Genomic DNA, 72,089 nt, shown 5'->3' with positions numbered 1-72,089 from the left:
ATTCCCTGGAATAGTGGAATATCAGGTCGTCCTTAATCAACGCAAGATCAGCGTCGATTGGTAAATGCCTGATGACGGCATATATCTTCTCCTCTCCCTCCATTTGGTAGGTAAAAAATTCTTTACCATGGTGTTCGTAAAATTTGGTAATTTTTCTATAATCATCTACGGTTGACGCGATGATTCTAATACCTTCCTTAACTGCGGTTGCGCGGCTATAATTGAATTTCTTGGAGTAGAGTGCTTCAGAAATCTCTACCCAATCTGAGGTGCCCATCATCGTGATGGGTGGGATTCTGTCTTTTCTAGGCACTTCAGGTGCTTTTTTGGTATTTTCCTCGTCTGACGAGGAGCTGTCTTTACGCACACGTTTAGATGGGGGCACATTTTGAGGTTTAGCAATCAGCGTTGCTTGATTCCTCTCAATGTCAGAAGTGACATTATTTCTCGCTGCCGAACTCGCAATTTCGGCAAATGTAGGAGGTTTCGGCGCTGAAAGCTTATTTATTTCTTCTTTCGCTAGGCGGAGTTCATTAATCAATTGGCGGACTGTTTCATTCAGTTTCGCGATTTGAGTTTTCATTTGCTCGTTATCCTCTCGTAAAGTAGTCTGTCCTTCAGACTCATTCTCGCTGAAGTCGTCGACTTCTTCGGAAGCTTCCATGTAGGAACCCTCATTATCTGAGGTATCCGACATGGCTAAACGTTTTTAGTTTTTTACAAAGGTGGTAAATATCAATGAGAGAGAAAAGAACGAAAATCACCAATTATTATATAGAAAAAGTCTCACCTGATGTGATTTGCACAACCAGCGATCGATTTGATCTGGACAACACAACAAAACTCATTCACAAACTCGTGTAATCGAAAAATCACTCAACACGTCTACTCGCTTCGACGTCTCGCTCTCGACTCACCACATGGTGAGGTTGGCATTTGAGGGGAGAGGCTAAAAAACGCATTTTTCCCCCTTACACGGTGTACTATGTTGTTCGCCATTACTATATGAGTAGAAAAAATTGAGTCGATTTGTGACCGCTCGACTTCATCATCATTCCAGTCTTGGTGATGAATATAATTGATGTGTGCACATCGGCTTTTCAATATTTCGCATAAAAAAGTGGTATAATTAGTTTCGAAGACTGACACTTGGTGAATTCAAACTTCAAACTGAGGTGGAAGGAGAATACTCCACAACAAGAGAGGCTGGAGTGCCCCAAGAGTGCAGTAAGGGCCACTACTGTACAACATACACCGAAAAATTGAAGAGCCACGCTAACGCTATATGCATGCGAGACTGGAATAGCAACTCGACATCCCAACCCAGAAGTCATAGACCGAATTTTACAAGAAGCGGTTGACGAAACAAATGACTGGTGAATAAAGTGGAAAATCAAGCTTAATGGGCAAAAGTGCAAAGCTATACTACTTCAGGTGAGAAAACTGCGAACCACGTCTAACCTAGAAGTTGATGGAGAAGATATCGAATAGAAAAACGGAGCCAAGTGTTCAAGTATTACTCTAGACAAAGGAATAACCTGGAGAAGCCATATTAAACAAGCCTTTGTCAAAACCAAGGCAGTGATGAACATACTATACCCTCTTATACAAAATTGAAAATAATCAAATCCCCGCTGCTAGACCACTGACGTATGGAACAGGTGCTTGGGGATACGCGGCAAAGAGCCATGTCCAAAAAATTCATGCAACAGAAAACAAACTGCTACGATGTGCAATAGATGCACCTTGGTTTGTCAGGAACAAACAGATTTATCGAGTTTTGGAGTGGAAAACCATCACCGAATTTATGAAGAGGAAAGCAGAAAGGTTATTCGGAACAACGAAGGAACATCCGAATGAAGCATTCAGGAGACTAGTGGACTACGACCCCGAGGAAGGATGAGAATATACAAATTACGATTATAGTTTATTGTCTGAAAATTTTAATATAATGGAAGTTTTAACGGCAAGAATATACAAATTTCCCTAGCTGGATAAATTCAAATGATAGTCGTATATGTCAAACGTTTTATTCTCAACTCTCGTAATCCGAAAAGTGCCATCAAGGGTACAATCACCCTATTTGATTCAGAAATAGCTTTGTTTGTTTGCATGGCAACGAGAATCATTCATTTCGAACTCGCTTCAGACCTCTCTTGTATCTACATTTCTTGTTGCTTCACGGTGTTTCATCGGGCGTCGCCGTCAGTGCTATCACTGTATAGCGATCTGTTATCGGGCATCCTCTGCACGTGGCCATATCATATTAATTATTGTTTAGTTTTTAGGCCGTCTGTTATTGTATGTTTTGGTCCCATTATCTCTCGGACTCTTTCATTGCCCACACGGTCCCTTCTAGACCCGCAGATCGTCTCCAAAAATCCATTTCTGTCGCCAGTAGCATATTTTCAGATCTTTATTATTATTATTATTATTATAAATACAAAAAGAGAAGAGGCCGTAGCCTATAAATCTCAGAAAACAATATAAAGTAATGTGTGACTGCAGCAAAAAATGCTTTACAATTAAGGTGTCACAAAAAAAAATATTCTCATGAAAAAAAGTCAATAATACCATAACACATATCAACGTCGCGCAATGAATTGATTATAACTGTTCTTGATTCCCTAGCAGAAGACTTGAAGTTCTCCCGATAAAGTTTGTATTGGTGTCCTCGCAAGTTGTTAATGTTTAATCGAAATAGGTTCGATAAGTCACAGCCGAATTGTGCAGTGCACGATATGTGACTATTAAGTCACCGCGAGTACGTCGCGACAAAAAACTCTCCAGACCGAACAGCATCCACAGAAGAGGAAGATGAAGCGGTCTGAACCGTGCCCGGAGTCCTCCTTGACCTTCTCGAAGACAGACAGTAAGCACAAGACCACTTTTTACTCAACTCATCCAAAGCAGCTTTGGCATTACGAGTGACCATGGCACATTCAAGATGAAATGAACTAGAACAGGTAGAGCAGGCAATGCCATCAGGGGCTGAAGAAAGAGCTTCACTACAACTGTGGCAGGAAGTCATCGCCGACAATTTATCATAGATTCGATTCGTTGAATGAGACACACGTTTTCGTTCATCTCTACAAAAGTTGATAGTGAGTGCCATAATACAGCTTGCTCAGTTTTTCAAATAGCATTTTTGTGCATGTAAGGTAGGGTGTCGTTCAGACCAGCTTTCACTAAACAATTTGCTTGTATATTTACGCAATAATTCTTCAAATTTCTGAATTTTGTCGAGAAAACGACAAATTCTTGTAATTATCGCATTCTTATCTGTTTCGTTGCCAGATGCACATACTGTTATCGCTTGTCGACATATTGCATCGCTAACGCGTGTTTGATTGTATGATAGTGTATTGTTTCCGAATACTGGTTTCTGGTAGGTATTATAATTCGATATTTCGAAATACATTTTTGTTTCCTCTGTATTTGACCATTCCTTGTTTTTCCTTTTTCTCCGTGGTCTGCTGGTGTTCGTAAACTGAAGTCTCTTACAAAGACCCGTACAGAGTGAAGCGTGTGACCATTGTTTTTTTTTTTTTCCAAATCCTCAATTCCTATAATTTTTGAGTCAAAATGTCGGCAGAATGCGAAGTTTGTCATAAAGATATCTCAAGCGCACATAACACCTTATCGTGTTCTTCTTGTAATAAGGTGTATCATGGTCGGTGCGTAAATTTAACATCGACTGAACTCAACTTTTTTGCTGACAGCAATAATAAGTGGAATTGTCCAAATTGCTTATCCAACACGAGAAGGCTCCGTAGCAATTCTGCTAGCTCAACATCTAGTGCTGCAGCCACGGCTGAGTACTTTAGAATGATTATGGAAAAGATAACGTTAATTGGAGAGGATATTTCAGCTATAAAGAAATCCCAGCAAGATATGTCTACTCGTCTTGATGGATGTGTGACAAGACTTGACGAGCATTCTGAGTTATTATCAGAGCATAATTCTTTCATAGCTCGCCAGAGAGCAGAAATTAACGATCTGCAATCTTCGCATGGGTCACTTGTGTCAAGTGTTGCATCTGTCGAGAGAGAGGTGAAGAAATTGCAGTCTGTGTGCTCCGAGAAGTCGTCGAACTCCGATTTTGCTACTTATTTGGCGCCCAATGAAATTTTAGAAAGAGTCAGAAGATCCAATAATATTATAATAAGAGGAATTTCCGAAGACATAAATGTCGAATCTAACTCATCCACAGTTAGAAATATAGTTGAGTGTGTGACTGTTGGAGCAGGTGATCATATAACTGGTATATCACGATTGGGGCGAAAACAAGCCAAGGGAGACAGACCAATAAAGGTAGAGTTCTCTAGTTCGAGTATTCCTTCCAAGATTTTGCGTAATAAAACCAAACTAACTCAAAATACTACATATTCTAAAATAAAAATCTCTGATGATATGACACCAACCCAATTGAATGAGATCAAAAAAGTGAGGGAGGATCTAAAGCGTAGAGAGGCTGCTGAAGAGAAAGGAATTACCATAAAATATGTTAAAGGTTCGCCGAAGATTGTTCCTGTTCAACCTATTGTGGCATCAAAAAACTAAATATCAATTTGAACTGGAATATTGTATACTCTAATGTGCAAAGTTTACCATCTAAATTAAATGAAATCTTAGCATTCGTCCAACTTAATTCTCCTACATTTTTACTGTTTACCGAGACCTGGCTCAAACCATCTATTCCTGATGTAACTGTATCAATACCTGGTTATTCTATTTTCCGCAGCGATAGTGTTGTAACCCCGGGACATGCTGGAGTCTGTGTTTTCGTGAGAGATGAGAATTTACTTGACTTTCATCTGTCTGTATCCAGTATCAATACACCTGGAATTGATAATATTTTTCTGGATATTTGTGGACTAGGAATATCAGTAACACTGGCCTGCATATATCGCCCTCGTCAGTCCAGCCACGATGATACATTATTTCGGCATCTTTCTCATTTATCCAATACTAAGCAATCTGTTGTAGTAGCAGGTGATTTCAATTTTCCCGACATTTCCTGGCCTTTAACAACATTACCACCTGTAAATTCACCCGCATCAGAGTTTGTGAATGTTATCATTAGTTCTAGTTTTTCACAAATTGTGACTGAGCCAACCAGAATTCGTATGGGACAGCGGCCTTCCTTACTAGACCTTTTAATGACGACAGATGAGAACATCCTCTCTGATTTGGAATATTTACCACCATTTGGTAAGTCTGATCATTTGGTGCTTAAATCAAGCCTCCATTTATTCACAACCAATCCTCCAAAATGTACGAATAAAACCTTCAAACAAATAAACTATCACGACCTCAATCGAGATCTGGAGAAAATAGATTGGCGAAACTTGTTGGTTGGAAATGTTGAGAGCATGTGGGGAGCATTCATGGAGGTTCTCAACAGTTCAATGTCTACTAATACCTCAATAAAAACATCTAGACGGAACCCCTTGAAGCCTTGGATAGGCAGGGATATCTTGCAAATGATTCGTCACAAAAAGGTATTATGGCAGAAATATAGACGTCACCTCCGTTCTCAAGATTATGAGAATCACCGGATTTACTCTAGGGAGCTCAGGAGTATGCTAAAGTCGGCGAAAAGGCAGTTCGAAGATAAGATAGATTCATCACGAGACAGAAAGAAATTCTACAAATTCGTGAGGTCCACCATCAAGACGAAGGTTTCGACGCCCAGGATTCGTAGAGCTGATGGAACACTTTGTGAGCTGCATCAAGAATCCGCGGAAGTTTTTGCAGATAGTTTCGAGGCTTCCTTTTCCCAAGAACCAGACGGACCAATGCCGGGGCTAGGGATCCCCAGGTGTGTTCCTACCTTTGATTTCGTGGAGATTTCTCAGGATATGGTGTTGAGACATCTCTCTGTCCTCAAGGATTCTTCACCAGGGCTGCTATTTTACGAAGATGTGCGAGTTCACTTGCGTTACCTCTATCTCTTATTTATCAGGAGTCACTCCGCTCGCATTGTCTGCCGTCTTCCTGGGTCTCAGCCTCAGTAACACCAATTTATAAGAAGGGCGATAGAGAATCTGCAGCAAATTATCGACCTATAAGCTTAACATCGGTTCCATGTAAGGTATTAGAGCGGATTATACAAGAACAACTACTTAAGTTTGCCCTGGAGAACGGGTTAATACCTCCAGCACAACATGGTTTTGTTCCTGGCAGGTCCATTCTAACTAACTTGCTTTCCTGCGTGAATGATTGGACCAGAATGGTCGACGCTGGTGAGCCAGTCGATATTATTTACTTGGATTTTTCCAAGGCTTTCGATCGGGTTCCACTTCGCCGCTTACTATTCAAGTTGAGACACCTGGGTATCGCGGGAAATGTTCTGCTTTGGATCGAGGCCTTCCTGACGGGACGGGAGTTCAGTGTTAGGGTGGGGAACGATTTTTCCACCTCAAGACCTGTGTGTAGTGGAGTACCTCAGGGCTCAGTTTTGGGTCCTTTGCTCTTTCTGCTCTATGTTTCTGATTTGCCGTTCATGCTGAAGTCTGGTGTGGTAGCTTATGCTGACGACATGAAAATTTATAATTGTTCGTTGAAAAATCCCATGGTTCTACAGGCTGATCTGAATATCCTGAGTGAATGGTGCAAGGACTGGATGCTGCCCCTCAATTTGGAGAAGTGTAGGGTGATGCATCTCGGCAATAATAACCCGAAATCACAATATTCCATCAACGGACACGTGCTCGAAACCACAAGAAGTCATTGTGATCTTGGTCTCACAGTAACGGCGGACCTTAGTTGGTCCCAGCATACCTTCAATGTCACAAGACGAGCTGGAAGGGCTCTGTACCTTATTGAGAGAACATTTCGTGGTTGCAGCCCTGCAACTGCCTCCCTATTATACAAGTCGTACGTCAGACCCATTCTTGAATTCGCGGGTCCTGCTTGGTTTCCAACCTTCCAGCGAGACATGGAGTTATTGGAGAGACTTCAACGGAGAGCAACACGCTTACCCTACGGACTTGATAGGAATAGACCATCTTATTCCGAAAGATTGAGTATCATGGGAATCACTGAATTTCAGAAGCGTAGGAGCAGAGGTGATTTGATCGTTACATTCAGAGCCCTAAACGGATTTTTCGGTGTTGACCTGTCCAATCTTTTTGTCCTGAATCCACATAGTCACCTGAGAGGTCACCATCTGAAACTATACAGAGAGCAGTTCAAGACAAGAGCCCGTCAACAATTTTTGTCCAACAGAGTTTTTGAAGAGTGGAACAGACTGCCCATCGAGATCATTGCCTCCCATACCGTGAACTCTTTCAAGAATAATTATGATAACTATGGCTGAGTGTTGTTTGTTACTTCCTGTTAATTTTTTTGTATTTAATGAGTTATATAGGATTACCTCAACTCATATCATGTAATTAATAATAATAATAATAATAAATGGATAAATACGCACAGTGTCTGGTTCCCTTTAGATAATATGGGATTATTCGTAACAACAATCTCCCGCAATATGAGAGTCCGATTGCGATAAGAAGATTGAAAACAACTGTGATAAATTTATGTGAATACAATTCACTAATTTCTTCTCGTAAACGGAATTGAAGCTGGAAACTTACAATATTCACTACGAACAGCAACTGAGAACACACTAGATTGTCATTTACTGTCAAATTTTATATTTAAATTGAATCCTTAACATCACAATTTTGAAATTAACGGGGAGCGAAATTATTAGACGTTGTACTTTGTTTCATTTGCCAGACCTCACTTCCATACATCGCTATGCTCTTGAGTATGGAATTACATATATATGCGATGTTTGTTGCTTTTGGATATTGATTGATCCCATAGAATGCCGTTCATCATGGATGTCGCCTTTTTCCCTTTGATATTTCTGTCCTTTATGGGATTACATGGGTTTCGTCGAGTAAAAAAAGGCCTATTTTCAATATTTTTATTTCTATGTAAAAAATTATTTATTTAATTCAAACTTTTTTCTGTCTTATAGATACATATTTAAAGAATAATTTCTGAAATTTTCAAAATAAAAAAATTCAAACTCCTCCATTGTGACGTCATTTCCGGTGACCCCTCGGAAAAAAGGTGCGTCCGCGTTGTCAGCATAACTCCTGACAAAATCATCTAAAAGGAAAAAACAAAAATAAGTGGTTTAGTTAAGACCATAAACTCGTGCTTGAACGAAGGAAAGAAAAAAAAGTAAAAATTGGAATTTTGGCAGACATTTTTACAAAAAAATGAAAATTTCGGTCAAATTTGCTTGACATTTTGTTTTTTTAAATTGTATCTCGAAAACCTGTGTAAAATTTCATCAAGATCGGTTGTGTAGTTTTCGAGAACATTTGACAACCGACTTTGAAAATACGGTTCCGGGAAAAACGCGTTTAAAGTTTTGAGTAATAATAAAAGGGAAAAAACATGGTTTTTGTAACTTACAGTAAATCGTCGATTCCTGGGCCATAAAGTAAAAATCCTGCAGCAGTTGCAATGTCCAGGGCATCCTTTTGTTCCTGTCGATGACGGATTCTGGCTTCGCGAATCTCGCTCGCAGATTTTTTTTCGGCTGCGCACACACGGTTTTCATCCGAAATTCGGGCATATTCGTGGAAGTTTCGGCCTAATTTTAAATCCATACCGTGCATAATCAATAATAAAGCTGATGTTCCTTCATTGAAGATACAAACAGCGACCAATGCCGCAATAAACAATCTTTGAACCAGCAGAAGTATTTTTTTCTAGTTTTACTTAGGAAGTGAAAGTAATATACAACAATGACAGACAAACAATAGACGAGCAGCTGCTCACTATATCTGAGGCGCGCTGACCCTTCTATACCTGAGTTGGAGCGCATACCTTCCGAAGGCTGTATCTCCAAAACTATTATTCGGATAGACTTGAAAATTTAAGACAATATTCTTGAGATGTTGTAGAAAGTAATGAGCCAAAAAAAAATCGATTTTTTGAACCCACGAAACCCATGTAACCCCTCATAACAACGTCCAGTGTCCCATCAAGCACAAAGAGTACGTTACTAAAAAGCTCCTAATGGTGTAAACCACAGGATATTTATTGAAATTCAGTCTGGGAGGACTCTGCATCTTCTGAAATTCTTTTCGGTTATCACTCCCATCCCTGAAACAAAATCAATTAAAAAATTGAAATAATCGATTTGCTCTTGAGTAAATTCTTGAACTAATTCGTCAGAAGCAAATCCGATGAAAAAAATTGTCGCCTGACAATGAACGAAAAATGGAACTTCATAATAAAACTTCGCAACATTTCGGATGTTGTCAAATCTCTCTCTCTCTCTCAAATACTTTTATCCAGTGACTGTAATGGCTCAGTGATCATTTCCAAGAGTAACGGATTGGTAGAAGAGGGGTCAATTGAATGGCCACCTCTGTCTTCAGACTTGGCACCTTTAGATTTTTTCCTCTGGCATCATTAGAAGTTTGCTGTGTATGTAATAAAGCTCCGAGATGCAGGAGAATTGGAAGTAAGAATACGCACAGCCCAAGAAGTTCGAATTTTTCCAAAACCTATAGGATGAATTCGAAAAAAGGTTATATTTTTGTCCACAAATCAATGAAAAAAAATTGGAAAATCATTAATACTGAAAGATTTTTCACAACTTACATGTTTCATTGCAACTCCTGATATTATAGTCTTGCTAATTCATCCTAGTAATGCTAATTCATCCCATGAGTCTGTGAATGTGACAATTTATTATCAAAATACCAGAGGACTCAATACAAAGTTATCATCGTTCAAATCTGCTTGCGAATTTACATATGATGTCATTTGTGTAACGGAGTCATGGCTTAGTGATTCGGTTTACGATGGTGAAGTGTTCCCGACCGGCTATAGGGTGGTACGGTGTGATAGAAAATTTGCTAGAGTTGGTAGATCTTGTGGTGGCGGTGTACTTGTTGCATTTTCTGACATCATGGTTTTCAGTATTTTGGATGCATCATTTCTGACGAATCGCGTTCCCTTAATAGATGTTGTTTTGTGCCGTTGTACTGAGCCAATTCCTTTTATTGTTTGTGTACTCTACATCTCCCCCGATATAACTGTTTTCCAGCTTGAAACTTTTTTAACACTTCTTGAGATTAGATTTGTCGGAGAGTCCGTCTTGTTGGTTGGCGACTTCAATTGTTCGAACTTTTCTGGACCTGATAGTTGTCCCAAGTCAATTCTGCTGGGAAACTTTTGGGATATTTTGAGGCTGAGCCAGTTCAGCAATATTTTCAACAAGGATGGTAGATTGCTGGACTTAGTTCTCGCGAGTGATGATGTTGGGGTTTCAGTCATGCGTTCTGACTACCCTTTCATTTCTGAGGACGCATATCATCCTGAGTTGCACATAGTTCTAACACATGAATCTCCCAAGCGCCAGATTAATTTTCCACTGCATAGGAATACACGGTATGATTTTAGGAGGGCTGATTTTTCTTCGTTGTGTTCATCAATCAGTTCCTTTGATTGGAGTTTCATGGGAAAGTTAAAATGTGTCAATGAAGCCTTGGATTACTTTTATGTCAACCTGTTCGAGATTTTGGATAAACATGTTCCTAAGAGGACCAGTTCATCAGCGCAACGCAGCTTTCCAGAATGGTTCTCAAAAAACCTAAGACGTAATATCCGCCTAAAAAATTATTACAGACATAAATGGCGTACTGAAGGTGACAGAAAACATTTAGATGAGTTCAGGCGATTAAGAGCCTTAGTCAAATCTGAGATATCTTCGGGATATGACAGCTATCTGGATGAAGTACAGGAGCAAATAAGATCCGACCCCTCTGCGTGTTGGAGATATTTGAACCGAAGGAGAGGTGCTACTAGATTACCTAGGGTTTTTTACAGTAATGGGCGTCTGTATGATGACCCCGGTGAAATTGTAGATTTGTTTGGGGTGCAGTTTTCTGATGTGAGACATTTGACTGTGGGTGCTTCTAGCGATTCTTACGGCGTGGATCAACTTCCGCCGATTATAATTCCGTCTGTCAGTGAGGAAGAAATTAATTAATTATTATGGATAAATTTCCTGATAAATTGACTTCTGGAGATGATCAGATTCCCTCATTGCTCCTTCGAAAGTGTAGCTCGGCGCTTGCCAGGCCTCTCCATGTCATAATAACCATCAGCCTTCTTACTTCGAAATTTCCCAATGTATGGAAGAGAGCTCGAGTTATCCCAATTTTTAAAAAAGGTGATTCATCTCTAGTAGAAAACTACCGACTTATTTCTATTCTGCCAAATTTTGCCAAAGTGTATGAAGAGGTATTGTATTCCAGTATTTACCATCATGTTAAGCCACATTTGTCTTCAAGGCAGCATGGTTTCATACGAGGGAGGTCAACGATAACTAACTTGGCCACGGTGGTACAGTACATTGCTGAGTCTCTTGATGATAGTGGTCAGGTGGACGTGATATATACTGACTTTTCACGTGCTTTCGATACCATAGATCATGAATTACTACTGAGAAAACTTGCATCATTTGGTTTCACTCCTTCTTTTCTGGGACTTATCAGTTCTTATTTGAGGGGAAGAATGAACTATGTATTCTATAATGGCTTCAAATCTTTCGAGTAGGAGCTCAAGTCTGGCGTACCTCAGGGATCTAATTTAGGTCCATTGTTGTTCATTATCTTCATAAACGATCTCCTGTGCTCTCTTGGTTGCAATGCCTTGGCGTATGCAGATGATTTGAAGCTTTACCTAAGGATATGTCGGGCTTCTGATCTCTTACGTCTGCAGTCGAGTCTGGAACATGTCAATGACTGGTGTTTGCGGAATGGTCTTATATTGAATTTGAAGAAGTGCTTTAAGGTAACATTTACAAGAAAAACGCAGTCGCTCACCTTCGATTATCATGTTGGCAACCAACTAATTTCTGCTGGAGACCGCTTCCGTGACCTGGGTGTCTTATTTGACAGTGAGTTGAGCTTTGCTCCACATGTTGAGGAGACTTGTGCCGCTTCTTGTAGGTCACTGGGTTTTCTGTTTAGAAGCTTCAGGGAGTTTGAAGATCTGTCTGCTCTCAGGAGCGTTTACTTCTCGCTTGTTGTGAGTAAATTGGAGTACGCGAATTTGATATGGTTTCCAATATATGCTGTACATCTTGCACCTATTGAACGAGTTCAGAGAAAATTTCTGAAATACGTCTTGTTCAGAAAAACAGGCAGATACCCAGAGCGTGGTGCTGATCTATCAGCCATAATGGGCGAGATGAGGATGTCAACTCTACTTTCGCGTTTCAAACTACAGTGCGCAAGGTTTGCGCAGGGGCTCCTCAGTGGTATAATAGACTGCCCTTTCCTGCTCTCACGAGTCAACATCCTTGTACCGAGAATGGTGACCAGGCATCCGCTAGCGTTCAGCCTGCCGACTCCACGGACCAACATACTCCAGCGGGCTCCGGTGTATCGGGTTTGTGAGAGTGCTAATAAACTGAAAGTTAATGTATTTCAATAGTGCTGAGAATTGTTTTAGTTCCAAATTGTTTCTTTGCTGAATATTTGCCATTTTTTTAGTTATTGGTTTAGGTATATTTTTATTGTTACCCTGTTATTGGGAATTATCCTGTTGGGTAAATAAAGTATTATGACTTTAGCCTTGCGGCTTTCACACTCTTCTCCAGAGGAAAATTCACTTATCCCAGATATCTCAGATATCAAAAGGATTAAGCTCTGTTGGAGCCCTTTCCAGGTTTTCGGGCTCGTGGTGGTGGTCGGGTCCGGGCCGCTCCTCGGCTCCCTGCCGTAGGTTGGACTCCTGCTCCACCCGCACTTCCTGTCGGAGCAGACGGTGTTCCTCTGCATTCCCCATGTACTTGCGTACAGTTCTCGCCGTTCCGAGCAGTACCACCTTCTGCATGACTCTATAGATATTTTCGTCCAACTGAAGTTTCCTCAAGTTCTCTAGTAGTTTCTTCGGTATCAGGCCTGTAGATGAAATGACAATAGGGATGGTCTTGATATCTTACAGCTTCCACTGTCTTCTGGTCTGTTCCTCGAGATCTCTGTATTTTGAAATTTTTTCAGTGTTATTAGAAGATTGTTATTATTTGGAATTGCCACGTCGATGAATAGTGCTCTGTCCTCATCCTTATTGAGCAATATGAGGTCTGGTCTATTGTGGGTTATTTTTCGGTCTGTGAGAACTATTATTATTATTATTACTATTTTAGTGAAAAAAGTGAAGTTTAAGGCTTTTTCTGAAGAGGCCAGCGAATTGCGTTCAAAACCTCCATAACATTTAGAATTTTAGGGGTTGCTGTCATCCCGCTCACATAGTTGATATAAATTGATTGGAGCCAACCGTATAATGTTCCGTTACGAACCAAACTTTACCTCTATCTGAACTTTTGCTGGTTTTCCGTGGTGATACCTTTTCAAATTGGCCCATACAGTATCCTCCAGATATTTGTTCCTTCAGGTCGGTCAGCTGCATATACTCCTTAACGTTTTCCTTCTACCTGAAGAAACTCAACACAGGCCAAAACTAAAATTTCCACAACATGTATGTAAGATACATTTTGTAATTTTCAGCTGACCTGAGGATGGTGTAATCGGAAATCAATCGTGAATAGAATTTATTTTGCATAGCGGCTCACATGTAAACTTAGTTTAGGCGAAGACACTAATGACCGTTTGCACCATTTCACTAAAAAATGCTTACATTTTTAAACCATTTTCAATCATAAAATTGAACTAAACGTGGTTTAATTATTCAATTAGTGTCTATTGAAACGGAGCAAACGCCCATAATTAAGCCCATAATAATACCACACTTTCCATTTAGGTTAATGCCATAATTAAAAAGTTTATTGGAGCGGCATTATGGATAAGGAATAAATGAAGTTTATCTATCAGGAGATATCAATGCAAATTTATTGTCGAATTTTGTTAATTTCCCTCTCTATATATAAATATGATCTACCTTCCAATTAACCCATACCGGTTCTTACCATGACGACATACAAGTCATTAATTTTGATTGTTTTTAGTGTCGGTAACTTCTTCTTTTTGCCAGTCGATTCCTTAGAATGTCGGTATTGCACAGGCTCAGGAGATTCCAATGACTGTCGCACAGGAAACGTAACGGAACTCACGACATGCACCATCAAGGGAGAGGATCACTGTTATGCAGAGTATATATTGAACGAAGGACATAATCCTTATTATCGTAGAGGATGTGCCCCTGGTGACTGGTGCCAACAACAAATGAGAAGTCATTCTACCGCACTCAAATTCTGTAGTACTTGTCAAGGTTCGAAATGCAATAGTAAGACAATTGGGTCTGAGGATCGTAAGTATTAATTTCAATTTGGCATAAATTAGCGGTTTCCCACCCTTTTGAGGCCATTGCGCATAAATCAATAGTTTTATTTCTTATATTTATTGATGATCTGTGCAATGTAATTAGATCGAAGAAACTTTTGTTTGCGGATGATCTTAAAATTTTCAGAGTGATTCGCGATATACATGATTTTTATATGCTGCAGGAAGATAATGAACGTTTGTACGAATGGTGCACTATAAATGAACTACCTCTAAACATCAGCAAATGTAAAGTTATGACTTATTCAAGAAAACTAACCACCGAAGAATTCAATTATAATGTAGACAACAATGTGTTGAGGAGGGTAAATGAATGTAAGGATTTAGGAGTATTTTTCGATAGCAAGCTTTCATTCGACCTAATCAATTCAACAAATTCATGTTGAAAATTGAAAGAGAGATGGAAGAAAAACTCCAAGGAATGTTCAGTAAACTGAAATAATGGAACATACAACTAGGAAAAATTCCTTCAAAATAGTCTCCTGGAACATAAACGGAAATCCGAGATAGCAGAAATAACATCAGAGAGAAAACCTGATATAAAAGCCTTACAAGAAACAAGAATACAATCAAATATGCGATTTAATATCATGAATTCTGAGATATATAGATGTGACAGAATCGCAAACACTGGAGGATGTGTTGCCTTACTGGTTAGACGAGATCTGAAACACTATTTTAAAGGAAGATCTGACGAGTCACAAATAGAAACAGTGACGATTGTTGCTGAAATAAATCGACAAAGAGTCGAGGTCACATCGGCATATAAAAGACCCCCAAATAACCATAGATTAAATAGATGGAACATAAGCTATTTTCCAGACTGTTCATTTTTCCAATAATTCCCACTCCATGCAACCACCAATGAAATGAATTTTCGCTTGTATTCCCCTCCTGATCGCTTCAAAATTTCTAAGACGGCGTGTGTATTTGTAATTGTCAAAATATTATTTCAATCATTCACGTCGTAATATTTTGGAAAATATGCAACGATGTGCCGTAAAAAAGTGTGTTTGAAATAAAAGTGCATTTATACATGGAAGAGGAAAGCGATTCACTTATTCCGGTAAGTTTTGGATATTTTATTCTTGTTTGAGTACAGGACTTTATGAAATCAGGGGAGGGAGTTAGGGGACGCCAGGGTCGAATTCTGTTTGAATACGATCTAATGATTTGTGCTTACATTGAAATGTTGAGGTTCTACATTAAAATAATTGATTTAAATTTTAGTTTTTCTAGAAATAAAACCAGACGACCAGACCAGACTGGGTCATGAAAACAATTTACACTTCTCTTGTAATTTACACTCCAGACTTCAGTATAATGAGAGAAATCGACTTTTACTGTTAATTTGAAAGAGATGCCATCCCGAGTGAGGTAAGATAGGTACATTACCACTTTTTCAACTCGCTTTCTTGTCTGAATATCACTTTGTTTGGAATTTTGCAAGTGATTTCTGACAACTTCTAGTTTTGAGGTGAACTTGAAATTTGGTAGATTCTCTTTCTCCTATAATAAATCATGCTTTGTTATATAAACATCCTTCCTGGTTTCAAGATGAACAGTAGAACGAGATTTTAATTGCTTTAACAATGCTTTAATTATAGCCAATACTGTGCCTGTCATCAGTACTGGAGTTTTTGAAGAAAATGGAAGGAAAATGGGATCAAAATCATCAAACATGAATGCCAGTTCAGAGTATTTGCAGAAATGAAAGTGTCTTGTAGTTCAAAAATAAAACAAGTAAGATACATACCCACCCAGGGTGGTACAAAAAATTCTCTAAACTACTATGGTTAATAGAACTCGTCTTTGGATTGAAAATCCATAAAAATGAGTAAAGATCATGTTTTGAGGCACACGGCGTTGAACCTTTTTTGATAATCAAAAAAGTTTTCTTCACTTGTAAAATCTATTTCAATGGCAATGTAAAAATTATGCTACTACTATTATTATGAACACAATATTATGACCATTCAAATGGAGCTCGGATATTCCCATTATTTTTATGAGTTATTGAATGAAAATGTCTGTTATCAGGATATTTGGAAGTGAAATTTCAGTTGAAAATTTTTTGCAGGAATGAACACGCGGAGAACAGAAATTGAAAAACAGCTAATTGAAGTCGAAACCGATTTAACACTCCAGTACTCGCGCGGGGTACTACAATACCCCAGGCTCCAAGTATTGCTTATGTATCTATCGGACGCGCGAGTACTGGAGTGTTAAGACGACGAGTGTGTCGTCAGTACTTCAAGAAATAATTTGCTACCCTACAAGCCGTTGTCTATTCATTGGGAGGAAAAATTGAAGATGAAAGCTTGAAAAGCCGAGGCAAATACCTTATGAAAAATTTCTTTGACGACAGCTGCATGCATAAAAAACATAAATATAGCAATGACCTCAAACAATTTGCTTTAAAGTAACATTATTATTCAGTTAAAGCTTACAGTTTCGTTAAAATTGCTCTTGATTATGATGCACTTCAACACCCAGAAGCACTTTTGAGGAGGTATGAAAATTTGAAGGGGGAAGCAGGTTGTTGAAGTATTTGAGTTGCTAAAAATGAAAGTTTAAAACACTGCTTATTAGTTGATATGCAATATAACTTAATTGAATTTATAACTGCCCATATAAGAAAAAAAATGATGCTTTATCACGAATTTAGGGATTCTTTCATGGCTAACTCTATGCAAAAAGAAATCATTTCTTTTTGATTTCACAATCATTGGTAGATGTTTATAGTATAACATTACTTTTTCATTTCGCCTTATCTGTTCAAAAGACTTGAGAATTTCTTCAATGAATAAACTCTTTCAGATTCTCATTATACAAATTCCATAAAATTCAGCTGCTTCCACTTCTATTGATCTGAAAATTAACCATTTTGAAGGGAATTAATTTGATGAAAGTAATTTTTAGTTTTTAGTATATACTTATACTAAACATATACTTATACATATACTGTATGTAGGTTAAGGTCATATTGACCATTAGTGTATGGTAACATTGTATTCAAAATAAATTCTCTTTCACACAAGGTGTTTTGGTATTACTAGTTCTATATCCCTTTGAATAGTTGTCATAAAAAAATACTCGAAATCTTTGCATTAAATACTTATTTTCCATACGATATAAAATTATTGCCGACTAACTGAAATATTCAGTGCAAATAGTTCTGAATCAGCCCCTGTCCAGTTCCCCCACCCAAAGAATCCAAACTCATATTTATGGCAGTATTTTGTGAATGCGTTTTTGTCGAAATGCTCTATCTCCTGTTTTATTAATCTATGCAAATAACTTATTGGAAGAAGAGATCAACAACTTACTAGATGAAACAAACCCGAAAATCTGCATCGGAGATTTTAATTGCAAATCTCCAAAATGGAACAGCAGGATGGAAAACAGAAATGGCAGAAAACTGAAAGATTTTGCTGAACAACATGAAGCTATCGTTATTGGAACTGAAGAACCAACGTACCTAGCATTCCGAAATGGATTCCCAGATATAATTGATATCGCAATTATGAAAAATATCACTAGAGAATGCTCGATAGAGTCCCTTGTGGGACGGAACCTCTAACCACAACCCCATCGAATTAACAATAGGAGAAGGGCCACGAAGAAAACTAATGCAAACAAGAGAATATACAGATTGGACTAAATATAGCCATCTGATACAATCGGAGGTAATCGAAATACCAACAATAAACACATCGGAAGACCTTGAAAGTGCAGTTGATAAACTATAAAAGAATATACTAGATGCCTAGACAAAGAGCACAAAGAAAATAACGAGACCAGCACCGATACATCCACACGGTGATACACCCAGAGAAATCAAAGATCAGGGAAAATCGGAGACTAAGAAAAACATACAGGCTCAACAGAACAGATATAAATAAGAGAAATCCAAACCAACACAGCCAAAAATGCCCTGAAGGACATGAGAACAAATAGATGGAACAAAAGTTCAAGAACTAAAAACTATCGATCATTCTGCATGGAAAATGCAAAAATGTCTGAGAAGAGAAAAGACTAAAATACCACCTCTCCACGGAGAAAGAGGAATGGCATATACGAATATCGATAAAGCAGAAGCACTGGCGGACTCGATCGAAAGAGAATCGAGAATAAATTACAGACCTGATGACGATAATGATGATCTAGAAGAACTAGTTGAGAACAACGAAGAAGAAATGGATGAACCACCAGTAGACGACAAAAGAGAAAAACCAACCTCTACATTTGAAATAAAGGATATAATCAGAAGTTTGAAAAATAGAAAAGCTCCCGGAAGTGATAAAATAACGAATGCTATGAAAAGGTATAGCTTCTCTCACAAATATTGCGAACGGTATGATGAGGACTGACACTATCCGAAAAAAATATGGAAAACTGCAGAAGTCACACGAACCAGGCAAAGATAAAAAATTCCCCCTAAACTACAGGCCGATCAGTTTGTTGTCCGCCCTAGGAAAAGTAGTAGAAAGAGTAATCGCCAGGAGGCTTACAGAAGAAACTGAAAATCTGAATCTCATTCCAGCAGAACAATTCGGATTCAGAAGAGATCACTCAACAGAACAGCAATTACTGAGACTCACAGAATACATAACAGAAGGATTCCAAAATAAACAAGCAACGGGTCTTGTACTACTAGATGTCGCCAGAGCATTCGACAGAGTATGTGCAAGTTGACGGACAAAAGAGCCAAGCGATATTACTGCAGAAAAGGAAACTGAGAACTACAACAAATCTAGAGGTAGATGGAGAAGAAATCGAGTGGAAAAACGAAACGAAATATTTAGGTATCACCCTAGACAAAGGTCTAACTTGGAGAAGCCATATCAAACAAGCCGTTGACAAAACCAAGGCAGCGATGAATATGCTCTACCCGCTGATAGGTAGAAAGAGCCACATGTCAAATGAGACAAAATTGAAAATAATCAAAGCCGTCTCTAGTCGCAACTGACTTATGAATCAGGTGCTTGGGGATTCGCGGCAAAGAGCCATAAAAAAAGAATTCAGGCAATAGAAAACAAGCTACTACGATGTGCCATAGATGCGCCTTGGTTTGTCAGGAACAAACAGATATATCGAGATTTGAAGTGGGAAACCATCACCGAATTTATGAAGAGGAAAGCTGAAAAGTTATTCGAAACAGCGAAGGAACATCCAAACGAAGAACTCAGAAGACTAGTGGACTACGATCCGGAGGAAGACAGAGGAAGAATGAGAATTTACAAAAGGAGACCGAGAGATCAATTGAGGAGAGATCAAAATGAGTACGGAAACTTATTAAAACTATACTAAGAAGAGATAGCCGAAATGGACGAACATGAAAACCCTAGCACGACAATGTGCAAGAAGAATTTAACCTTTTTTTTTGGTGTAGCAGAGGGAAAATCTGCAAGTCAGACGAATCACCCTCTCATGAGGGGGAACAAGTGTAGGGTTTCTCACTCTCGTGAGCTCGAGACAGACTAAAAACCCTTACCTGCTTCTTGACTATTGGTTCCGGGCATTTGCCTATAAACCGTTCATCTCTTATTCGGTTTTCTTCTCGCACACTATAGTGCTTGGATTTATGTGTTTATCCTCTATTGGATTAACACTTTATTGGATTTTTCAATAAGTTTCTGTTCTTATTTTAATCTCTCTTTAATTGATCCCTTGGTCTCCTTCGGTAAATTCGTATTCTCCTTTTGTCTTCCTCTGGGTCGTATTCCACTAGTCTCCTGAGTTCATGATTCGGATGGTTTTTCGCTGTTTCGAATAATTTCTCTGCTTTTCTGTTCATGAATTCCGTTATGGTTTCCCATTTTAGGTCTCTATAAATTTGTCTATTCCTGACAAACCAAGGTGCATCTATTGCACATCGTAGCAGCTTGTTTTCAGTGGCTTGAATTCTTTTGATGTGGCTCTTTGCTGCGAAACCCCAAGCAATTGATCCATAAGTCAGTTGAGGCCTAGAAACGGCTTTGATTATCTTCAATTTTGTCTCTTTCGACATGTGGCTTCTTCTTCCTATCAGAGGGTAGAGTCTATTCATCGCTGCTTTCGTTTTGTCGATTGCTTGTTTGATATGACTTTTCCAAGTAAGTCCTTTGTCAAGCGTTATTCCTAAATATTTGGCTTCATTTTTCCAGTAGATTTCTTCGCCGTCAACTTCTAGATTCGTTGTGAGTCGCAGTCTTCTCTTCTGTAATAATATTGCTTGGCTCTTTTGTCCATTGAGCTTGATTTTCCACTTTATGCACCGATCATTTGTTTCGTCAATCGTTTCTTGTAGAACTCGTTCTATTACTTCTGGGTTGCTTGAAGCTTTGTTTCCATTTCTCTTTCAATTTTCAACATTGTCTTGTTGAAAGTTTTTTCCGTGAATATATCTAAATCATCGGCTGATTCAGATATTTTTCTTTTTTCTTGTTGACTATCTACAGTCGGTTTTAATTGAGTCGTCTTCTGTTCCTCTTTCTTCTGCATAGGCTTAGAAGTTTCTTTCTTCTTTTCCTGTTCTGCAGATTTGGTTTGTACAGTTTCCAGAACTTTTCGTGTAGGTGTTGCTTTATTCGACGGATTTTTCTGATCTGTCTGTTTTTGGTCGGCTCTCTTCTTTCTGGTCACTAGCTTAAATTCGCTACATCCCTTGTAGCTTGCTGGATGGCCTTCTTCACCACATAAAACGCATGTAGCGTTTCTTTCTTCACCTTTCCTGGTGAGTTACAGTTAAATACAAAACTTGTCTGTAATAGATTGAACTTTTATTTTTTATAACCCACTTCAATACAGGGTGCTCCGTTTTTTCCCTCTTGGTATCATCTTTTTTATTCCGAAGGAAACACCCTTGTATTATTGCATTTTTGAATTCCTTGTCAAATTTTAAGGTGACTTTGTTTGACAACAACGATCCTATATAGCACCAGTTCTGAGATATTCGACTTTTTCCTCAAATTTCGACAGCTGTAGGTGCTCACTAAAAAAGCTGATACTAGTTTTCTAATGAATGTATCAAAACCAAATTTTGCCTAGCTCTTGTTAACATACGTTACATCTCTATTTCTAGCAATATGATGTACGGGGTCTTCAAAAATTAAGAGAGAGTAGAGTTCTCTATACTTCTGCCCATAAATTTGGCTTTGTAGGGGGTTTTGTTCATCTGCGGATATCCTTGCCGCATATGTCATCTGTAGCATCTGTCTTCGAAGGAAAAGTGGTAGTTCGCCAGTTTCTTTGCATAAACTTTGTGAAGGACTTGTTATAAAAGCACCTGTAGCTATTCGGAGGGTGGTATTTTGTACAACATTTAGACTTTTCAGTAAAGTTTTGCTAGCTGTTGCATATATTATTGAACCATAGTCAAGTTTCGATCTTATCAGTGTTCGGTATATGGTTAGAAGGGTTTTCTCATCAGTTCCCCAGGTATTATTTGCCAAAACTTTCATTATGTTCATCCGCTTAATACAGTCTGATTTTAATTGTTTGATATGTTCATGTCATGTCAATTTATAGTCGAATGCCATTCCGAGAAATGTGTGGTGGTTTACATTTTGTAGAGAGGTGTTGAAAAGTCGTAGCTGACATGGTACAAGGTGTTTTCTGGTAAATTTCATTACTTTCGTTTTGTTGGTGAAAAGTTGAAACCAGATATTTTAGACCATTCCTCCAATTTCCTTATAGCTGCTTGAAGAAGCCTTGTGCTGGTATATGAGTTACAACCACGACACATGATGAGGAGATCATCTGCGTAAATTGATGCTTTAATCGGTGGACCAATATGGCTTAAAATGTCATTTATCGCTATTAGGAAAAGCGTTATACTCAATACTGAACCTTGTGGTAAACCATGTTGTAGTCTGTGCACTGTGGACCATGTATTACCTACTTTGACTCGAAAAGTTCTATTGCTTATGAAGTTGCTTATGAAGTGTAATATATTACCGTCAATATTCCATTCCTTTAAAATTTTGAGTATGCGATGTCGCCATGTAGTATCAAAAGCTTTGACAATGTCAAAGAACACCGAGATCAGTTCCTGCTTGTTTGCAAATGCATCTAGTATTTCGGTATGTAGTTGTATTAAGTTATCGGTGGTTGATCTGTATTTACGGAAACCACTTTGATATTTTGAGATTAGTTTGTTTTTTTCAAGATAATGGCAAAGTCGTTTATTGATTATTCTTTCTATTAATTTGCACATTGTGCAAGTTAGTGAAATGGGACGATAATTGTTTGGATCAGTCGAGTTTTTATCTGACTTTTGGATGGGTACGATAATGGCTTCTCTCCATTTATCGACGAAAGTGTGCTCTAACCATATTCTATTGTAGAGTGTCAGTAAAGTTTCCTTAGCAGATGGTGGAAGATGTTTGAGAAAAATGCTTGGTATTTGGTCGCATCCAGGGGCGGTATTTTGCTGATATCTATTGCGTACTCAAGTTCATTTGATGTGATAGGCTGGTTGATTGGGCTTCGATCAGTATCCTTTATTTCTATGTGTTCTGTAGACTCTTTCCGATGTTTGTATTGAAGGAATTCCGGGCTGTAATTTGAGTCAGAAGAATATTGTTCGAAATGCTCAGCTAATAATTCTGCTATTTCAGACTCATCTGTTATGATGTTATTTCCATTTTCGAGTGCTCTGATTTCATGATTACGCCTTTTACCTTTGATCGCATTTATTTTATTCCAGACTTCTTTGATATTGACGCTACTAGTGAGTTGCGAGACAAAATCCTGCCAGGATCTTTTCTTACTTGCTTTAAGGACTCTACGTGTTAAGGCTCTTTGTTTTTTGAATTCTACTAGGTTTTCTAAGCCATTTTTCCTCTTCAGTTTATATAGGGCGAGTTTACACCGTTTGACCTGTTCTTCACAATTGGAATTCCACCAAGATGTAAATTTATTTCTCCTCGATATTTCCCTTCTTCCGACGAATTGGTCTGCGGCATCCTGGATTATTCTAGAGAAGTTCTCAATAGTCGTAGTAATATTGTCATTAATTGAGAAAGAGGTCATTTTTTCTTCTATATAACCTGAGAAGGACACCCAGTCAGCTTTATTTATTTACCAACTTTCACTAACAACGGTGTTCATGTTATTCAAGTGGTGTGTTATTTTGATTGGGAAATGATCGCTATCGTACAAACTGTCCAGGACATTCCAGTCTAGGGAAGGGCCGATGCTAGGGTCCGACATTGTAAGGTCAATGCAAGAGAATATTCCATTAGATTCATTGAAGTGAGTATAGTCACCAGTGTTATGTATGATGAATTCGGTGTTGGTCAGGATGTTCTCCATAATTTTACCCTTTTTGTCAACGTTTAGGGATCCCCATATTGGATTATGAGCATTGAAGTCTCCAAGTAGAATAAAGGGTTTGGGAAGTTGTTTGATCACTTCGTTGATTTCTGCCTCTTGAAGATCGTGCTTTGGTGGAATAAATATTTATATTACATACTGAAATTTCAGCTGGGGTCCACACTGAGACTGCAGTGGTTTCAAGATTGGTTGTGAGAGTAATCTGTTCGCTGTGATATTGGTTCTTGATGAAGGTAGCAACACCGCCACTAGCTTTGTTTGCATTAGGTCTATTTAAATTATAAACTTGATAATTTTTAAGTTTTGGTTTTTGATTGTCCTTTAAGTTGATTTCCTGGAGGCATAGGATGTCGGGTTGATATTTATCGAGTAATTCTTGAATTCTTTCCAACCGTGGATAAAAACCACGGCAGGTCCATTGGATTATGGTGAACATGGAAAATTTTTACATTGTTCCTCAGTTATTACCGTGTTTGATTCCTGGAGAGGGTCTTGAGAACTTGTACTGAAATTGCTTGAAAGTTCGGTTTCTTCAAGTTGAAGTTGGCTCTTCAGACTTTTCAGTATTTTCGTGCATTTCATCTTGATAGTTCTGGCAAATGGGGATGAATTTCTTCTATGGTGTAAATTAACGCGTCTATGTCTTCAGTTATTTTCCTAGCATTGTCTAGGGGATTTTTATTTTCTATGCAAAGTTCCAAGAATTGTCTGATATCTTCGAAATTCAACGCAAATTGTGTCGGGTCTCTCAGGAATATAGATTCAATTTCTCCAAGGTTTAACGGTTTTTGTGGTGTAGTTGTTTTCTTAGGTTTCTTATTTTTATTGGGTTTGATTGTACTCGAGTTTGGTTCTATGAAAATTTCGGTTTGATTTCCAGGGTTGAGTAGCTGTACTGTGAATTTATCATCTGTTTTGCTTGTAAATTCCATTGGGTCTATGGCATCCTCTTGATTGGGTGAACTTGGAGAGCTGGTGGAGGCGCGGCGTTTTTGGTGGTTTGTTTGGTTGGTATTTTCTGCGTTTGGTATGATCTGTGCTGCAACATCATCTGTTTGTGTAATATTTTTGGGGCTCTCATTGGATGTGGTTGGTTCCATTTGCGGATCGAATGTTGTTTTTCTTGGGCAGACAGTGGCGATATGTCCGGTTTCTTTACAGTTGAAACAAACTGGGGCGTCTGAAGTTATGAATAGTCTGTAAGTGGTCTCTTCATGCGTTAACAGAAAAGATGAAGGCAGTTCGTGTTCATTTTCTGGGGGACAGATGTAGATTTGCCTTTTGAAACTTAGAATATGTGCAAATTCTTCTCCTTCCAAACCTGCTCTCAGAAAATTTAGATTGGATACCGGTTTCAAACCCATCTCCTTAAGCTTATCTTCAATAACCTTATGAGGTATGGATGGGCAGGCGTTTGATATTACTAATCTTTTGGCTGGAGTAATTAATCGACGAATATTCGTTTGAAAGCCGCAAACTGTGATTGAATGGTGATTTGCTAGTAGGTGGTCTACAGTTTTGATATCATCCAGGAAAATACAAACCCTTTGGTTTGATAGGCGCGAAACATATCTGATGTTTTTTGCTCCGATTATGTTTCCAATGGTTTTTACGTAATCTGAATTTCGTAATATTCAATGGCATTAATGAGGATAGCTGGGTCTTTTCTTGGGAAACTTGTTATAGGTGTTGTCTTAATTGCGTTGACATAAGAAGCCCTAGGTTCTATTGTTGTGGATTGTGATTGTATAGAAGTAATATCGTGTATGGTAGCTTTAGTCGTGGATATATTCATGTTGATGTTATTCATTTTGTTGACAGAAACATAAGGAGGAAACACACATTCTCTCCAGAGAACCAGATGTTCGGAAGATAAGAATGTCTCCGAGCATACATATAAATGTGTATATGTAATTCATTTTCTTCTCTTTTTTTTTTGTTTATAGGGAATCTAAGATTGTCACAATTGTATTTAGAATTAAAATAAAAAAATTTCTCTCTCTGTTTACTTGTGTATTCGAATATATACTCTTCTGTAATTTGATTATCTTAATTGTGGCCATTTTTTCGGTTTCAATTCACCTATTATAAAATGAATAAATAAATAAATTATTATGTAATGCTGGGTACTTGAAAAAACCTTGAGGTAAAATCAAGGAGGGTGTATTTCTGTAAGTATATATTCTACAATCTATCTGGTAAAAGGTTTTCGGCTACTATGAGGTAACCATTTTCAGTACCACTAAAACATCAAACTGAAAAAGTCACAAAAAACGTCATGGTCAGTCCAAAACTTACATGTTGAATCAATAAATAGTATATTGACTAGTGGAAATCAACAGGTGGTAGAAGTTCTTAGTTTCCATCATCAGTACACAATTCAAATAGAGGGTTTATTTGTGGAACTAACTAAATAAAAAATTTAAACAATCAAATCACAGAAACAAGTGAAAAACAGTAATTAGTCAATGACACAGAAAAACATATGGATAGGTAAAGCAAGAAGTCGAACATTTTATAAGCAAATCTCTTAAATAATGGGATGTATGACTTATTCAGGTTCAGGTTTGTTGGAATATTCAAGCATATGTTATTTTTCTTTGTTTAGTTTTCTATATGAATGTTCTCCAAAAAATCCAGTCTTGTTAAGTTTCTGGTGTTCGTCCCCAGGATAATCTTCCAGTTCCTCTGTGGGCTGAATGCGTGTTTGTTGAACCAGATATGATATCCAAAAACCGACTTGTTGGGATATCTGAGATGGTCTACTATTCTGGTCTTCAACTTTCAACTGCCTAAAGGTTCTGCTGACGTAGGTAGCCCCACAATCGACACAACTCTGTCTGTAGATTCCACTCATCTCTAAATCAGAGGTTTTGTCTTTTGTATTAATTAAGTGTAGGCCCAAGGAGTTAGTCGTTTTTGCAGATATTTCGATGTCTGGGAATGCGCGTTTGAGCATCCTAACGGCCTACGTCCAGCAAAGACAAAAAAAATCTACAGGAATTAAAAACAAAAATGCAAAATAAAACACATAGGTTTTTTACAAAAAGTCGACTTGTACGCGTTTTTGTGGAAACCTATTAATTATTTTGTCGAACGCTATTTTGGCATTTGCTAACATTTAATCCTTTCGGTAAGAAAAAAAAATCAGTCACTACCTTTATTGATCAAGGTATACCTATTATCAGGATAAAATACATAAATAAAAAAAATTAAAATAAATTAATTGAAAAAAAAATCACTAATTAGTCTGCTCTTATTGAACCATTTCATTAGGGATTTTCCAATACAATATCTAAAGCTTTCAGTGTTCTCTTTGATTGAAATAGATCGTCAGAATAAAAATAAAAAAAAAATATTCAGGATATCGCAATCGCATGACTCTAATGTGATATAGATTATAATGATAAATTTCAAATAATGAAATATAAAATTGCATAATCTGGTCTTATTTCTAGAAAAACATGTATATATAAACAAAGGAAAAACATGAAACGCTATCTATTTAAAAATATGTATATAGGTACATTATACAATAAATTCAATTCGAAAATAGTATTCGAAAAAGGTCATCTTTTAGAAATAATATATCTGTTTAATTTTTTCAGCATCCTCCTCCTTGTGTAGAAGTTGTGAGAGTCAAGATCAGAATGGTGAATGCAAGAAAGGTACAGTCAACACAAACGTCAAATGTAAAAAAGGGGCCATGTGTTTGCAATATCGGTTTTCGACGAAACACAGGGGTTTCTGGAAGAGAGGATGCGGCGACCCAAATTCATGTTCCAAACTTGCTAAAAAATACGAACAACTAATATTTCAATGCAAGGCATGTGAACACGAATTGTGTAACAATTATCCAATATAAATTGCCGCCTAACTGTTAAACTGTAATCTACTTCCACTTACGGAATTAAAGGTGATTGAACATAAAATCTTCTTATTATTCCACAACCAAAAAATTTATCATTCTCGTTAACCGTATAACACACAGACTCACACAACTTTTCTTGAACTTGAGGAAACCAGGACAACCACCTTTGCGGTTAACACATTCCAGAATACTAATAAACTCCAGTATAGGATAGGGGAGCCCCAGAGGAAATTCGGCCTTTACTCGAGCTAGTCAGATTAATAAGGGGGAGATACCTTGGATCCTGTAGAGTACCTCTACCAGAAATTAGACCTGTATATAGGGGGAATTGCTTAGGACAGCCTGTCAGAATAGTAAGAAAAATTCGATCACTGTACATACTCGAACGTGTCAGATCAAGATATACAGGATGGGCTTTTTAAAACGAAACAGACGAGATAACTGGCGGAATAAATTTATTTCGAAAGAATGCTCGAACACGTCGATTTTTGTTTCGAGGGGGACAACTTTTGAGGTCAAATTCACAACTATATCGCTTCAACCCTTAGTGTTAGAACAACAACTCCCAAATTTTCAATAAGGAATTATTATTATTATATCAATGTATTGAGATGAACAGCCACAAAAAGGTGAAGTTCATCTTGACTTGAAACTTCCCTTAATTCCTTTTATTTATATTGATGCAAGATGATTTTTGTTGAAGAATTTAACATTCTTGTAATTATCTGTTAATTCCTTCGGGAGACACCCATTCGCAACCACTGCATCATATGCATTTCATCTTCGGGTTAATATTTTCGAAATCTACAACTGATGTAACGTATTCAAACTTTAGCCAAAGAAGATAACGAACATAAACTCTCCTCAAGCTACTGCATATTATGATATTATACTGATCTCTTGTATTTTCCATGCAAATAACTGGATTTGGTATGCCTTCAATCAGTTTGTATAAACATCAATCATGTTCGTCACATATTTTCCGAAGAAATTCGACATTAAGATAAAATACGTGATAACAAACATTTACGTAGAACAGGCAACATAGCGTTGATTTAAAACCCAAAAATGTTTTGACAAGCGTCAAAACCCCACATTTTCGTACTATACAGAGTGAAATGTGTCAAATTTCCATGGCCAACCGAGTACTAAAATAAAATTGAATGGAGTATAGTTTACTCGAAATTGTCAAATTAATCTAGTCCTCACGTTTATTGGGTCTATTCGTCCACATTCCTCTATAAGGCGCTTTCTTTTTGGTGCTTCATGCACCGGTACAGCTCCGGGCTTCTCGCCCCTGAGCTGTTCCAAATAAAACGGTTATTAGTGCGCCAACTGCGCGCAGCGAGTTGGATGATCAGCTGTTGAGCAAAATGACAAGAGACAAGTCCGGATTCGCGGTTCTTTGGATTATTTGTTTTCAATTTGACGTTAAAGTCGTTGATTATTAATAAGTTTCACTATTTTTTCGAAATCTATTGCCATATATTTGGTTGAAAAACTTGATTTACCGGGTAAACATTACCCTTTCTTTGCTATGGAGAGTAAAAATATACGAAATACTGGATATGTCTGTAGATATAAAACTTGAAAAAATTATTTAACAATGATTTCATCTCTTAAAGCTTCGTTAATAATCCTCTTTGGTAAAAGTAGGTAAAGAATGTTCTGATTTTACGAAAATTGCATTCAAGTACGTGAAATATCAACTTATTTGAAAAGAAATGCTACATTTTCACTGATGGGCGCTACTAAACTGAAGCTTGTCGTTTATTCATTTGATCGATCTCTAAAAATTATGCATTCATGAAAAAAATGATTAGTTCACTCTTCAAACCTGAAAGAACGAATCCTATCTTCATTCAAAATCATTCAGTTCTAATTCCATCTAACATTGATTCTTTATTCATTTACTCAATAAAAAAACTAACTGACAGCTTCAATTGACGAAAAAATCAATCTTAGGTGATCCATAAGGTGTATTACAGCCTTTTTATGGTATTAATCCACAAATTTCAACAATACACGACTTCTAATATTTGTTGACATATGTAAACATAACCAAAAAGTTTGTTTACGGGCTTCAAGCCCTCGACGTGCACCAGCATTTCGGTTGGTGCAAGAGGGGGCAGGGGAAGGGAACGCGAGCTGCTCCGGTGCTTCACGCCCCAATCAAAAAGAACGCGTCGGTGCTCGAGTGAGATGCACCGAAGCTGCCCAGGAGCTGCTCAAACGGTCAAAAAGAAAGCGTAAATAATTCGCTCCTCCAATGATGATACCTGTGTAGCTGCTCTTTAGATGACCCCAGGGCAAAAAATACGGGCTGCATTACTACAGTGTCAGCTAATAACCGTGAAGTTCCAACGGGTGTGAAGGCAGCAATGGTTTCCAGCAACGGTTTTTTTCATTTTCGCTTTTACCATACAGAATGTGAAAATACCTGTTGTTCGGAGTTTTTTGACACAAATGGGTTATTTATAATATTATAAATACAAGCTATAGGGTGAAATAATTTGTGCATCGAAAACTACCCCCACCAACCCCCCGAAATTGAACTATCTTGATACACAGTGAAAGAACCCCGTTGCTCAGAGATTTTCTATGAAAATGGGGTCTTACCCACATTCTGAACACGATCTATAGGGTGAAATAATTTGTGCATCAAAAACTACCCCCCCTCCAACCCTCTGATATTGAACTATCTTGATGCAGTAACAAGTGTAAAAAAAACCGTTGCTGGGAGTTTTTTGATAGAAATGGGTTGTTACCAACATATTAAACACGATCTATAGGGTGAAATAATTTGTGCATCAAAAACTACCCCCTCTCCAACCCTCCAATATTGAACTATCCTGATGCAATATTAAGTGAAAAAAAAACCGTTGCTCGGTGTTTTTTGATGGAAATGGGTTGTTATTAACATACTGAACACGACCTATAGTATAAAATAATTTGTGCATCAAAAACTACTCCCTCCAACCCTCTGAAGTTGAACTAACTTGATACAGTAAAAAGTGTGAAAAACACCCGTTGCTCGGATTTTTTTGATGGAAATGGGTTGTTACCAACATACTAAACACGATCTATAGGGTAAAATAATTTGTGTATCAAAAACTACCCTTCCCCTCCAACCCTCTGAAGTTGAACTAACTTAATAAAGTAAAAAGTGTGAAGAAAAAACCGTTGCTCGGGTTTTGTTGATTGAAATGGCTTGTTTTCATTATACTGAACACGACCTATAGGGTGAAATAATTTGTGCATCAAAAACTAACACTCCTTCAACCCTCTCAAGTTGATTAACTAACTCGATACAGAAAAAAGTGTGAAAAAAAAACATTGCTTGGGGTTTTTCGATGGAAATGAGTTGTTACCATCATACTGAACACGATTTATAGGGTGACATAATTTGTGCATCAAAAACTACCCCTTCTTCAACCCTCTGAAGTTGAACTAACTTGATACAGTAAAAAGTGTGAAAAAAACCGTTGCTCCAGTTTTTTTGACGGAAATGGGTTGTTTCCATTATACTTAATACGATATATAGGGAGAAATAATTTGTGCATCAAAAACTACCCCCCCTCCAACCCTCTAATGTTGAACTATCCTGATGCAATATTAAGTGAAAAAAAACCGTTGCTCGGTGTTTTTTGATGGAAATGGGTTGTTACTAACATACTGAACACGATATATAGGGTGAAATAGTTTGTGCATCAAAAACTACTCCTCCTTCAACCCTCTGATGTTGAACTATCTTGATGCAGTAACAAGTGTTGCTCGGTGTTTTTTGATGGAAATGGGTTGTAACCAACATACTGAACACGATCTATAGGGTGAAATAATTTGTGCATCAAAAACTACCCCCTCCAACCCTCTGAAGTTGAACTAACTTGATACAGTAAAAAGTGTGAAAAAAACGTTGCTCGGATTTTTTTGATGGAAATGGGTTGTTACCAACATACTAAACACGATCTATAGGGTGAAATAATTTGTGTATCAAAAACTACCCTTCCGCTCCAAAACCCTCTGAAGTTAAAATAACTTAATACAGTAAAAAGTGTGAAGAAAAAACCGTTGCTCGGGTTTTGTTGATGAAAATGGCTTGTTTTCATTATACTGAACACGACCTATAGGGTGAAATAATTTGTGCATCAAAAACTACCACTCCTTCAACCCTCTCAAGTTGAACTAACTCGATACAGTAAAAAGTGTGAAAAAAAAACCGTTGCTTGGGGTTTTTTGATGGAAATGAGTTGTTACCATCATACTGAACACGATTTATAGGGTGAAATAATTTGTGCATCAAAAACTACCCCTCCTTCAACCCTCTGAAGTTGAACTAACTTGACACAGTAAAAAGTGTGAAAAAAAACCGTTGCTCGGAGTTTTTTGATAGAACTGGGTTGTTACCAACATACTGAGCACGATCCATAGGGAAAAATAATTTGTGCATCAAAAACTCCCCCCCCCCCCCCACCCTCTAATGTTGAACTATCCTGATGCAATATTAAGTGAAAAAAAAAAAACCGTTGCTCGGTGTTTTTTGATGGAAATGGGTTGTTACTAACATACTGAACACGATATATAGGGTAAAATAGTTAGTGCATCAAAAACTACCCCTCCTTCAACCCTCTGATGTTGAACTATCTTGATGCAGTAACAAGTGTTGCCCGGTGTTTTTTGATGGAAATGGGTTGTTACCAACATACTGAACACGATCTATAGGGTGAAATAATTTGTGCATCAAAACCTACCCCTCCTTCAACCCTCTGAAGTTGAACTAACTTGACACAGTAAAAAGTGTGAAAAAATACCGTTGCTCGGAGTTTTTTGATAGAATTGGGTTGTTACCAACATACTAAACACGATCCATAGGGAAAAATAATTTTTTGCATCAAAAACTTCCCCCCCCCTCCAACCCTCTAATGTTGAACTATCCTGATGCAATATTAAGTGAAAAAAAAAACCGTTGCTCGGTGTTTTTTGATGGAAATGGGTTGTTACTAACATACTGAACACGATATATAGGGTAAAATAGTTTGTGCATCAAAAACTACCCCTCCTTCAACCCTCTGATGTTGAACTATCTTGATGCAGTAACAAGTGTTGTTCGGTGTTTTTTGATGGAAATGGGTTGTTACCAACATACTGAACACGATCTATAGGGTGAAATAATTTGTGCATCAAAAACTACCCCTCCTTCAACCCTCTGATGTTGAACTATCTTTATGCAGTAACAAGTGTAAAAAAAACCGTTGCTCGGTGTTTTTTGATGGAAATGGGTTGTTACCAACATATTGAACGCGATCTATAGTGTGAAATGATTTGTACATCAGAAACTAAAACCGAAAACTACAAAACTGTGAATGTTTCATGCGTAGAAAATATCCCAAATTCAAAAATTTTTCACACTTATCATTCTAGAAATAACTGAATAATACCAGAATAGATTTTTATTTGATAAAAAACAAAAACATAAAACATGAAAAATAAATACTTATTTAGTATCTGTATATTTTCTTTTCCTACGACTCTACAAAATAAAACCTCAAGAACAAAAATACATAACAGAAAATACAAACTCGAAAACAATCATAGATTTTTCATAATAAAACAAAAACTAGAGTATCAGATAAATTACGCAGTAGGTAATTGAAACTGTACGTTGGATGGAGCCAGCATTATTAGAGTGATTTTGCTTTATTCACCTTTTGCAAAATAATTTTTGCTAAGTTCACAAAATTTTTCTAAATTGGCGCAGCAATCACTGTGGAAATATCTCAAACAAATTTCACACTGCAAGCTGGATAATCTCTTTTCATCACCACATATAAGGCAAAAATTATTTTGGCAGTTATCTGCATTCTTTAATAAAATTTGTTGGAGATCATTTCTGTAGTTGTCCATATTTGCTGCCTTCAGCAGACTTACGCAGTTAATTATGGCCCAGGTGAAATATAGGGGAGACTGGGGAGGGTTGATACGTTTTTTGGAATTTTTATTCTGGAAACTGAATTATATGAAGAAGCAGGACTTTTCTTATATTATATAATTCTTCAATTAATCGTTCAACAAAATAAATATAGAAGTCGCAAAACATAAACATCCTATTCTGTACAGAACGTTGAACACAAAAACATGCAAACTGTCTCAAGCCTCCCCACATATGGGAGGATTGATACGATGTACTGGGAGAGTAATCGAGAGGATTATTCAGCTCAGTAGGTAGGTCAGCAATGATACTGGCTTGCTTTGGTCCCATAGGTGTAGAAAAATCAGGAAATTGTCAGTTTAGTCACTTCCACACAAGAAAAGTCGGCCTCGTTAAATACATGGGGATTGTACGGTTTTTAGAAATCCCTTTGATATGTTGGATGGTGAAGACGCCTTCATGTAGGCCTATCCAACTAGCTACGGAATATTTTTTGAAGATGATACATGTATCAGGCCTCCCCACGACAAATGTCTCAAACCTCCCTGAAAGCAATTTTTAAAGTGATTTATGTTTTCATCTTATACCCATATATTTTGAAAAGCGAATAAAACTGTAAATTGAGTAGTTTTATGCCTATTTCCCAGTGAAATGTTTGTTTATGCCGAAGAATTAATGCATGATCATACAACCCTTAGGTAACTTGAGTAAAAACTTACAATTTCTCACCTCGAAACACTCTTCGTTGAATATTTCACAAACAAACTACTGTTAGCCTTACAGATTAACGTCACGCAATGCCCTCTGCCAAAGAATAGTGTTCACTAGTATAATACTTTTGAAAACGGCTACAGATCGCGGATATAAGCCTGTATCAAGCCTCCCCATGTATCAATGCTCCCTAGTCTCCCCTATAATGTATACGCCATAGTTGTATCCATCCTTTTGTTTTATATGGGATATTTCCTGAATATTTAATTTAGATTTCAAACTGGTATGCTTCAACTTATTATATATGTCAATTTAACTTTCGAATGTTTCAATAAATTTCAATGCATTCAACTGCGATTTTCCTCACGGGTCAATATAATTGAATGTACCGTGCTGGAAATCAGCTAAAGCTATAACCCAATGATTACGACTAGCAACGGTTCCAATTATGATGGGGAGAATTACAATTGTTTTTTCGGATATTTCTGGGAAATCATCGAAAAATTCCTCAACAATATCTTTACAATGATAAAATATTGCTTAAGTCTGATTAGTATTCAGTAGTTTGTAATCATTGGTGTGCATTTAATATTGCTCTCAGGCAATAATTAACAGCGAAATCTATCAACCACTGTTTGGCATTTAAGGTTTGATAATCTTCAAATTTCAATTCCGTAGAGATGCCCGAATTAAATTTAGCTACTACATAGTTCCCATATTCTCTACATTCTTTATAGTAATTTAAAATTACTCACAAGCCCGTTTTCATAGAAATGGAGTTGTGATGTAAGTTTTCGCATTTTGAATGCAGGAAAATCACCGTTATTTTCGGACAGGTTTGGCCCATTCATGGAATTTTTTTCTCGTACATTAGATTTATCCCCAGAAAATCCGAAATGATCACCTTTCGCTCTTTTTCCGCCTGTCGATGTATTAACCTCTTTTTTGCTGTTTGAATGCGGAAAAATGGTTTCCGCTTTCATTTTTTTCAGAGTCCCTCTTTCTCCCTATAAATCGTGTTCAGTATGTTGGTAACAACCCATTTCCATCAAAAAACTCCGAGCAACGGTTTTTTTCCACACTTTTTACTGTATCAAGTTAGTTCATCTTCAGAGGGTTGGAGGAGGGGTAGTTTTTGATGCACAAATTATTTCACCCCATAGGTCGTGTTCAGTATAATGAAAACAACCTATTTCCATCAAAAAAACCCGAGCAACGGTTTTTTTTTTCAACACTTTTTACTGTATCAATTTAGTTCAAATTCGGAGGGTTGGAAGAGGGGTAGTTTTTCATGCACAAATTATTTCACCCTATAGGTCGTGTTCAGTATAATGGAAACAACCCATTTCCATCAAAAAAACAGGAGCAACGGCCGTTGCTGGAAACCGTTGCTGCCTTCACACCCGTGGAGTTCCATTGAAATTCATACATTTATTTCTGCGTGAAAGATAAATAAGTCATCCATACATCCATACAAACTTTTGAGATTATAATATCTTTCAGATGGTTCTCAGTGCTATATAAAATAAAGGCATGACGAAAAAACGAAGAGAAGCTTTTTGATCCTGTTACGCCAAGTAGGTACAATATTTTGCTTTTTTTTTATTTGGCAAATGCCGTAATTTAAATATTGGATAATTCTGAATATGCAAACTGCCCATTGAAACGCTATAAGGACCTGATATGGATTGTTACTCGGATTCAAGCTTGTGAAAATGGACCGTCAATACTACGAGATCTCAGAAGTACCGAAATATCAGGAAAAATATGTCACACATCTTTACAAGGCATTGTCGCGTCAAGAATCACCTAATAATGAAAATGGGTCTAAAGGTGGGTTTAAACCAAACGAAAAATGAGCAGGAACTAAATTGAAAACATTCTTTGTTGATCCTTTATCGTAAACGAAAGCACGTTTTCAACGTTTACACCAAAATATCAGCGACCAATAACCAGAACTAGGAACTAAAATTCTTTCACAAGATAGATCATCATCATCATCAATCAGCTATATTCGTCTGCTGAACATAAGCCTTCCGTAATAGTTTCCATCCTCTTCTGTCCTGTGCTGCGCTCATCCAGTTGGAATGGATACGCATGCGACCAACGTGTAGGTGGTATGCCTCTGCTGCGGAATCCATCGGCTCTAGGTCTCCACTCTGTCACCTTTTTTGTCCATCTGCCATCACTAGTCCTGGCCAGATGTCCTGCCCAATTCCATTTTATGTTGGTTATCCTCTCGATAGCGTCGATAACTCTCCCTTATTGTTGCATTGGGTACCCTATCTCTCAGAGGCAGACCCAGCATTGCCCTCTCCATAGATCTCTGTGCAACTCTAATTTTATTTACTCTCCACCTTGTTAAGGTCAACGTTTCGGTGCCGTATGTCAGCACGGGCAGAATGCACTGATTGAAGACTTTTCTTTTCAGGCAGATCGGAAAGTCTGATCTTAAAATATAGCTAAATTTTCCGAATGCTGCCCAAGTCAGTCAATTTTCCTAGACAACTCACAAGATTGGTTGCCTCTACCTAAGAGAATTTCGGGACCTAGATACATATAAGAGTATACTTGTTCTATTCTGGAGTTGTCGATAGCTAAATCTGAACTTGTGACGGGGTTAGTCATAAACATGGTTTTGGAAGTGTTAATATTTAGACCCACTTTCTTTGAGGCCTGTTCCTGCTCATGCAGCATCATTTGTGCATCACCAAGACAGTCCGTCAACATTACTATGTCATCAGGGAAGCGTAGGTGGTTAATATAAGTTTTTCGCCGTTAATGTTTATACCAAAGTCATCAACGGTAGCACTCTTGAACATATACTCCAAGAGGGTTGTGAAGAGCTTCGGTGAACTAACATCCCCCTGCCGAACGCCTCGTCCTATCTTGAAGTTTGGAGTATCTTCGTGCAACCTGATGCAAGCAGTTGCATTTTCGTACACATTTCTTATCATATCTGTGTAACGACCGTCAACTCTACAGTCGGCTAGAGCCCTAAATATTGCACTACGGTCTATAGTGTCAAAGGCCTCTTCGTAATAATTGAAGACGAGAACTAGTGGTTTGTTGTATTCAACACACTTTTCAATGAGGACTTTGAGTATATGAAGGTGGTCATTCACGCCGTAACCTGTACGGAAACCTGCCGGCTCCCATGTTTGGTAGAAATCAAGTTTTGATGTTAGTCTCTTAGTTATTATTCTCATGAACAGCTTATACGCAACTGAGAAAGTAGGCTGATTGGTCGGTAGTTCTGGAACTTTGCTAGGTTGCTGTGTGTGGCATAACAATTGAGTCTCAAGTAACGAGGGCCCGATACAGATGCAGCGGCCACATCATGAAGATGCAAGACACGAGACTTCCCAAAATAGCTCTGTACGGCGAATTCACAGAGGGAGCTCGGAAACCAGGAGGCCAGTATAAAAGGTTGAAGGATATACTGCATCAATTCCTAAAATCATTTAATGCCTATCATAACTGGGAACAACTAGCGTTAGACGGATCAAAGTGGAGGTATAATGGGCACTCGAGAAGAATACAGCGGCGGACAGATATGGTTGGGGATGATCCATGCCCAGAGTGTGGAAGGATCTGTAAGTCACGGTTGGGTCTTTTCAGTCATAGGAGGGCACACAGTTGCAAGTAGCTTTAAGAAATTATAAGTTTGATCGCACCGATAGTCCGTTTTTTCAGTCTGTTTGTAGATTCATTCTCGGTAACGAGATTCAGCGATGAATGAATGAATGAATGACATCACCCTCCTTCTTTTTTTCCAATTCGGTTGTTTTTTCATGAAAAAAAAAAGTTGAACTTCAGGGTCTATAAAACTTGTTTCCACAATCATTTTTCGACGGTTTTTCAATATATTTCGATAAAAAAAAGCGGCTGTATGACATCAGCGACTCAATTTATAAATTGCAAAAACTTTCATGGTGATATATACCAAAATTACGCTGAAATTCAGGATTAACTGAAAATTATTCAACAATCCTAATATTACTTCTTGCGTGGTAATATCTTTTCTTCAACTGTATCAGTTATTCAGGCTATATTGCTCAGAGATGTGAAACATTTCCGTATTTGGGGTAGCATCCGTAAAGTAACCAATGTCGATCATCGTCTTGATCTCGAATCGTCGAATGGACTGCTTCCCCTTAAGGAACTGCGAACAACCTGGTGACGGAATGCCTCGTCATCGAAAGCCAATACAATAAATATGCTTTGGACGATTAATTTGGGGTAATGTCCTGAACCATATCCTATACAGGATTTATGAAATACTCTGGAACTAGAGGGCGAGTTGTAGAACGAAAACAACTCTTGAAATGTGCAAACTAAAATACAGATCAAGTTCAAAAATTGTCGACAACAATCCATGTTTTGAATATAGAATGAAGAGTAAGGTTGTACTCATGGATTGTTAAAATTTATTTTAAAATCAACTCGACATGTTTCGCCTCATCGGCATCCTCGGGAGTTCTAGAAGATACAATTTTACGAAATAATCACAAACACTTAAAACATTATCGAACTTACTTGTCAAAAATTTATTTCAGTTTTTCAATCATGACAGAAGGACATACACACTTTATATCATGTAATATGAGCCGGTCAGAGGAAAAGTGGTATAAGTCACAAATTCCAATTTTTGAGTTATACCGATATTTGGGTACCAAAGGTTGCATATTATTCTTCTTATGAGTGGTATGAGTCAAATCGTCGTTTTGACCGAGTTATGTTTTTCTTCTTAACAAAATTTTCCTTACCTATCAATGCCTTTGGTACCCAAATATCGGTATAACTCGAAAATCGGAATTTGTGACTTATACCACTTTTCCTCTGACCGGCTCATATGCAGTTTTTTAATTTCAAATTGAGCACCGGCACTTTCTTATCACTTTTGTTTTTTCTCGCACTATTTTATAGTTTTAGGTTATATAGTTCAAATGTTAGTTATTGTTTTGTGGTGTCGGTCAATTCGCGTTCAATGTTTTTAAGACGTTTTCCAGACACAGTCGCTTGATTAAATAAAACTTTCATATATTGGTTGGTATGATAGATGTAGGTCTGTTTGAGTATTTAAACACTTATCTCTCTCGCTTTTGATGGCCTTCGCGATTTCATACATCTCGAACAGGTCCAGTTTCCTTCCTTTCCCTAAGTTAAAGACCAGTCTTACGTCGGTGTCTTTATTAAATCCATGATCCTCCTCGGTAAGATGGTTACCGAAGGCGCTCTTTCCACCATAGTTTTTAATATGTTCTGAAACTCTAACATTAAGCGATCTGAAAGTTTTCCCAATGTAAAATTTGTCACAAGTTCCGCAATTCAATTGGTACACCTCGTTCTTCTCTAATATAGGGGTTTTGTTTTTGTAATTGCAAATATTTTGATGCAGGCAATTGACTGCCTTCAAGGGAATTTCATAGTTGTTTTTTTGAAAAATTCTCCTCAACTTATATGAAATGTCACCATGGGAAGACATTGGTAAAATATATTTCTTGTTTTCTTTGTCTGCGACTTGTTCATCTCTGCCCTGATGTGATCTCAAAAACTTCTTATATATCAAACTATCAACCATGTTTGGGTGGAAACCATTTTCTTGGGCTATGTATTTTAATATTCAGCTCCTTGTTGAAGAAAACTTTACTCAACGGCAGATTTAAGAGCCTGTGTATGTAAGAGTTGAATGCAGCCTGTTTTTGACTTTCTGGATGATTAGATGTAGCTCAGATGGTGTTAACTGTTTGAGTTTCCTTCCTGTATATGTCTACCTCAATCTTGTTGTTCCTCAGGGTAAGGGTCAGGTCTAGGAAGTTGATTTTTTCGGGTCCTATTTCCAATGTGAAGGTTATGTTTTTATGTAGAGAGTTAAAGAAGTTTAACAAGACCATAATTAGATCTCTGCCACCAAGAAAAATTATGAAGATATCATCTTCATATCTATAATATCTAAAGATGTACCGCAAAATGTTCTGTTTTGAATTGAAGAGAATTTTTTCCAAATGGTCCATATTTTTTTTTTTTTTTTTTGGTGTAGCAGGGGGAAAATCTGCAAGACAGACGAACCGCCCTCATCTCCTGAGGGGGAACAGTGTGGGGTTTCTCACTCTCCTGAGCTCGAGACCCACTAAAAACCCTACTGCTTCTTGAATTTTGGTTCCGGGCATTTGCCTATAAACCGTTCATCTCTTGGTCGGTTTTCTTCTCGCACACTATCGTGCTGGGATTTGTGTGTTTATCCTCTATTGGATTAATACTTTATTGAATTTTTCAATAAGTTTTTGTTGTTATTTTAATCTCTTTTTAATTGATCTCTTGGTCTCCTTCGGTAAATTCGCATTCTCATTTTGTCTTCCTCTGGGTCGTAGTCCACAAGTCTCCCGAGTTCTTGATTCGGATGGTTTTTCGCTGTTTCGAATAATTTCTCTGCTTTTCTGTTCATGAATTCCGTTATGGTTTCCCATTTCAGGTCCTTATAAATCTGTCTATTCCTGACAAACCAAGGTGCATCTATTGCACATCGTAGCAGCTTGTTTTCAGTGGCCTGAATTCTTTTGATATGGCTCTTTGCCGCGAAACCCCAGGCAACTGATCCATAAGTCAGTTGAGGCCTAGCAACGGCTTTGATTATCTTCAATTTTGTCTCTTTCGACATGTGGCTTCTTCTTCCTATCAGAGGATAGAGTCTATTCATCGCTGCTTTCGTTTTGTCGATTGCTTGTTTGATATGACTTTTCCAGGTAAGTCCTTTGTCAAGCGTTATTCCTAAATATTTGGCTTCATTTTTCCAGTCGATTTCTTCGCCGTCTACATCCAGTTTTGTTGTGGGTCGCAGTCTTCTCTTCTGTAGTAATATTGCTTGGCTCTTTTGTCCATTGAGCTTGATTTTCCACTTAATGCACCAGTCATTTGTTTCGTCAATCGACTCTTGTAGAACTCGTTCTATTATTTCAGGGTTTCGGTGTCGAGTTGCTATGCCTGTATCGTCAGCATATAACGTTAGCATAATTCTTGGATTTTTCGGAATATCGTGGATGTATATGTTGTACAGAAGTGGCCCAAGTACTGATCCTTGGGGTACTCCAGCCTCTATATCTCTTGTTGAGGAGCATTCTCCTAACACTTTTACGTAAAATCTTCTATTTTTGAGATAATTCCTGATCAACTTGCATATTTTGATCGAATATCCAGCACATCTCATCTTATATATTAATCCTTCATGCCATACTCTGTCGAATGCTCTGGCGACGTCTAGTAAAATAAGACCTGTAGCTTGTTTATTTTGGAATCCCTCTGTTATGTACTCTGTGAGCCTTAATAATTGTTGTTCTGTTGAATGCTCTCTTCTGAATCCGAACTGTTCTGGTGGTATTAGTTCCAGATTTTCGGTTTCCTCATTTAGCCTCGTGGCGATAATTCTTTCTACTACTTTTCCTAACGCCGACAGTAGACTTATCGGTCTGTAGTTTTGTGGAAACTTCTTCTCTTTGAATGGTTTATTGAATACTATGACTTCTGCTGTTTTCCATTTTTCTGGGTAGTGTTCTGTCCTCATAATTCCATTCGCGATATTTGTTAGAGCGGCTATACCTTTTCTAGGTAATTTCTTTAACATAACATTCGTTATTTTATCGCTTCCGGGAGCTTTCCTCTTCTTCAAACTTCTAATTATTTCCCTGATTTCATTTGGCGATGTCGGCTTGTCTATTTCAGCAGTCGCTGGTAATTCATCCATTTCTTCATCATTTTCTTCAACCAGTTCTTCCAAATCTTCATTATCGTCGTCTATCCTGTAATTTATTCTCGATTCTCGTTCGATCGAGTCCGCCAATGCATCTGCCTTATCAGTATTGGTATAAGCCATTCCCCTTTCTCCGTGTAGGGGTGGAATTTTAGTCTTTTCTCCTCGTAGGCTTTTTTGCATTCTCCATGCAGAATGATCGATTGTATTCAGTTCTTGAAACCTTTTGTTCCATCTGCTTGTTCTTAGATCTTTCAGAGCATTTTTCAGAACTTGGCTATGTCGGTTGAGGTTCCTTCTATTTAGATCATTTTTGTTCATCCTATATATTCTTCTAAGTCTTCGATTTTCTTGTATAAGATCTTTTACTTCTTTAGGCGTATCGCCATGCGGATGACTTGGTGCTGGTCTCTTCACTCTTCTCGTGCTTTTTTCGTAAGCTTTCAATATAATCTCTTCCAGTTTATCAACCGCACATTCCAGATCGTCTGGAGTGCTTATTGTTGGAATTTCTGTTATTTCCGATTGTATTGAATGGCTGTATTTAGTCCAATTGGTATATTCTCTTATTTCCAGCAGTTTTTCTCTTGGTTCTTCTCCAATTGTCAATTCCACGGGATTGTGGTTTGAGGTTCCATCTTCCAAAGTTTCAATCGAGAATTCTTGAGTTATATTTTTCAATATCGCGATATCTATTACATCTGGTATTCCTCTTCCAAAAGCAAGATATGTCGGTAGCTCTGGTCCAATAACTATGGCATTTTGTTTTTCGACGAAATCCTTGAGTTTTTTGCCATTTCTATTCTCTGTTATGCTATTCCATAATGGGGATTTACAGTTGAAATCTCCGATGGAGATTTTCGGGTTTGATCCTTCCAACATGTTGTTTATCTCTTCTTCCAATAGATTGTTTTGTGGTGGCTTATACGCCGAGGTTATTTCGACTCTTTGCCGATTTAATTCGGCAACAATCGTCACTTTTTCTGTTTTTCCTTGTGTTTCGTCGGATCTACTTTTAAAGTAGTGTTTCAGATCTGTTCTCACTGTTCTCACTGTTCATGGACAATGGTCCATAAAAAATTCTGATGAGAAAGGTGAGATGGGTGATCCCATAGGAAGTCCCTCCTCTAGTATGTATATAATTTCCTGGAATTGCCAGAAATTTTCTTCTAAGCAGATGTTCAAAAGTTTTATTATATCTTTCTTCAAGTTTTGGTTAATATCTCTATTATCAAGTTCTCTCTTCACGATGGATACCGACTCCTTGGGTGGTATAGAGGTGTAGACGTTTTTTGCGTCTAATAATATCAACACCGCACCATCTGGAATGTCTAGGTTCTTGAGGGACTCAACCAATTCAAGGCTATTCTTTAAACTGTGCTCTGGCTTGAACTCAGTGAGTGTTTTTAAGGCTGTGCAAAGGAACTTGCATATACCATAGGTTGGAGTGTCCACATAACTCACTACCGGCCTTATGGGGATGTCGATCTTATGGATCTTTGGTAGTCCCTACAGTTTTGGAATCTTTGGGTTTGGATTAACTATCTCTTCATAAAATTTTTAGGGTTTTCACTCCCAATCTCTGAAACAAAATCAATTAAAAATGAAATCAACGATTTGCTCCTGCGTAAATTCTTGCACTAATTTGTCAGGAGCAAATTAACTAGAAAAAATTGTTGCCTGACAATGAACTCAAAATAAATAACGTTGAAATTATAATTCTTTGTAACGTTTCGGAGTCTATATCAGACTCCTTCATCAGACGAAAAAATCTACTATTGAAAATCTTCTGAATTGTCGCTTTTTGTCTGACATTAATTGTCAACACACAGAAACAGAGACTGCACAGAAACGTTGATTCATTTAATTTTGAAATTACCGGATGACAGTTCCTTCTTTAGTAAATTGATCGATCACAAATCGCAGATCACATTTGTTCTAATACGGGAGACCACATGATGGATTGGGAGAACACTAAAATTTTAATGACAGAACCAGACCATTTTAAACGAAAAATTAAAGAAGTCAACTATGGGTCTTCTCAGTATTATTCTTTATTGCTTTTCCTAGCTTTCGTTCATGATTTTGAACTTCTTCAGGGCTAAAAGCACACAAAAAGTCAATGGACCTTGTACCCTATGTTACACATGGTACTCACAATCAATGCGAATTTTCGAAAAGAAAGGACGGAACCATCCTCAGAATATTAATTTTGTCGCAGAAATTCGACCAGAACATTTATAATACATATCCTAATCACAATACAACAAGACAGAGATATGAAAAAAAACATCAAACTACAAAAATCCTTTGTTAGAACTTTAATTTCAAATTAGGTTAGGAAACTCGACGCCGTCGATCCAACTCGTCTCTATAATCCTCTCTGTCATTCACTGATCCTATTCTTACTCAGCCAGGTTCGATGTTTCTTGTCATATTGGGGTTATCCGTTCTTCGCAATCTAATCATCTCCAAGATATTACAGTAGATGTCACTGAGTGCACTATAGTCTGTATTTATATTCACACTGTTGTCACACATATTAATTTCCGCAGATTCCAAGAAGAGCCTCTTATTATGGTTGTTCACCTTTCTTAAAATATTGACATCATTTAAATTCATGATATGGCCCGTATCCACTGTATGTCTCGCCAATCCTGTGGTTGACCTCATTAGTCTTGTGTCTCTTTTATGTTCTTCTAACCTCGTGTTAAGTCTCCTACCCGTCTGGCCAATATATGCCCCTTCACATGTGCTACAATCAATCCGATAGATAACATTCGTAGTGTTATATGGTCCTTCTTTATCCTTTAGGTGTGTAAAGACAAATCTTTTCAACTTATTAGGAATTGTCCTGACGAATCTCAACTCATTTATTCCTTTGAACAATGATATGATCTTCGACGTTATTTGATCATAATGTGGCAATTTGTAATATTTATAATTCTGTGTATCTGTCTCCACTATCACATCTGAACTCTCTGTGTTATTTATTATGTCATTAACAGCTGGTGAGCTGTTATAAAATATTCTATTTATCAACCTAATTGGGTATGAGTTCTGTATTAATAGGGTTTTAAGTCTCTGTAATGAGCCCTCATATTTGGATCTATCACATATACCATATAGTCTATTCTTCATACCTGTGATGAGAATTAACTTATGTTTCAGTTGATGACTGGAGTAATAGTTGAGATACCGGCCAGACGCCATTGGTTTGGTATACCAATCTGTAATAATGGTTTGATTTTCTCTCACCAGTAACACATCCAAGAAGGGTAATCTGCCTTCTACTTCTACCTCAGTTGTAAATGAAATATTTATGTCAAATTCATCGAACACATCCACCACTTCTCCGATCCTGTCCTCCGGCATCAGGCAAAATAAATCATCCAAGAACTTTTTAACCTGTAGCAAAGTAAATGTTAATCTAGGGATACTCTCATCCAACAGGTCATCCATCACGAATTGTGAAAAGATCGGAGACACCTCAGAACCCATGGGTGTGCCTTTTTGTTGTTTGTAGAAACCATCATTAAATCTGCACCTTTAACCGTGTTGGATCGAACATACAATTGCAGAGGGTGGTGGATCTGAACAATAGACTGGATGCTAAGATATTAAATTTGGAAATAGAATTCACGTGTGATAGTTTGGTGCATTATGGAAGAAACTTGAAGGGCTAACTCTAGAGCTGAAAACGTTGTTACCTGAACCAAATCACGGTGAATTTTTTAGGAGACAACATATTAGCTACAACAAACATTTTTTTAAAGTTAGGTCAAAATTATGTAACAAGTTCAGTGCCTTGATTGACAAGCAAAAAGGAGAGCAGCAGATAGCTGTGCAGGATAGATGGTTGAGGAACTTGACGGATGTTGACTTACCCGTGGATGTCAAAACAGTGTTGTCGTTGGGCCCGGAATTTGCAGTTGAAAATTACTCACGGTTGGATTATCTTGACCTGCTGGCTGATGTGGATACTATCATACAAGGAAAATTAGTCAACAATAAAAACATATATAGAGCTAAAGTGGCATATATTTTTACTGACCAACTTATTAAACAGAAAAGTTCGTCTAAATCTCTGATTGTACGTCAAGTTGAGATTACAAGAAGATTCATAAGGGACCATCCAGATCTAGTTATAACCAGGTCAGACAAGGGTAATGTGACAGTTATCCTATATAAAACTGAGTATATACAGAAATCACTTGACTTGTTAGATGACCCCAATGATTACAACCGTTTGGAAGAGGATCCGACGATTAAGTACCAAAACAAAGTCAACAGACAAGTTGTTAAATTGAAGAAAGAAAATATTATAGATGATGGTACTGCCAGTTGATTGATGACATATAACGCGGTGTCCCCAAAGTTTTATGCCCTACCCAAGATCCATAAACCACAGTTGGCAGTGAGACCAATCATATCTAGCATTGGTGGACCCAATACAAAAATCTCGATTTTCATAAGAAACATTTTAACAGCTAGTTATAACAGGACTAATCCATATTATGTTCGGGATTCATTTGAATTTAGTAAGACGATGAATGGGCTGGTGATCCCGGATGGATATGTGATGGTGAGCCTGGATGCAGTTTCTTTGTTCACTAATATCACCTTGGAAACATCTAAGAGATCAATAATAAAACACTGGGAGGAAATACAACCAAACTGCCCTATGGATCAAAAACACTTCTTGGGGTTGCTGGATGTGGTTTACCAAACAACATACTGCAGATTTAATGATGGTTTCTACAAACAACAAAAAGGCACACCCATGGGTTCTGAGGTGTCTCCGATCCTTTCACAATTCGTGATGGATGACCTGTTGGATGAGAGTATCCCTAGATTAACATTTACTTTGCTACAGGTTAAAAAGTTCTTGGATGATTTATTTTGCCTGATGCCGGAGGACAGGATCGGAGAAGTGGTGGATGTGTTCGATGAATTTGACATAAATATTTCATTTACAACTGAGGTAGAAGTAGAAGGCAGATTACCCTTCTTGGATGTGTTACTGGTGAGAGAAAATCAAACCATTATTACAGATTGGTATACCAAACCAATGGCGTCTGGCCGGTATCTCAACTATTACTCCAGTCATCAACTGAAACATAAGTTAATTCTCATCACAGGTATGAAGAATAGACTATATGGTATATGTGATAGATCCAAATATGAGGGCTCATTACAGAGACTTAAAACCCTATTAATATAGAACTCATACCCAATTAGGTTGATAAATAGAATATTTTATAACAGCTCACCAGCTGTTAATGACATAATAAATAACACAGAGAGTTCAGATGTGATAGTGGAGACAGATACACAGAATTATAAATATTACAAATTGCCACATTACGATCAAATAACGTCGAAGATCATATCATTGTTCAAAGGAATAAATGAGTTGAGATTCGTCAGGACAATTTCTAATAAGTTGAAAAGATTTGTCTTTACACACCTAAAGGATAAAGAAGGACCATATAACACTACGAATGTTATCTATCGGATTGATTGTAGCACATGTGAAGGGGCATATATTGGCCAGACGGGTAGGAGACTTAACACGAGGTTAGAAGAACATAAAAGAGACACAAGACTAATGAGGTCAACCACAGGATTGGCGAGACATACAGTGGATACGGGCCATATCATGAATTTAAATGATGTCAATATTTTAAGAAAGGTGAACAACCATAATAAGAGGCTCTTCTTGGAATCTGCGGAAATTAATATGTGTGACAACAGTGTGAATATAAATACAGACTATAGTGCACTCAGTGACATCTACTGTAATATCTTGGAGATGATTAGATTGCGAAGAACGGATAACCCCAATATGACAAGAAACATCGAACCTGGCTGAGTAAGAATAGGATCAGTGAATGACAGAGAGGATCATAGAGACGAGTTGGATCGACGGCGTCGAGTTTCCTAACCTAATTTGAAATTAAAGTTCTAACAAAGGATTTTTGTAGTTTGATGTGTTTTTTCATATCTCTGTCTTGTTGTATTGTGATTAGGATATGTATTATAAATGTTCTGGTCGAACTTCTGCGACAAAATTAATATTCTGAGGACGGTTCCGTCCTTTCTTTTCGAAAATTCGCATTGAATGTGAGTACCATGTGTAACATAGGGTACAATGTCCATTGACTTTTTGTGTGCTTTTAGTCCCTGAAGAAGTTCAAAATCATGAACGAAAGCTAGGAAAAGCAATAAAGAATAATACTGAGAAGACCCATAGTTGACTTCTTTCTCCCGATACTAAAGTCTGTTAAGTAGCGAAGTCGATATTGAAATATAGCTTAGAAAAATTAAAGAGTCTACGTGTATTCTGTTAGATCAGGATAATAATTTGGCAAATTGTTCGGTCGGAATAGATCATATTTGGATCAATTTACTGAAGAAGGAACTGTCATCCGGTAATTTCAAAATTAAATGAATCAACGTTTCTGTGCAGTCTCTGTTTCTGTGTGTTGACAATTAATGTCAGACAAAAAGCGACAATTCAGAAGATTTTCAAAAGTAGATTTTTTCGTCTGATGAAGGAGTCTGATATAGACTCCGAAACGTTACAAAGAATTATAATTTCAACGTTATTTATTTTGAGTTCATTGTCAGGCAATTTTTTTCTAGTTAATTTGCTCCTGACAAATTAGTGCAAGAATTTACGCAGGAGCAAATCGTTGATTTCTTTTTTAATTGATTTTGTTTCAGAGATTGGGAGTGAAAACCCTAAAAAGTTTATGAAGAGATGCAAAATCCTCCCAAAATAAATTTCAATCGATATTTGGATTAACTAATTTGCTGTATGTTCCAAAGACTTCTTGAAATTCTTCACTCACTTTATATCTCTTAATTTTGTCTAGCAAAGGTGTCATTGGATTTGTGGTGAGTCTTTTGAAGCCATTGTCATCAATGAATTCTAGAAACTTGTTGTTATATGCAGTCCTTGTCATAATAACTGTGCAAGAACCCTTGTCTGCCTTGACGACAGTCAAGTCATTTCGTTGAATTTTCTCTTTTAATCGCTTCAAGGTATCTGCTTCTTGGTTTTTTCTCATTTGAAGGGTCTTTCTTTTTTCTTTGTAAAGTAAACTCCTACATTCAGTCCTAATGTCGTTCTTTTCTTTTGTTTTGAGATTTGTGCCTTCCAAAATGGCATCAACCTCCACCGCCAGGAGTTCCGGATATCTATTTGAGTGATTTGGTAGGGCATGTTTAAGACCTTGATCTATAACCTCCATTTCTTTCTCAGAAAAATTTATTCCAGACAAATTTTTGGTATTTGGGTGAGAATTGAATGGGGATATGAGTTTCTCAGATTCCCTTCTTGATGTTTGTCTTTCTCTCTCAATTTTTAACCTCTTAATCTTGTCTTGAAAGATTCGTGTTCTATGTATTCTAAGTGTTTCGACCTCATATTCTACCTCATTGTAAAAGCTTCTATGGACCGAATTCCCCAACTGTTCCCTAACTATCTGCATTTTGAGTTCGATGCTTTCGAGGTTTCTATAGTGCATTGATAATTCCTTCTTGAGGCGACGTAAGACTGGTCTTTAACTTAGGGAAACGAAGGAAACTGGACCTGTTCGAGATGTATGAAATCGCGAAGGCCATCAAAAGCGAGAGAGATAAGTGTTTAAATACTCAAACAGACCTACATCTATCATACCACCCAATATATGAAAGTTTGATTTAATCAAGCGACTGTGTCTGGAAAACGCCTTAAAAACATAGAACGCGAATTGACCGACACCACAAAACAATAACTAACATTTGAACTATATAACCTAAAACTATAAAATAGTGCGAGAAAAAACAAAAGTGACAAGAAAGTGCCAATGCTCAATTTGAAATTAAAAAACTGCATATTACATGATATAAAGTGTGTATGTCCTTCTGTCATGATTGAAAATCTGAAATAAATTTTTGACAAGTAAGTTCGATGATGTTTCAAGTGTTTGTGATCATTTCGTAAAATTGTATCTTCTAGAACTTCTGAGAATGCCGATGAGGCGAAACATGTCGAGTTGATTTTAAAATAAATTTCAACAATCCATGAGTACAACCTTACTCTTCATTCTATAAAATACAGATGATTGTCCCCGTTTCAGGAAGATGTGTTTTTGTGTGTTATAGAGTTAACGAGAATGCACATTTGTTTGGTTTAGTTGAGGAATGATAAGAAGTTCATATGTTCAATGTCATTTAATTTCGTAAGTGAAAATAGATTACAGTTTCACAGTTAGGAGAAATTTACATTGGATAATTGTTACACAGTTCGTGTTCACATACGATGCATTGTAATATGGTTCCCCCGTATTTTTGCTTGAGTGTGCTACACGAATTTGTGTCACCACATTCTCTCTTCCATAAACTTATTCTATTCGTCGCAAGCTGATATTGTAGACACCGGGCCCCTTTTTTACATTCGCCGTATGTGTTGACTGTACCTTTCCTGCAGTCACTGTCGTAATAATTACTCTCACAACTCGTACACAAGGAGGACGATGCTGAAAAAAAAAAATTATTTTTAAAAGATGTCTAAGGACATTCTAATCGATGGACTTTACTTATTATCCATTTTCAGAGAGAAGTGGACTGTATAAACTGTTTATTCAATTATATTTTCTAGGGAAGCAGGAAGAAAGACTTTTGATTAATAACGATCTTTATTCGTTGTCAAAGTCGAATACAATCTGCCTAATTCACATTATCTCAATATCCGTCAACATATGTAGAGATTCTTTCGCTGCATGCGTGATGGAAATATAAATGAAAAGCATTTTTATAGTGACGGATCTGTGATTCGAATATCAATAATAAATACCTCATTTTATATAGGTAAAATGACAAAGCTGAAAGAAAAATATTACTAATAGATAAAGAAATATTAGTAATAGATACAGCATATTTGACAAATCGAAAATAAATGGGAAATTTATGTCTAATATGAGCATGAGAGGCGAAAAGAAATAATATTGCAAACTAGTTAAGGGTCTAGAGTTCAAGCCGGCTTCTACCTGCGTCAGCAGTGTATAAAATTCTTCGAATGTAAGAGTATGCGAGGCTACAACTCGTTGCAGATGGTGTTTGGCAGAAGTGAACCTTCTGAAGACAGCAATGAATTCTTTGGATGAGTAACCAGAGACCAACTCTCTAGATGTACCGAACGTGTGCTTAAGCAAATGAATAAGGCACCTTTTCTTTGGCCTCGACCTGAAGAAGCTCTTATGTTGTAAGATACACCATCCTTGAGAAAAGGACGGCTAGGTCGAGTTCGAAACGCGGTTAAATTCCCCAACTTCTGATAATAATAATATAATAATAATAAAAAACTTTATTCACAAAAAATCATCTTTACATTATTCACAATGAAAATGGGAAATGTCAAAAACAGAAAATACACAAGAGTGATTATGCTTACGTTTGACTCATTCCTGACAAAAAATCAAATATGGTGTAGGGTTCTTGCTGTATTAAGTGTTCATGAATCTCTCTGCGAAATTTTTTGAATTTATCAACCTGCCTTATGCGTCTTGGCAGTGTGTTGTACAGTTTGATACACATATGAGTACAAGATTTTTCGGTGGAAGAGAGGTTATGCTGAGGATAAATGAAGTAGTCGTTCCTTGTGTTATATGAACAGGTCTTTTCGAACTTTGTGAAGTATTGAGGCTGTTTATACACAAATTGTAGGCATTTAAATATATAAAGGGCAGGTTAAGTAAGTATATTGTTTTTTTTGAATACACCTCTACAGTTTTCCCTATACTTCATCTTGAATATACTTCTAATGGCGAATTTCTGTATTCTGAATATAGATAAAGCGTGTGGGCTATTTCCCCAGAACATAACGCCATAACTTAAAAGGGACTGGAAGTTGGGAAAATACACTGCATAAGAAACTCGACAGTAAACTCAGTACGCAGTATACGCAGTGTGTATACTACCTTGTTCAGTTTTCCCTGAAGTTCACGAATGTGTTCGGCCCACTCAAGGTGTTTGTCGATGGTTATACCAAGGAATTCGGTATGATCTTTCAGCTCAACTGGCTTACCATTGGGAGTAATCGATAAGCTTTCGGATTTTCTTAGTTTATGAGAAAAGAAGGCAACTCAGTTTTGTTATCATTGAGAATAAGATTATGCGACGGATACCATCGCTCAATTGACTCGGATGTGGCATTTAGAAGTTCCTGTAGGACCGCCAGAATTTTCTGGCGAAGTATGATATTGGTGTCATCCGCGTGATTAAAGAAGAAATCATACAACCGAGGAATTACTTCTGGCATATAATTTACATAAATAAGGTAAAATAATGGACCCAGGATGCTGCCCTGAATCACACCTCTTATTATTTCCGTTATGGTGGATCTATAGTCAGGGCAGCCGCCAGACATTTTGCCGCCCCGGCAAAATAAAATTTCGCCGCCCCCGCAAAATAAAATTTCGCCGCCCCCGCAAAATGATATTTTGCCACCTTGCTGTGACTATATTGAGTTTAAGTACATCATTCTTTATGGAATAACGTACAGCATGTTCAAAATGTAGATATTCCGGGATGATTCTTTTTTATAAATTGATATTTCTTAGTAAATGTTGAATCTAAAAAAAAGATAAGAAAAAAAAAAGAATACAAAAGAGTGGGTTATATATCTACTAACTACGCCGGCGCTTGTATCATACAGTAAAATATATAGGTACAGTGAAACGTTTGGAAAATACTGATATTGAACTGACCTTAATATGATTCAATTTGAATTTCTAAACTACATATAAAGAGATATATGAAAATCTACAACAGTCTCAATTCGTATAAACACGATATACTATTGTAAAGGGTTGTTCGGTACTCTTGCTTCTCGAGTATTTTGAATTCCTCTTAGAAATTAATATTTCCAATTCGGATTGGCAAACAGAATATAAAAATTATTTCTGAGTTATCTTGGAAGCCGTCCCAAAAACTATACAGTCTGTGACGTTTATCAAAGAGACCGACTGGCTAGAGAGCAAAAAAAGGGGCAGTGAGTGAGCGCTGCGGTGGAAATATTTACAGACTGACTTTGATAGTTAGTTATGAGTAGATACGATCTTTGATCGTTTTCCATCTGGCGGTATTCCCCTTGTTTCTGGTTAAGTGAACATACTTTGAGAAAACATATGTGAATTGTTTGGCGACCAAGCGCAAAAAGCCGCCTTTTCGATTTCACTCTAATAATTAATAATGTTCGTCTTTGGTGTGAAAAAATTGGTATCCACTGATTTGCCGCCCCCAGAATGTGCCGCTCCGGCCCGGTTTGCCGGTCCTGACGGCGGCCCTGTCTCTAGTCGATTCCATTTACGTTCAACTCAACATATTGAAAGCGTCCTCGCAAATAACTTTTAATTAAATCCAGCTGTCTATCTCTAATGCCATAGATTTTGAGCTTCGTTATGAGTACCTCATGAATAACCGAGTCAAAAGCCTTGGAGAAGTCAATGAAATACCCCAACAATAAATCATCCCCCTCCAAACCCTCAGTCAATGTGTCAATGAGTTTGTAAATGGCCGTTTCAGTGCCGGGAATGAAACCGTGTTGCTGACTATTGAACACACTAAACTTCCTGAAGAAACTACATAGTTTATTGTATAGAACATTTTCAAATATTTTCGAGAAACTGGCAAGTAAACTAATTGGTCTATAATTTCGTAGATCAGTAGGATCATTCTTTTTGAAAGTTGGTTTTATCACAGTTGTTTTGACTTTTTCAGGAAAAATTCCATATTTAAAACTATTATTAATAATATATGCAAGAGGCTAGACTATGTTGTTTATAGTTTTTTTTTATGACATTTATTGGTATTCCGTCTTGGCCTGTACTATTTTTAATACTTAGTATTTTAACAACTTGATAAATTTCAGATTCAGTTACGTCGAACATATAAAATGAATTTTCCACGCGCTTTACAAACTTAACATGTGATGGAGAATGCAAGTAAGAATGTGATTCAGGACCTCGAAACACATCACTGAAATTGTTTACAACTTCTTGAGGAGGACCTTGCTTATCAAGTTGATTTATAACAAGTTACTCACTAGACGGCCATAAAATTTGACACTAACCTTGGAAGAAGACAGAATATCTGTGGATGTATATAGAAAAGAATCCCAAACAGTAGCAATAATAAATGAAAGCTCGAACCACCCCGCTTACCACAAATTTGCTGCCCTCAACAGTTACTTACACAGACTATTGAGTTTACCATTGAGTAGAAGAAATTTTGATAAAGAGTTGGAAATAATAAAGTATATTGCTTACAAAAATGGTTACAAGTCAAATGTGGTTGACCGGTTGTTGATGAGGAAGTTCATAAAATTACACAACGATGATTCTAGGGATAATAAACAACCAGCGAAGAGATTATCGCTACCATTTTACGGAAAAATGTGTTATCCCATTGCGAAAATATTTAGAAGACACAACATAGACATAGTATTCAAGGCCAACAACTGCCTTTACAACTATCTACTGAACTGAAAGGATGTGACCCCGATATTGGAAAAGAACGGTGTATACAAACTCAACTGTAAGACATGTGATAAATTCTACATCGGTAAAACGTTTAGGGCCTTGGGTACAAGGATATCTGAACACATAAGGAACTATAACGACAAAAGTTCCTTTGGAAAACATCTCAAAGGTGACAACCATGAATTTGATAAGGATGAAAATGTAGAACTTCTACACAGCTTAGATAGGGGTAATCTGCTAGACTTGATGGAGATATATGAAATTGCAAAAAATTTAAAAATATACCCCGATAAGTGCCTTAATACACAAGTGGAATCCCACCTCAGCTATCACCCCATTTTCGAGAATCTAATATAGTATTGTTCACTTCATATGTTGTCATTCGGAACGTGGCCTTTACATCTGTCAGTTGTCATGTCAACACTCGATATCCCGTAAGTTGTCAATTATATATAGGACGCTGTCGATACGAATATTATAGTGAAGAGAAGAATCTATTGAAATTGAAAATAAAACCGAAAAAAATTTTTATTCAACCCTCTTGATGTTGTAAAGTGGAAGAGACGATGACTATATGTATATAATACTTGAAATCTGTATGTTTGACAAGTAAGTCCCCATTCTATTATTGTAAGGGGATCACATATCTATTTCCTTTTTCCTTTTGTAGAACTCCTGAAGATGCCCTAACAAGGCGAAACATGTAGAATAGATATTAAATAAAAAGAATCCATTAAGTACAAGTAGTTCATTATATTATAAGTTGATTTATGTTAGTGTTTCTACCAGTTTTGTTATTGATGAATGACCAAATTGTTTTATTTTTATTTGCCGAGTTGTTGAATTTTTCAAAGTAAAAATCCTGTTTCGCTTTTTTGATTGTCGCATCATATGTTAACCTAAGCTTCTTTTAAGCTGGTTAGAGTTTCGTATTATTGCTTGAAATTACATAGAAAATATCTAATATACTTTTAATTCTTTCGATTTCTGAATTATTCAATGGTGCGAATTTATTTTTAGGTGTTAATTTGATAACTTTTGTTGAAAAATAAATCTGAAACATATACTTATATAAAGCTATGAATTGGTCCCATTGAGAATTTACATCTTCTGGAGGTATACTATATACAAACTCCCAGTTAAGATCTGACAAATATTCATTGAACATTGTAAGGCCTACCTCATTTATTGTACGTACAGTTGTTGATTTGTATGACTTCTGCGAACTAACAAGCTTGAAGGATACAATTTGTGGCAAATGATCTGAAAGGTGTGGTTGTTCTGTATAGGCTGATTGTACATTGTCGGGATTTGTAATTATATTGTCGATGCATGATGTTTTTCATGTAGGAGTGCTGATAAGCAATTTAGTATTGAATGATTCAATGATATGTGAGAATTTATTTTTGTTGGAATCTTTAGATGATGGTTCAGTATGAATATTAAAATCGCCTGCTATCAGATAGTCCACGTTCATATCAGATAACAATTGTAGGAGGATTATCAACTTCTCGAAGAAGAGATTTACATCACTTTTTGAAGAATTGGAGGATCTATACACTGAAGCAATAATATTGTTTTTGTTTACAAATTCCATTGATATGGCCGCGCATTCGAAAGAATGTGGTACGCTCTTGTGAACTACATTTTTCATTTCTGTCACCTGTTCAATAAAGTTATCTCTGATGTATATTGCACTACCACCATGTGCTCCATAATTCCGACAGAATGACGAGGCGAGTTTATAATTTGTCAAACTGTAGGCACAGAGTTGATCTTTTGACATCCAGTGTTCGGTAATAGCCAGGAATTGAAAGTTTTGTTTGTTTGTTGGGATCCTTCAATTTATCGAATAATAGATTTGACACTGAACGAGCGTGAACTACACACGTGTGTTACATCTTTCGAATATCTCTCATTAAATATGAGTAAAAATAATTACAATCTACGTCAAAAGGAAAACGTTAATTTATCTGTGCTGGATTCAGAAATGTCCATTGTTGAGGAGCTAAAAAGCTTTATTGACAATAAAATAAATAGTGCAACGAAGGAGCTGAAATCCGAGATTGAGATACTGAACGCCAAAATCGAGGAATTACAGAAAGCTAATGAAAAACTGAGAAACGCTCTGTGTACTCACGAATTTCCGAGAAGCAACTCGAATTCTATTGGGGAGCAACCCCAATCAGATACCTCGACATCATCTGTTACAACTGTAATCGAGGTAAACACTGGTAAAGCAAAGAAGAAACGAGAAAATAACACCACTAAACTGAATGTTCCAAAAAAGAATCAGGAGACTCTTCAAAGCAACAAAACCAAACAATTTATCATTGGAAACAATTCTCAGAGTAAGGGCAACGGCGTTTTCTCTGCTTCATGTTGGTAAATGTAACGAGGAGTGCACCGAGGAGATCCTGAAAGAGTATATGGTGGCGAATTCTCCGAATCATACCTTCGATGTCGTCAAACTTCAATCTAAAGGTTACCACACATCGTTCAGAGTTGGTGCTCCTGAATCCTTGAGGGACACTTTGTATGATCCCGATTACTGGCCGTCTGGGATTCTGGTGAAGAGATACTTTTTCCCGAGAAAAAGTTCAGATCCAGTAATCACCTGAGTGGTTCATTGCCAGTTTTGTATGACGACAACACAAAATGTAGTGAGGTAATTGTATCGAACGAAACTCACCCATCTGAGGGCCGTTATTTTAAGGTTATGCATCTTAATATCCAGTGCTTGTCTAATAAACTTTCTCTTCTTCCATTACTTTTGACCGAAAAAAATCCGGATGTTATATGTTTGAACACTGGATTACTGCAGAGCATGATATTAATTTATTTAAACTCGCTCAGTATGTACAGATTTCACAATTTTGTAGATCCAAACACATTCATCGGGGAACTATAATTTATGTTAAACAGAATATTTTCAGTTACTGTAAGAGATTATCTTTTCTTGAAAATTATAATGCTGAGCTCTCGTTTGAGTGCTGCGGCGTCTCTGTTTCTGATAATGTATGTATTATATGTATAGGTCTGATGGAGGGGATCTCGAAATTTTTGAGAGCGCTTTCGCCTCGATGCTGGGAGAGGTGACCTCGACTTTTTCTTGTTGTTTGATTTGTGGTGATTTTAATATCGATGAGATGGATACTAGCTGCTATAAGACAAAATCTCTCAGAAACATTCTTAATGCATTCGACCTTCACTCCATGGTTAGCTCTCCGACTAGGATATTTACTAATTGTAACGGTGTAACCAGTCAAAGTAGCATTGACTATGTTATTACGAATGGGTCAGCCTCTGATCAAATTAATGTTGAAAACACCCCTTCTGGCCTATCAGATCATCATTTTCAGATCGTTGAAATTTTCGCACAATCGGTCGAACCGCATAGGCATACGATGTTTGAGAGATATTCTAGGTCCTTCAATACAGAATCCTTGAACGAGTTCAATAGCCTTTTAAGCAGGAACCTCCTGTTTGATTACCATGAATGCACGAACGTCGACACATTTTCTGTATTCTATGATACCTTTATGTGGTGTTTTCAGGTGGCATTTCCCACTAAGCATAAGAGAATCAGATGTTGCTTACGCGATAAACCCAGATATTCAGATGAAGTCAAGATGAAATTCAGACAATTGGAATTACTGTCTAAGTCATCTTTGTTTTTTTATGATGACAATATAAAGGACGAGTGCAGGCGTCTGAAACTCGATATTACACGTACGGTGGAACAGGAAAAGCGGAGTTTTATTTATGACAAAATTAATAATAGCAGGAATAAAAACAAGACCATAAGGGAAATAATCAAATCAATTTAATCGGAGTATTCCCCTCGACCCGGCCTGAAATTAGAAATGAATGGACATATGATTGCCGATACCGCGGATTTATGTCGCGAGTTCGGCAAGTTTTTTGCAAATACTGCGAAGAATATGGTAGACAAGTATTTCCGGGACCCAGGCGGAATTGGATGCACAACTGCGAGATGTAGAGTCGCCGAATCCATGTATTTTGATCCCATCACCCCTGGCGAAATACACGAACTTATCAATGCGCTACCAAATAAGCGTTCTACAGGCGTAGACGAGATTCCGGTGTCTGTTCTGAAGTATTCCGTTGATGTGATTAGTCATCATATTGCGGATGCTATCAATTGTTCCGTGTTGAGTGGTGTTTTCCCGAACATTTTGAAGACCGGGCGCACAATTCCTCTGCTTAAAAAGCATAGTCCTACTGATTTTAACAACTATCGGTCTATTACAACAGTTGGAATTTTTTCCAAGATTTTTGAGAAAACAATGGCTCGTCGGCTTATGACCTCTTTGAAAGAGGTAGGTTACTATCGGAGTCTCAACACGGCTTTAGGCCAAACCGATCGACAAACACGGCAATAGCCGACATTGTGCAACATGTATCCTCAAGTATGGACAGGGGAGAATTTGTGATAATGCTCTGCTTCGATCTGCGTAAGGCATTTGATTGTCTTGATGCAGATTTTGTGTCTAAAAAGATGGAGCATTTGTGTGTTAGAGATTTCCTGAATCAGTGGTTTACATCGTTCTTGAAAGATCGCTCGATTGTTGTGACTGTTGATGGTGAGCGGTCCGACGTTTTCGCGGTACCTATTGGCACCCCACAGGGTAGTGTGTTGGGGCCTTTATTATTTTTAATATTAATTAATGACTCATATGAATTTATTACGGAAGGTAGGGTTTTCCTTTATGCTGACGACACCACGATAGTGATCAGTGATAGGTGTCGTGATCGTTTACTAGTAAAATTGCAAACAGTTATTGCTCAATTTATAGACTGGTGTGAGCGTAACAAACTCATCATAAACTCGGAGAAGTCAACAATAGTCGAGTTTCATAATCAATATAGGGAGCCTTTTTTGCGATCATTCAAACTCAATGGGGGCATTTTAACGGCATCATCGCAGGTCAGCCTTCTCGGCACCATATTGGACAGTCATTTGAAATGGTCTGCCGAGATAAATAAAATTTGTAAAAAATTGAATAAATGCTACTACACTCTGTACAATATAAAGAAATTTATTGACACAGACGCTGCATTGACCTTTTACTTTTCGAACATATTCTCGGTGCTACGGTACAATGTTGTCGTCTGGGGGGCGGCTGTGGACTGGAGGAGTGTCTTCATTGTACAGAAGCGCATTTTGAGGTTGCTCTTTGGCATCGATTCGAGATCTTCCGTCAGACCCGCTCTTATTGCCCATGGTTTATTGTCTTTTCCTTGTATTTATATGTATTATTTGCTTGTCTATGTTCACGATATAAAGGAGAATTTGACGAAACGATCTGAGTTTCATCAATATTCCACTAGAAATATGCATAAGTTGCATATTCCTAAGCACTCTCACTCTTTCCATGAGCGATCTCCATATCATGCAGGAATTAAGTTATATAATTTGTTGCCCTGCTCTTTAACTAGGTTGAGCGCCAAGGCGTTCAGACGAGGTTTGAAGTCCTGCCTCATAGAGAATTGCTTCTATAGCGTAGAGGAATTTATTCGATACTGCTCTAAATAGATGAAATTGTTGATTAATATTTCTATTTCAGTGTCAACAATATTTGTTTTATAAATTGTATGCGTTGTTTTTATGTATTTGTGCTTGTTTCTTTACTTCTTTTCGATTTGACATACCTTGTATTTATTGATGGTCAAATAAATTATGACTTTAGCCTTGCGGCTTTCACACTCCTCTCCAGAGGAAAATTCACTTATCCCAGATATCTCAGATATCAAAAGGATTAAGCTCTGTTGGAGCCCTTTCCAGGTTTTCGGGCTCGTGGTGGTGGTCGGGTCCGGGTCGCTCCTCGGCTTCCTGCTGTAGGTTGGATTCCTGCTCCACCCGCACTTCCTGTCGGAGCAGACGGTGTTCCTCTGCATTCCCCATGTACTTGCGTACAGTTCTCGTCGTTCCGAGCAGTACCGCCTTCTGCATGACTTTATAAATATTTTCGTCCAACTGAAGTTTCCTCAAGTTCTCTAGTAGTTTCTTCGGTATCAGGCCTGTATTATTATTATTATTATTATTATTATTGACGGTACTGAAACCTTGAAAGATGAATATTCTTCAGGACGATTCGTCTGTAGTTTGTTGCAGTGCACAACGTTGAAATCATTTTTCTTCAGATAGTCGACTATTTTGTCCTCTGTGATAAAGGGATCTAGGTTACTGATGTGAATACTGTGTGATTGCCTTGATCTCTTCTGTTTTTCCAGTACCAATTATACCTCGGTTTCGCTTAGTTTGATTCCTTTTTTTCTTATTTACTTGTACAAACCCATCAGAATCGGATGTATGCGGTGATGAAATTTCTTCACTTTCACTGTTAATATGAGCGGGTGGTTTTTCTACTATCGTAGACCATGAATTGGTGTTTTCTGTAATTTTATTCTTCTTTTCGGACTTGGGATAGCCATCTGTATCTATAGAACAGCTTATTGCCTTGGTTGGTATAGGATTCGTGATTTGAGGTTCTAGCTTTTCACTATTGACTTAAGTTGCAAGTTTTCCTTCTTGAGTGATTCAACTTCCTTGTTCAGCTCGCCGATAGCGGAAAGTAGATGTATTTCCAGATTATCTCTTATGGATGATTCGATCATCGTGGTAATCACAGGAAAAAACTCCTCTAGCAAATTGTTTCCAGGACATTTTGAGGTTATGGTAGGTGTTTTGCACAAGGTGCATTTCCATACCTTTTTTTGGCCCGTTTTCTTCATACTTTCATATTATATACCATTATATCTGGTTAAAACCCAAAAGAAGGAGATATTCGACATCCAACGACTCTACAACCTTTGTATTACAGTCGAACCAAAAAAGAAGGCAGAAAGTCCAAGCCAGTGCTTTAGGTGCCAAAGGTACGGACATGCACAGAACAAATGCTCCTTCCCGTGGAGATGCGTGAAGTGCTCAGGAAGCCATAGCAGCAATGACTGCACACTCACCAGAAAAGGTGAAGGAATGCCACATGCGTCTTATGTGGAGAAGAGGGCCATCCTGCTAGCTACAAAGGATATAGCGAGTTCAAGCTAGTGACCAGAAAGAAGAATTCCCGAAAACCAGCTGAACAGTAAAAGCCGGTAAAAAAAACTAAAACTACTGTTCAAAAAATGCAGGAAGTAGAGAAGGCCAAACCTACAGAACAGGAAAAGAAGAGGGAAACTTCAAAACCTGTTCGGAAAAAAGAAGAACAGAAGAAGCCTCCAATGAAACAGGCTGTAAACAGTCAACAGGAGAAGAAAAAGATATCTGAATCAGCCGATGATTTAGATATCTTCACGGAGAAAATTTTCAACAAGATAATGTTGAAAATTGAGAGGGAAATGGACAAAAAACTCCAAGCATTATCCAGTAAACTGAATTAATGGACCTCACTGATATTAGGAAGAAATCCCTCAAGATAATCTCGTGGAACATAAACGGGATCAACACTCAGAAACCGAGATAGAAGAAATAATATCAGAGAGACAACCTGACATTATACCCCTACAGGAAACAAGAATAAACCGGAAGAGACGACTGAATTTCATGAATTATGAAACATATAGATGTGACAGAATAACAAACACCGGAGGAGGAGTGGCAATATTGGTGAGAACAGATTTGAAACACTACTTCAAAAGTATATCCGACGAAACACAAGGAGAAACAGAAACAGTAACGATTGTTGCCGAATTAAATCGTCAAAGAGTCGAAATTACCTCGGCATATAAGCGACCACCAAACAATTTATTGGAAGAGGAGATAAACAACATGTTGGAAGGGACAAACCCGAAAATCCGCATCGGAGATTTCAACTGTAAATCCCCATTATGGAACAGCAGAGCAGAGAATAAAAATTGCAAAAAACTCGAGGATTTCGCCGATAAACAAAATGCCATAGTGATTGGACCAGAGTTACCGACATATCTTGCTTTTGGTATAGGAATACCAGATGTAATAGATATCGCGATACTGAAAAATATAACTCAAGAATTCTCTATTGGAACTTTGGAAGATGGAACCTCAAACTACAATCCCGTGGAATTGACAATTGGAGAAGAACCAAGAGAAAAACTGATGGAAATAAGAGAACATAAAAATTGGGCTAAATGCAGCCATTTAAAACAATCGGAAATAACAGAAATGCCAACAATAAGCACTCCAGGGGATCTAGAATGTGCGGTTGATAAACTGGAAGAGATTATATTGAGAGCTCATTAAAAAAGCTCGAGAAGATTGAAGAGACCAGCACCAAGTCATTCGCATGGCGATACGCCTAAAGAAGTAAAATATCTTATACGAGAAAATCGAAGACTTATATCGGATATATCGGATGAAGAAAAATGATCTGTATAGAAAGAACCGTAACCGACATAGCCAAGTTCTGAAAAATGCCCTGAAAGATCTAAGAACAAGCAGATGGAACAAAAGGGTTCAAGAACTGAATACAATCGATCATTCTGCATGGAGAATGCAAAAAAGCCTACGAGGAGAAAAGACTAAAATTCCACCCCTACACGGAGAAAGGGGAATGGCAGAGACAAGAGAAAAGAGAGACTGCCGAATAGATAGGCAACACGGGGGACACGTTTTTAGAATTAGGTTAAGAATTTTTGGAATCCCGTCGGAAATGGCGCTAGTGTTTGGTGGCCAGTTCAAGAACTAGTGGATGTGGATGAAAGAAATCTGTAATCTATGACAGAACTCAAGTCAGCTGATTTCCGTCATTCCGTCTGTCTGAGTTTGTTTTGTTTAATGCAAAAAGTTAGAGTATTTCGAGATTTTTGTTTATTCCCCGAAAAAGAAATTGTTTGCTTTCGAACACATGGTGAGTTTTTGTATATATTTCCATTATCAATTAAAATTATGTATTGCTTGATTTTACAAAATTGCGAAATGTTATTCATTTTTTGGATACCAAAATATAGAATATTTTTTCAGATCCCATGCCCAGAAGAAACAAGAAAGACTCAAATGGCTTTCAAGTCTGGATGGCTTTAAACAATAAATGCCACACAAAAGTTGTAGGGACCAGGGATTCAAGTTTTTGAGAACTAGAAGTCTCAATCTAGGGGATCCTCCAGGAAATATGTTTGCTGCTTTTCGAACTGTTATTATTACATCATATAAAACTGCAATAATTTGATATTTGACCATTTCTAAATCTAACAAGAGTTATGAAAATGATGAGAATGGCATATTGTACCGCCATTTGGACATATTGCATCGATAACCCCTAAGTTGAAATTATTTTTAAAGTCGCATGTAACATTTTTCTGGTTTACATATGAAGAACATGTGGACTCGGTTGTTCATGATTAATTGGATTATGGTATGTATTTCTCTAATAATTGTAAAAAGTATTACAATAATATACAATATGATATGACCACATAGAAATAAAGCCTGAATCCATCAAATTCAGTTATTCATGTATATCAAAGTTCAGTTTTTGTGTTTAGTTTGGCCCATATTATTTATCCATTCAACCCTTTAAAAGATCAGTTCCTTTATATAATGTATCCTGTACAATATTGTAATTATAGTTGTTATTGTCAAATATTTCTATTATATATTCATTTCGGTTAAATTTCTGTATATTCTTTCTATACAAATGTAATTTTCTAATATTTTCCTTAATATATATTTATTTCAGTTGATTTTCTATTTCATTACACTATTTCATGATTCGTCTAAAAATCTATAATTACCAAGTTCGAAAAATACACTCCATCGACTCTCTCTACTCCTATTGTTCTTTTAATCGAATCTTTCCCACTAAACTCGATAAAAAGAACAATAGGAGTAGAGAGAGGCGACGGAGTGTATTTTTCGAACTTGGTAAATATTATTTCAAAAACGAGGCCGTTATTTGAATTCCCCGCGCAAATTTTTTCGGATTAGTTTCTCCAGTAGCCAAGGGGGGCGCCACAAAACGTGTCGCCCATGAATAACACTGAATTGACTACTCTCCTCTTTCCCTTTCTCTATGGGGAATGGCTTATACCAATACTGATAAGGCAGATGCATTGGCGGACTCGTTCGAACGAGAATCGAGAATAAATTACAGGATAGAGGTTTTTTTTTGACAGAAGGCAGAACTCACCAAAATAAATCGTTCAACTACAAATTGTCTATATAAAATATCCAAGATTGCTGAGATACAACCCTTAGAAGTTCGACAAAATTTCATTGAATTTCAAGTAGAGTCATTCGGGGTAACTGAGCGCAGTGGGTAAGTGTGCGCACTGCGTATATCTCGACTATGCAATGTATGAAAGAGTGGTTCATTTGGGTGAAGCAAGGGCTCAGAATCGCCATATTAGTTTTTCATAGGAGTGCGCCGTGCCACATTTCTTTAACTTTTTATTTGCAATCAATCAAATTTAGTAGTTTTTTTGTTAATTTTTAGCATCTCTGCACATTCTGCCAGATCCAAGTTCCGAGTCCCTCAGTGTTAAACAATATTTTATTCGATCATGGGCATATTAATCTAAATATATAATAAAACATTTTAGGTTCTCTTAGCTGCTCAACTCTATAAGAACGTCAATTCAAATTTTGGCTTACTGGGGAAAGTGTGCGCGGGTAAGTGTGCGCGGGTAAGTGTGCGCATAGATTCATTATATGGGCATTTGTTCAGTGAAGAATAAATTATGACATTGTTGATTTTCTTGGTTAAGACTCGATCAATATTGTCCTATTTGTTCAGAAAAATATGAAGAGCCACCAACAGGGGAATGTATCAAGTGTTGTGTTCACCAAGAATTGTGGCACGAACAATAATGCACTGCTTGTAAAAAGGCGCTTCTGTATTGACAATAAACAGCATTTCTCTAATATTGTAACATTTTGAGGACATTATTTTGTAATTTGTTTTGATTGTGTGGTTCACTAAGCACTGCGTTCACTTACCCCGTGAGGGTGCGCACACTTACCCCCATTACGGGGAAAGTGAACGCACTCCGACTCTCTCTATAAATTTTTTTTTTGCGGAAAGAAAACAATTTTGTTTGTCTGCTTTTTGATGTTTTCTTATAGATTAGAAAATTCTCTATCCTATGAATATGTTTTAATTTTCCAAGCTTCAACATTTGAAACAGAGTATGGCTTGAAAGGCAAAAGTGCGCACAGTTGCCCCGAATGACTATACACACTAACAACATTGTGACAAGTTGACCAAGATGAATATTTGATCACACAACCCATGCGTTCCTCCACAAAAATGAATTACACATTAAAAAAGCCCATTTGAAATGATTAATTCAACAAAATGTGACTTGGCCGGTTTTTCTTCTGTAGCCTGCAAATGTTAGTTTCAATGTTTTGGAAAAATATATTTACCATACAAAAAGAACACAAATTGGGATAATTTTCGGAGATGCAGAATTCAAAATGTTTTCGATTAACACGATTTTTGCGCCTCAAAAAAGTGGGAAACCGCTAATTAACGCTAAATTGAAATTCATACTTACGATCCTTAGACCCAATCATCTTACTATTGCATTTCGAACCTTGACAAGTACTACAGAATTTGAGTGCGGCAAAATGACTTCTCATTTGTTGTTGGCACCTGTCACCAGTGGCACATCCTCTACGATAATAAGGTTTATGTCCTTCATTCAATATATACTCTGCATAACAGTGATCCTCTCCCTTGCATGTCGTGAGATCCGTTACGTTTCCTGTGCGACAGTCATTGGAATCTCCTGAGCCTGTGCAATACCGACATTCCAAGGAATCGACTGGCAAGAAGAAAACGTTACTGACACTCAAAAAAATGAAAATTAATGACTTGTATGTCTTCATGGTAAGAACCGGTATGGGTTAATTGCAAGGTAGATTATATATATAGAGAGTGAGAAATTAACAAAATTCGAAGATAAATTTGCATTTATATCTCCTGATAGCTGAACTTAATATATGCCTTATCCCTAACGTCACTCCAATACACTTTTTAAGTATGGCATTAACTTAAATGGAAAGTGCAGTATTATGGGTAGGTATAATAATCGATATTTGCTCCGTTTCAATAGACAATCTTAATATATAAAACAAAGTCGTCATTTTGTGGGTTCCACAATTTATAAGATTGGATGAACTGTTTGTTATTATTAAATATGATTTTTTGTATTCTTCTACGACCGGGTTAACATAAAATACATTAAAACTCTGAAAAATTGGATGAGATGAAAAAAAAAAGGAATGAAGCCTGAATTCTTTTTATGTGGCTCTTTGCCGCGAAGCCCCAGGAAACTGATCCATAAGTCAGTTGAGGCCTAGCAACGGCTTTGATTATCTTCAATTTTGTCTCTTTCGACATGTGGCTTCTTCTTCCTATCATAGGGTAGAGTCTATTCATCGCTGCTCTCGTTTTGTCGATTGCTTGTTTGATATGACTTTTCAAAGCAAGTTCTTTGTCAAGCGTTATTCCTAAATATTTGGCTTCATTTTTTCAGTCTCTTTCTTCGCCGTCAACTTCTAGATTCGTTGTGGGTCGCAGCAATAGTAATATTGCTTGGCTTTTTTGTGCATTGCGCTTGATTTCCCACTTTATGCACCAGTCATTTGTTTCGTCAATCGTTTCTTGTAGAACTCGTTCTATTACTTCTGGGTTGCGGTGTCGAGTTGCTATGCCTGTGTCGTCAGCATATAACGTTAGCATGGTTCTTGGATTCTTCGGAATATCGTGAATGTATATGTTGTACAGAAGTGGCCCAAGCACTGACCCTTGGGGTACTCCAGCCTCTAAATCTCTTGTTGTGAAGCATTCTCCTTCCACTTTCACGTAAAATCTTCTATTTTTGAGATAATTCCCGATCAACTTGCATATTTTGATCGAATATCCAGCACATCTCATCTTATACATTAATCCTTCATGCCATACTCTGTGGAATGCTCTGGCGACGTCTAGTAAAGTCTAGTAAAGTATTCTGTCCCAATAATCACACACACGTGCATTATACGTTTATATGTGGTGGGGGACCTTGATTGAAGGTTACTCGTTGAAATTTGTAACGTTATTTCGAAACCTAAACTCCACCGTACGTTGATTTCACATATAATTAACGTTTATGATTTAGCTGGTTACTGAATCCACTAACATAAAACGTTGTAATTTCAGGGCATCCTCAACGTGTATTCAATAGGAAGTGAGAAACATTAAATAAACGTTGAATACGATACCATTCAACAACTCGTTACTGTAGTCACCAATATGTAAAGTGTCTTTAGCGTACTTCCCCAACGTATATTCAATAGGAAATAAAAAACACTACATCAACGTTGCATACGATATCATTCAACAACTCCTTACTGTAGCCACGAATATGAAACGTGATCCTGAGATGTCTCCTCAACGTATATTCAATCAAAAGCAAGGAGCATTACAATAACGTTGAAGATCAGGTAATCTTTGTTCAAGACGAAACTATCTAAGATCCTCTTCCTGCAGTCTCTATTATGAAACTGAAACGTTTTCTTGTCCTGCAAAGTAGTAAATATTGAAAAAAAAAATTTAAGCGGCATTGTAAGAGCAAAACCGATCACTTTTTCATAACGGATTGAGTCTGTTCTATCAGTTACCATTAGTTATGAGATCAGTTTTTAATTTGAATCCATTCAAGAGTCTGGTATGAGCGATATCTTTGAGTATTCAACCCAAGAAATAATAACTCAAATAATACTCAATGGTGATATTAAGAAATTCAGAATAGATATTGGGATGATGACTTCTGATGTAGATATATGATATTCTGAACTATAAGCTGCGGCGGTCTGATTGACAGCGATGTATGGTAGGACGTCAAAGGTACCAGGTTCGAATCCCGCCGTGGTGATGGATGTTTGCGGTTGTCTTGATGAACCTAGTTTGATAAGAGATAATGTTTGGCTAATGGAAACAATCGCAAGGCACGCTAATGGGTAGAGGCCAGGAAAACAAATAAAATTTTATTTTAGAATCAACATTTAAATTTCGTATGGTAGCAACGTTTCTTCAATCGAATGGCAACGTTATATTCTCGTAGAAATTCCATTCCAAAAACATGTTCGCTACGTTACTGTAAGGCCGACCGGCCACCGAATGCGAAGTTGTGCGAAGCTGAGCATTTTCAGTACTAATATAATTGACAAGCTACGAATCGAGTGACGTAGCTCGTGATTTAGCATTGAAAAAGCACAGCTTCGCCCAACTTCGCATTCGGTGGCCGATCCGCCTAAGGGTGACGTCGGATCTACTTTTGAAGTAGTGTTTCAGATCTGTTCTCACCAATATTGCTACTCCTCCTCCGGTGTTTGTAATTCTGTCACATCTATATGTTTCATAATTCATGAAATTCAGTCGTCTGTTCCGGTTTATTCTTGTTTCCTGTAGGGCTATAATATCAGGTTGTCTCTCTGATATTATTTCTTCTATCTCGGTTTTCCGAGTGTTGATCCCGTTTATGTTTCACGAGATTATCTTGAGGGATTTCTTCCTAATATCCGTAATGTCCATTAATTCAGTTTACTGAATAATGCTTGGAGTTTTTTTCTCCATTTCCCTCTCAATTTTCAAAATTATCTTGTTGAAAATATGTGAAGATATCTAAATCATCGGCTGATTCAGATATCTTTTTCTTCTCCTATTGACTGTTCACAGCCTGTTTCATTGGAGGCTTCTTCTGTTCTACTAGGAAATATGAACCAATATTCAATATACCATTATAACATACATATTCCAGTTACTTACATATGTAGGTACTATCTATAGAATTTTCAGAACCACAGTTAAAAAAAACCTTACAGACATATACAAGACTTGTATGTCAGTATAATAATAATAATAATATATACAGGGTATCCCAAAACTAGTAAATCAAACAACACACCACGGTAGAGTAGATCAAATACTATCGAAAGACAACATTAGTTGAGCGAAAATGTACCGTTTCCAAAAAAACCTAACCTGAAATTACCGATTTTTGGTCTATTTTTCTAATTACAGGGCCAATTTGTGATTAAGGACAGCGTTTTTCGACCATATTATCAACCCTTCAGAGGGGGTTTATTCTGAGTAATAAAATTTATGTAGAAAAAACAATTGTTTTAATAATTTACATTTACTTGAGTTTTCGATTAACTACTTGGAATAATTTTAATTAGGTGTGATAAAACAATAATCTAGGATTAATATGATTTAAAATCGCTATCTTTTGTCACAAACTGGCCCTGTGAATGAAAAAAATAGTTTTAGGTATTTTCATAAAATTCTGATTATTTTGGAAACGGTACATTTTCGATTAACTAATATTGGTGGCATTCAATAGTATTTGATCTACTCTATCGTGGTGTGACGTTTGATTCGCTAGTTTCGGGACACCCTGAATTGATCCTTTAAGACATTCTCATATATGTATGGGACAAGTCACAAGGAAAATAAACAAAATACAACTATTCAATAGTACAATCATCAAAGTAATCATTTACTCTATAATAACATTTTTGTATTAATAAATTCTTAACTAGACTCTTGAATTCTACATAATTAAGAGATCGAATGCAAATGATTATATACCTTTATGCACTGATAAATTGGAGACATCTCAAACTTGTTTTTTTTGTGTTTGGGGTTATAAAGTAGTCAAACACTTCTTGTATTATAAGCATGAAAGCTAGATAGTTTAATTGAATTTTTTTCATTATCTTTGACATATAAGCAACACTTAAGAATAAAACAAATATATAACAATATAAACAATATTTAACAAACGAAGGCCTACAGGACGAACGAGGTGGTATGCCGAAAATAAAACGTAGAGTCCGCTTCTGCAGTATGAAAACCCTGGATGCATCGGATGAGTTTCCCCATAGTAGTATGTTGTAAAACAAGTGGCTATAAACCAAACAGTGGTAGATGTTTATGAGAGATTCTTTGGGGAATAAATTCCTCACTCTACTCAGAGTGCCATGCAGATTCAGTTAGTATGTTGTATCTATCAAGGTACTTGACCATTCTGTCCAACACAACTCTTTCAACGACTTTATAAAAGATACTTAAAATGGAAATAGGTCGATAGTTTGTGATATTGTGTATATCCTGTTTTTTGTGAATAGTTTCTTGCTGCTTTTTTATGATTTCCTTATGATATGGTCTTTTTATGACACAATATACGAATTGATTAATGAATGAACAAAACACTCACAGCAGGTTTAATAAAACTTTGACTTTCTAAACAACAATTTGACAGTCATCACTCGGTTCCCAAATTGGAATCAATAAAACCCCTGCATTTCTGAATAAAAAAAGAGTAGCAAGTGAGAATCATTGATTAGACCTATAATGATCATAATTTCCCCTTAATAGGCCGTTCATGCAAGGGATGCTTTCTGCATACAAGAATTTACGTGGATGAACAGTTCTCAATAGACCTTCAGTAAAATGTTCATTGCACATGGTGTAGTTAGTAGTGTTTGCTGAAGTAACTGTGCTCAAGCCCTGAGAATTTTATCCAATACGGAGCACTGAAAATTAGAATCAGTGGATGACCGATTCACATGTTACGAGTTTTAAAACTTACGCTTCCACTTTCCTTAGTTGGGTGAAAAACTTAATCTCAGAAAATCCATTTTATTATTCAATCCACAGTTCTCCACCATTCAATAATTTTCGAACATATTTTGGTGTTTTCACAAAGAAATAAGACAAAAAAATTCAATAATCAGCAACTAAAACGAGCTACATAAACAAAAAGCGGTACGAGAATCGAAACATTCAAAACCTCTTTGATCAAAATGAACATCTGGAATCTTACAAAATTTCATATATTTCTGCGAATGGCACCCAAATTAATATTTTAACACGCTTGACACACAGATGGTGCTAAAATCGCTTTAGTCGCCTCGTTTCCCATCTCTCTATTCTATAATCTTTGCAGACTTCCATTTTGATCAAAGAGGTTTTGAATGTTTCGATTCTCGTAACGCTTTTTGTTTATCTAGCTCGTTTTAGTTGCTGATTATTGAATTGTTTTGTCTTATTTCTTGGTGAAATCCCCAAAATATTGTTCAAAAATTATTGAATGGTGAAGAACTGTGGGTCAAATACTGATTACTGATTGCTGGGTGTGTTGGACGGACTAACTCAAACCTGCCACCGCGACCAACGGTCTATTGTAGCACACAAGCATGCTCAAAGAGCTAAATCTCTCCCTCTAGTCCCATCCTACCCGAAAAGGAGATGATGTCGGAGGGGGAGTGATTCTTGAGTTCCTCTAGGATCATCTTCGGAGAGCCGAAAACTCCAAGTCTGACCCTGTCTGCCGCCGGGCAGTCACAGAGGATATGCTCAATTGTTTCGTCTTCCTCTAAGCAGAGTCTGCAGAGTGGGTCATTGACGATGCTGAGTTTTTTGAGGTGGGCTCTGAGTCTGCAGTGTCCTGTAAAAACCGCTATTATAGATCTCAGATTAGTTCTAGAAAATTCTAGCCAGCGACTGGTGTATGGGCTGGGAGGCACTGAAATAGCCCTATGCGAGTGACGCAATCCAGGACGGTTGCGCCAGTGCTCCAGGACCTTTTGCCTTATCCAGCTGTTGTTTCGGTCCCTGATTAAGGAATTAGGAAT

General features: G+C 37.3%; 5 protein-coding genes across 5 annotated transcripts; 2 read left to right on the top strand and 3 right to left on the bottom strand.

Moving 5' to 3' along the window:
• The first annotated feature begins 13,954 nt into the window (after window positions 1–13,954).
• Window positions 13,955–27,604, top strand: LOC123313786. Its single transcript, XM_044898805.1, has 2 exons — window positions 13,955–14,319; window positions 27,281–27,604. Exons 1-2 carry the CDS (start codon window positions 13,980–13,982, stop codon window positions 27,535–27,537), a joined length of 597 nt encoding a protein of 198 aa, XP_044754740.1. The 5' UTR covers window positions 13,955–13,979; the 3' UTR covers window positions 27,538–27,604.
• A 9,311-nt stretch (window positions 27,605–36,915) lies between these two features.
• On the bottom strand, window positions 36,916–37,392 carry LOC123322810. The gene has a single exon (XM_044910830.1). It carries the CDS (start codon window positions 37,390–37,392, stop codon window positions 36,916–36,918), a length of 477 nt encoding a protein of 158 aa, XP_044766765.1.
• A 6,947-nt stretch (window positions 37,393–44,339) lies between these two features.
• LOC123322809 lies at window positions 44,340–45,392 on the bottom strand. The gene has a single exon (XM_044910829.1). It carries the CDS (start codon window positions 45,390–45,392, stop codon window positions 44,340–44,342), a length of 1,053 nt encoding a protein of 350 aa, XP_044766764.1.
• An 889-nt stretch (window positions 45,393–46,281) lies between these two features.
• On the top strand, window positions 46,282–47,154 carry LOC123322808. Its single transcript, XM_044910828.1, has one exon. The coding sequence runs from the start codon at window positions 46,282–46,284 to the stop codon at window positions 47,152–47,154; it is 873 nt and encodes a 290-aa protein (XP_044766763.1).
• Window positions 47,155–50,138: 2,984 nt separating this feature from the next.
• LOC123322791 lies at window positions 50,139–66,320 on the bottom strand. Its single transcript, XM_044910809.1, has 2 exons — window positions 65,960–66,320; window positions 50,139–50,458 (listed from the first exon to the last, which is right to left on the bottom strand). Exons 1-2 carry the CDS (start codon window positions 66,291–66,293, stop codon window positions 50,202–50,204), a joined length of 591 nt encoding a protein of 196 aa, XP_044766744.1. The 5' UTR covers window positions 66,294–66,320; the 3' UTR covers window positions 50,139–50,201.
• Window positions 66,321–72,089: the final 5,769 nt, after the last annotated feature.

Source organism: Coccinella septempunctata, chromosome 1 (assembly GCF_907165205.1).
Source record: "Coccinella septempunctata chromosome 1, icCocSept1.1, whole genome shotgun sequence".
NCBI classification, from domain to species: domain Eukaryota; kingdom Metazoa; phylum Arthropoda; class Insecta; order Coleoptera; family Coccinellidae; genus Coccinella; species Coccinella septempunctata.
Note: the sequence above shows the minus strand (reverse complement) of the source record. Positions and strands in the feature narration are given on the sequence as shown.

Coding starts and splice junctions, on each gene's coding strand:
- LOC123313786 (XM_044898805.1), top strand. CDS start 13,980: ATGACGACATACAAGTCATTAATTTTGATTGTTTTTAGTGTCGGTAAC. Junction 14,320..27,280: donor GACAATTGGGTCTGAGGATC/GTAAGTATTAAT, acceptor TAATTTTTTCAG/CATCCTCCTCCTTGTGTAGA.
- LOC123322810 (XM_044910830.1), bottom strand. CDS start 37,392: ATGAGAATAATAACTAAGAGACTAACATCAAAACTTGATTTCTACCAA.
- LOC123322809 (XM_044910829.1), bottom strand. CDS start 45,392: ATGGATGACCTGTTGGATGAGAGTATCCCTAGATTAACATTTACTTTG.
- LOC123322808 (XM_044910828.1), top strand. CDS start 46,282: ATGACATATAACGCGGTGTCCCCAAAGTTTTATGCCCTACCCAAGATC.
- LOC123322791 (XM_044910809.1), bottom strand. CDS start 66,293: ATGAAGACATACAAGTCATTAATTTTCATTTTTTTGAGTGTCAGTAAC. Junction 50,459..65,959: donor GATGATTGGGTCTAAGGATC/GTAAGTATGAAT, acceptor TTTTTTTTTCAG/CATCGTCCTCCTTGTGTACG.